Source organism: Astyanax mexicanus, chromosome 1 (genome assembly GCF_023375975.1).
Source record: "Astyanax mexicanus isolate ESR-SI-001 chromosome 1, AstMex3_surface, whole genome shotgun sequence".
NCBI classification, from domain to species: domain Eukaryota; kingdom Metazoa; phylum Chordata; class Actinopteri; order Characiformes; family Acestrorhamphidae; genus Astyanax; species Astyanax mexicanus.
Genome location: NC_064408.1, coordinates 37,318,368 through 37,390,456, shown reverse-complemented (window position 1 = coordinate 37,390,456; position 72,089 = coordinate 37,318,368). Strand labels below are relative to the sequence as shown.

The following is a 72,089-nucleotide window of genomic DNA, read 5'->3' as shown; positions in this document are numbered from 1 at the left end:
ATTCTTATACACCACCAATTAGCAGTGGAGCTGTGAGGCTAATCTAGCTAAAATGTAATGGAAGCGTATAACTCATCAATTAGCACTGAAGCTGTGAGGCTACAGTAGCTAAGATGTAATGAAAGCTCATATCCCAACAATTAGCACTGGAGCTATCTGGCTAATATAACTAAAATGTGATGGAATCTTATACTCCATCAATTAGCACTGGTGCTATCTGGCAAATATAGCTAAAAGGTAATGCAATCTTCTACTCCAACAATTAGCACTGCAGCTGTGAGGCTAATGTAGCTAAAATGTAATGGAATCTGATACACCAACAATTAGCATTAGAGTTATTAGGCTAATGTAGCTAAAATGTATGTAATGGAATTTTATACACCAACAATTAGCAATGGAGCTACAAGGCTTATATTTCCTTCGGGATGAATAAAGTATCTATCTATCTATCTATCTATCTATCTATCTATCTATCTATCTATCTATCTATCTATCTATCTATCTATCTATCTATCTATCTATCTATCTATCTATCTATCTATCTATCTATCTATCTATCTATCTATCTATCTATCTATCTATCTATCTATCTTGTAAAGTACCAGAAGCTAATAACTCATTAATTCCATCAGCAGTTATGAATCTTACATATGAAGGTAGTAACCAAAGCTTATACCTCAACAGTTAGCACTGGACCTACAAACACTAACCTCAAAATAATTAAAAATTAGCGTTTGATTTTTCATCTTCTCGTTTGTATCTCTCATTCCACCTTAAATTGTCTGACTTTTTTAATACATAACCATTGCACAATTTAGTTCTTAAGGTGGAATAGAACATAAAATTAAATAATTTATAAGAAACTACTGTAATAAACTCAGTGGAGATTTTTTTTTTTATCTATGATAGACTTGCTTATTTGTTTTATTGTTTTTTTTTTTACCACTATATGAAAGTTATTTAGAACATGCTACAAAATGCAAAGCAGAATTAAATACTATAGCAGCAGCTTGAGGCCTGAATTGTGTCCAGGACTGTCCTTATGTCTCATGATTGCTGTGCATAAAATATACATGGAGTAGAAAACATGCCAAACAACATACTAACATGACAGACATCTGGCTTACATGGTTTCATAGAGTGCCTACATAGGGACTTCATAAATCATGCATAAGCACATTTATAGAACACCTTTTGAAAATGTTTTGATATTGTATGTTATTATATGATGTTATAAAAAAAACTAAGTTGTTTAAAGCCTGAAACATATGCTGTTCAAGAGATGTATAGTAGATATATTGAGAACTACAATAAACTATGATCAGAAGATCGCTGTTTCGAATCCTGTTCATGTACCTTGCCATCGGCTCTGAGGGAGCACAATTAGCCTTGCTTTCTCTGGGTGGATAGATGGTGCTCTCTTTTCCCACATCACTCCAAAGGGTGATATTAATCAGCACAAAGCATCTGTGAGCTGATGTATCAGAACCAAGTCGCTGTGCTTTTCCTCCGAGTGCACTGTGATGCTATATCAGTAATGCTGCATAAGTGGCAGTTCAAAAAGAGGCGGTGGCTGACTTGATATGTATCAGAGGAGGCATGTGCTAGTCTTCACCCTCCTGGTGTTGGGGCAACACTAGTAAAATGGGGAGTCATAATGAGTGTGTTGGGTAATCGACTGTGTAAATTGTGGAGAAAAATGGGAAAAAATAGAAATAAAAAAAAGTGTGGAGGTTAAAGTACACTTTAACTTCCACTCAAGTCATTTTTTTGATAGAGCACTTTTATTCAAGTCTGGGTCTTTAGTACTTTATACATGTCTGACAATGACCCACCCATGAATACATCACAACGGTCAGGATGGAGGCTGGTCCAAAATGCCCATGGTGTTGTTCTTTAAGAAAAAAATACAAACACAAATACACAAAAAATACAAAATACACTCAACACAAAGAAGAAACCCCAGGGCGCAATGTGTAGTCATAGACTGCATAGGGAACAGTTAAGAGGAGTTTAGTTTATACTATATAAACTATTTCCACTAATATTTATAACTATTGAGTGAAAGGTATGGAGAAACCAACAACTTGTTCTCTTATATTATATTATATTATATTATATTATATTATATTATATTATATTATATTATATTATGTATAGGTATTTTTGTAGTTCGAGAAACATTCATGATTAAAGTAACACTGTCCAAGTAAATCCACGATTAAAATAGCATTGCTCAAATAATTTCATGATTAAAATAGCACTGCTTAAGTAAATTTCTGATTAAAATAGCACTGCTGATGAAAATTGAATGTGCTTTGTTGGTTGTTCTGCTATACTATTACAATTTTAAGTGTTCAATACATTTTTTAAATATTAGTTTTGTAATACATATAGTATATTTTTTTTCAGTGGTGAAAAACTCAGTGCTCAGTTTGGTAAAAGTATATTTTTATTCTGTATTTTTTTATTGCATCTCTGATGTGAAGAGATTATTTGAAATTAAAACTGCACAACTCCAACAACACTTCACTCACTCCTTTAACCATAACACCAACTCCAACACCACTTCACTCCTTTAACCTCTACACCAACTCCAACACCACTTCACTCACTCCTTTAACCACAACACCAACTCCAACACCACTTCACTCCTTTAACCACAACACCAACTCCAACACCACTTCACTCACTCCTTTAACCACAACACCAACTCCAACACCACTTCACTCACTCCTTTAACCACAACACCAACTCCAACACCACTTCACTCACTCCTTTAACCACAACACCAACTCCAACACCACTTCACTCACTCCTTTAACCACAACACCAACTCCAACACCACTTCACTCACTCCTTTAACCACAACACCAACTCCAACACCACTTCACTCACTCCTTTAACCACAACACCAACTCCAACACCACTTCACTCACTCCTTTAACCACAACACCAACTCCAACACCACTTCACTCACTCCTTTAACCATAACATCAACTCCAACACAACTTTAACCACAATACCAAACCCAACACCACTTCACACCTTTAACCACAACACCCAACCCATCACAACCACAGCACCATTTACAGTAAAGTGGTGTTCTGGAGGAATTCTGGATCATTCTGGATCATTCCTCTTCACTAAACTGTTTCAGTTCAGAAATATTCTTGGGATATCTGGTGTGAATCGCTCTCTTGAGGTCATGAGGCGACAGCATCATTGTCCTGTTGCATCATTCACTCTTTGTTGAGCTTCAGTTGGCGGACAGATGGTTTTAAGTTTTCCTGCAAAATGTCTTGGTTAACTTGGGAATTTGTTTTTTTTGTTGATTTGAGTTTAAGGGGACTGTGTTTGTCTATTGTTTGACTTAGATGAAGATCAGAACACATTTAATGATCAATTTATACAGAAATCTAAGTAATCCCAAAGGGTTCACATACTTTTTCTTGCAACTTGCATCTTGTAACTCCAACACCAAACTCAGCACTTCTCTATAACCTCAACACCAGCTCCCTTTTTATCCTCAACACCAGATTTTCCTTTAACTCTCAATACCAAACCCAACACCAACTTAGCCTATACACCAAACCCAACACTAGCTTAACCTATACACCAAACCCAACACTAGCTTAACCTATACACCAAACCCAACACCATCTTAGCTTATACACCAAACCCAACACCAGTTACTGCTATAACTCTGTACACCAAACCAAACACCAGCTTAGCTTATACACCAAACCCAACACCAGTTACTGCTATAACTCTGTACACCAAACTCAACACCAGCTTAGCTTATACATCAAACTCAACACCAGCTTAGCCTATACATCAAACTCAACACCAGCTTAGCCTATACACCAAACTCAACACCATCTTAGCTTATACATCAAACTCAACACCATCTTAGCTTATATATCAAACCCAACACCAGTTACTGCTATAACTCTGTACACCAAACCCAACACCAGCTTAGCCTATACACCAAACTCAACACCATCTTAGCTTATACACCAAACCCAGCACCAGTTTCTGCTATAACTCTTTACACCAAACCAGCCCAACACCAGAGCCGTTTAGAACTTCAGCATTTACCTCAAACCAGAGCCTATAACTTTTGTTAAGAACAGGGAACTTTTTTGGTTCTGGATCCGGGATCCAGCACAGTTGGGTAATTCCCCTTCTCGAGCATGCCTGATTTAACTGCTCTGTTAATTACCACGTGCAGTAGGTGTGTTTGTGCGGGAAATCACCGAACTCTGCTGAATTCCGGTTCTGCGGGATCACAGGATCAGAGCAGACGACCCCTGCTTTAAAGACTTGTGCAGAAAGGGTCCAAACCACTCCACCTCCCTACCAAACACCAGTTCCACCAGCAGGAAGCACACCCTACGCTTCACTGCTAATGTTAGCGCTTAACCAAAACACACTCAGTAAAGAGCTCGGAGCTGGAGCTTTCATGGAAAACAGACCTGCAGAAACACACAAACAAACGCGTGCAGGACCAGCGGCCAGCTGAGGGTCTCCTCCGTCTTTCCCTTTATTCAGAGTAATGCTTCTCAGATGTGCTGTGAAATCAGGAAGACAGAAACCGCAGAAGTCAGATTGTTGTCGGGTTTGTTTAGCTTTGTTTAGGGTTGTTTTAGAAGAACATGCAGTTCCTGCCTGTGGTGAAGGTTTTACTGTAGGTGTTATGAAGGCTGGTACAGACAGAATAATCTTGAGTGCTTGAGAGAGACACAGAGTTTCTGCAAATATTCAGCGCTGTCATGCTTTCAAACGTCTACATCTCTATACTGTTACTTTAAGAAGAACAAACCCTCCAGAAAATGGAACAAAATTTAAAATAATTAGTTTATAATAACATTAACATGCAGAATAAAGTTTTAATAACATTAATCTTCAAATCCTTCAAATTTAGTAACACCCTTTATTCTCTGAATCAATATGATACCAGCAATTTAAACCTCCAAAAATTATTATGATTAAATAATAAGTTGCATAGTTCATTCACCAGTTAGCAGTTCTGGCATTATTATTATAATGTTATATTAGTATTATATAATTATTATAGTGCTGTGTTGTTAAAACAAGTTAAGGCCTAAAGTAAAGTAACATTTAGAGAAAGATACAACTGAATGTCATAGTCACCTCAACATTATTACCACACAAATGTGTGTAAAATATTGACATTTCTTATGTTTTACGCATATAAAACAGCCTTAATTAAACAGACACTGAAATTGAAACATTTTATTTTTAAAGTTTTGTCTTCACAAAACTAATGTAAACCATTTTTTCAAAGACTTTAAAATTGAAATGGGTCAAATTGGCCCCAATGGTAAGAGAAGGGTTAATATCAAGAATGAAATTCTAATAACATTAATTCCCTATTTTGGTAAGCTGTAGGTGAGCCATCAACCACGAAGCACCCAGCTTGATTTAGGGCATGTTAGTGTGTTTTTGCTTTTGTGTACGATAGGAAAAGTACACCTTGTGCTGCTCGAGATGCGAAAAAACATGCACTAATTCTCTTTAATTAATCACAGGTGTGTTTTGGGCATAACATGCAATAAACCAGTCAGCATTTTAATTGACATTCTCTTTAAGAGCCAGGTGTGCTCGGACTTTGGTGCATTGCTATTTCAGGAGTGCAGCTACCTGGGCGTGTTCAATGATTGTCAGCAGAGGAATTGGTTATTAATAATAATATAGTAAAATGTTTAATTAATTAAGGTCGTATCACTCATCAGTAGGTTTTTACATGTTGACATATTCTAGAGAGGGCTATATAGAGGCTCAGTGTATTTCTGGTCTGAATAACCTATAAACATGCCTTTTCCCGTATACAGGCTACAGGCGTAGGTGATACAAAACCCTTATTCCCTGCAGTAAAATAACTTATTTACATTCTGAAAATTTGAGGGCATTGAAATCTCCTACAGGACACTTGGAGAAGCTGTGATTTTATTCATTATATTTATTTGTTATATTTGATTCATAATATTTTCACAGTTGCAGATTTACTTGACTATTTTTCTATACTTACTATTACAATTACAACTATGATTTTCAGAAATGTTCATGTTATTAAACATGAAAGCTTGAATGTAATGCTTGAATAAAATTCCTCAAGATCAAGTGGTGCAATGTCAGGCAGAAAATAGTTGACAAAAATCCCGATCTGTTAAGGGGTTTGATATGATATGATATGATATGATTCTGTGTGTATTAATAAAGTTGCAGGGACAAAATTCCACAGGAAACATGTACACATATAGGCACAAGTAGCTGTTGGATACCCATAAGAACTGCATCTTTTATGATAAATGGAAATTAAAAAAAAAGTTAAAGTAAAATCAAAATTAATAATATTTATTTATTTATTAATTTTTTTTAATGTTAATACTATTTATTTTTCAATAATATCTGTTTTTTGCTTGCTAACATTTTGAGCGCACACACCCCAATACACACCAGTTCACACACAGTATGTGAGTGTACACTTGCTTTATTCACCTGAGACTGCAGCAGAATTACAATGATTACATAACAGAGCCAGGAAAGTGAGTGTGAGTAAGTGTGTGTGTGTCTGAGTGTGTGTATTTCTGAGATTAGAGGGAAATTACTAGGAAAATCACTCTTTCACTCACTCTGTTATTTTACTGTCATGCCATTTTCCCATCTGAATTTGTTTCTGTCAATTTTCTCCCCTCTGTCTCTTGCTGTCTTCTCTCTGCTTTCTGAGAACGATTGACAGCTCCAGTGTCCCACCTCTAATTCCCTGTCCTCATTGTGCTGTACAGCTGTGCTTTGTAGGTGTACAGTAGCTGATCTGCAGCAGCTCATCTCTTACTGCAGTTTATCAGCCCTCCTCTACTTGTGAACCAACCGTTCACAAGTAGAGAGATTTTATGGTCAGTATATAATCTGATTAATATATTTTAATGCTAGGCATTGTAGTATAAACAAAATAATTGAATATAACTATATATAATAATTTAATATATGTTATTTTTGCACACTTCCTTTTACAGCTTTTAGTTCTTTTTAGTTATGTATACACAACTTTAATTAACAGCTGTTAATTAATGTTTACTGCTAATTGGAGCTGTAGATTATTTTAATCTGACTGATAAACTGAAGAGCATTAACTGAAAAATTTTACTGCAATTATCTTTAAGGCTTCATCCACTTTGCACAATGTACCAGTTCCAATACACTAAACCACTAAACACGATGCTACCAACAGCATGCTTCACAGTTGGCGCAGTGATCGATTAAAAAAAAGATCACAATTCTCATGGCAAAACACAGAGAGAACCAAAGTTCATCTTTACAAGTTTTAGTTTTATTTGTCACCACGGCTATTAGACAAATTATATTTTTATATTGTTTATATTTATATTGTTATTGTGATATGAGTACTCATGATAAACGCATTGAAAGAGCTGCAATACTATCTTGGGTAGTAGTATTACTACTACCCAAGAAACATGAATGCAGACAAGCCAATTTCCAGAAGGAGTTTAATCTGAGGAGTTAAGGAGTTTCAACAAAAGTAAGATCTTAATTTACCACATTTCTCATCAATATCCAAATATCTAACAGCTTTATCACACTTCGCATTTTCTGTCCATTTTATGCAAACCTATTTTGGACTGATATATTTTCTACCGGGTCTTTTATAGACCATTGTGTAAGCAAATAAACATATTTTCTTTTATAAACTGTAGTCCCTTCCACACAAGCATGTAGGAGGCACAGCAATGACTCAAAAAGAGTGCTTTATAACTTGCTGTGCTTTGTTTACAGAACAACAGAGATGGCAGACAACGCTACTGATTCATCAGTAATGTTCACCGTTTTCACTACAGTATTACTGTAACATTTTCCTCAATAATAGTGATAGCGTGGAAAGGACTTTACAGGCAAGCAGAAACAAACAGTAGAAAACAGAAAGCTGCAGCATTTTTGGATCTGGAAAAAGCAGGAGAAGTGTGACCATGCAATAACCTCAAAGCTCAAAACAAATAAAACTAAAGACATTTCTTTAAAACATAAGTTAAAACATCTGATAAAACCAAAATATAAATTTCTTTTTTAGGAAAAAGTTTCGACACCCTATGATCTTAATAGCTAGTGTTGGTACTTTTTCAAAACAACAAAATAACCTCATGTAGACATTTCCTATAACATGTACATCTATGACATTGACTGAAAGAAAGTTTTTTCCTAGTCCTCCAAGCAGAATTCTTTCATTAGTGTGATGTTCAAAGGGGGTTGTAACACCTCAATAGGACTACAATCTGGGCTTTGACTTGGCCATTCCACAACTCTCCATTTCATAATTTGGTAGATTAACTGGAATTGTTTAGATTGTTGTCATGTTGCATGGTCCACCTCTGCTTTAGCTTCACTTGTTGGACAGATGGTCCGATATTTTCCTCAAGCAAAAGTAACAACTTCATAATTAAAACAGCTCCAAACAATGTCAACATTTCCACCACCATGCTTCACAGTAGGCATGGGTTCTTGTGCTCAAATGCTGTGTTTAGTGTTCTCCAAACATGTCATCTGTTACTGTGCCCAAATAATTAAGCTTTGGACTCATCTGTCCAAATTACAGTTTCAGTAGGCATAGTATTTGTCTAGGTGTTGTCTGGCAAACTCTAGTCTTGTACATATTCCATGAAATTCAATCTGGTTTGGTCCCTTTCTGATAGAAGATGCTGCACCACAAAAAAACTAAATATTTGCAAGTGAAATTATTTGATCGTCTTACTACGACTGTGTTTTAGGGCCTCTCTTAGAAAACAGTTGACTTCGAGAATAAAGTTGTTATATTATAAGAATAAAGTCATAATATTGCAAGAATAGAGTTGTAATATTACAAGATTGCACATATAATGCTTCACGGTATATTTGATCTTGATATGGTTTATATAACACACACATGAAAGATTTCCTTTATTCATGACTGGAATTGATTGTATTTACATTCCTTTGGTCACAATAATATCCTACACAAAGCAGCGCCCCCTCTCCCCACACAGGGGAGGCATCTTGTTGCAGGGGTGCTGAAGGCTTGGCTACTGGTAGCAATGCCTTCATGCCAAAATCTGGACCCTGTATTATCTACTTGTATCAATGGAGCATCAATAAGCAGCAGGTTAGAAATGTAAATAACTGATGGTAATCACAGCAGCCCTGTAACAGATCATGAGTGGAAAATCCTCCTTTCCCTTCAAGCTTCTTAAACTACAGCCCAAGTTAAAAAAAAAAAATAAATTAAGATTTTATTTTTGTAATATTACATCTTTATTCTTATAATATTGTGACTTTAATCTTGTAATATTACAATTTAATTTTGTCCTTAATCAAAGTCAGCTTTTTATTTTTTTTACCAGTGGCCCTAAAACGCCTTTGTAGTCATACCAAGCAAGTAAGATTATTTTGCTGATTTTAGGAACGACAACCTAAATGTTCACCTTTTTTATGTAATCTGAACTCAAAATAAGCACACAAAAAAAAAAATCAATAGTCAAGTTATTCTGATTATTGTGTCCAAATGTAATATATAAAATCAGGGACTTTACATGATTCAAGACTATACTTCAAACATTTTGAGATTGCTTATTTTGTGGAATATTTGCTTCCTCTATTAATAGATTGTTTTGCTTAATATAAGCATTTATGTCTTAATTTTTATATACAGCTCTGGAAAAAATGAGACCACTTAAAAGAAACAAGTTCCCTTGATTTTAACAAATTAAAATCCTCTGGAATATAATCAAGAGGAAGATGGATGATCAAACCACCTCTAACCAAACCACATCAAACCAAGCTGAAATGCTTGTTTTGAATGTTTGCACCAGGAGTGGCACAAAGTTATCCAAAAGCAGTGTGTAAGACTGGTGGAGGAGAACATACCAAGATGCATAAAAACTGTGATTAAACCAGGGTTATTCCACCAAATATTGATTTCTGAACTCTTAAAACTTCATGAAAATGAGCTTGTTTTCTTTGCATTATTTGAGGTCTGAAAGCTCTGCATCTTTTTTGTTATTTCAGAAATTTCTCATTTTCTGCAAATAAATGCTCTAAATGACAAAATTTTTATTTGGAATTTGGGAGAGATGTTGTCTGTAGTTTATAGAATAAAACAACAATGTTCATTTTATTCAAACATATACCTATAAATAGCAAAAATCAGAGACTTTGATTCAGAAACTGAAGTGGTCTCTTAATATTTTCCAGAGCTATATATGTTTTTTTTCTAGTATTTGCCAAATGATATTTTTTTCAGTGTGTACCTTGACTTCAACTGTGGTATGAGCTGCTCATGTTGGTCCTGGTTCTTTGGTTCTTTTTGAAGGCCTCTAAGAGTTCTTTGGATCTGGTCATGGAGCTCACTCACTAAAACAATCAAGATCAAACCAAACTAATGTCTGAAGTTTAAATAAGACAGGCTCCTCCAGAAACCTCTCTAACGAGGGTCTAATCATCTGCAGCTGATGTGCTGCACCTGAATCCAATTTTAGACATTTTATATGGTCATGCATGCGGGGTGTCTTAACTTTATCCTCACAAGAAAATAAAAATTTTGGTTCATTACAGTTTATGACATATGTCATTCATTTAGTTTATTTGTTTAGTTAAATAACTGTTAATGCTGTTCAAATAAAGCTAAAATATCCAGGTTTTCAGAGGGTGTTTTAATTGGTTCACACGACTGTACATGTGAACTAATGATCTAAGAATAAGTAGTTTAGAAACAAACATAAGATACATTCCTTTTTCTGATCTGCAATGAGCTTCTTGACTTTGCTTTTGTACTGTGTGTCGGTCAATCCAAAGATGGCTATAAAAAACAAATCCTTTTTATGAGGCTTTGGCAGATTGTCAATACCACTGAATTATGTACATGTCTATCTACATTTTTAATCTTGTACATAGAATTTTAATAACTGTGTTGATCTTGTTAAAACCCTAAAACTGAAATGTTTGCACCAAAATGTTTTTTTTTCTATAACAGATGTATGTTTAACTCTTACTGCCTCAGGAAAAACAAACAAACAAACAAAAAAAAAAAACAGAAAAAGAGACTGTATGCGTGTGTGTGTGTGTGTGTGTGTGTGTGTGTGTGTGTGTGTCTGTGTGTGTTAGTTGGCTGGATGTGCGTGAGTGAGCAGCTGCAGTGTTTTGAGTGCTTCATTAGCATTGTATGAAAAATTTAGCTCATTTTTGAAATGATAATTTCTCTCTCTGTTGGGTAAGGATTAAATAGCTGCAGCATTTAGCTGTAGGCTAACGCTCTGCGCTCTGGGCCAGCGGTTTAGGAAAGTTAACACATTTATGCATCTGTGTGTGTGTGTGTGTGTGTGTGTGTGGGTTTAAGAAAACAGTCTGTTTCAGTATCAGGCTTTCTTTATGAGTTAAAATATTGTAAGACTGATGTTTTTTGACTTTATCCCGCATTGCTGCTCACTGGCATCTGAAACACAAACAAGAGGAAAACATGAATATTTAAATTTACCAAACAACTCAATTATGCATCCCAATTAGGAACATCAAATACATTAAAATCTTGTTAAGCTGTGTACACATTACTCAGTAATAAGTGATGCTATGAAGTACCTAAGCTGATCTCCAGCACACACACAGACACAGACACACACACACATATATGCACACACCAATATTTTTCAACATTCTTTTTATGTTTTTTTTTTTTCATATCAAAATCAAAGTAATGGTTTAAGCCAAAAGAGAGTTAATTACGATTCAAGTTAATTAACAAAAGCCATATCAGCTACAGATTTTGTCTGTTTTCTAAGAGTTCTATTTACTTTTCATAAGATCTAAATAGCTACTTAATTGTATAATGAATTGCTTCATTACATAATGAATTATATTTGCAAATTATAAACTTTTTTGCTTTTTTTATTCTGTTTGTTTTGCTGTCAGACCAAATAAACAAATAAACAAATAAACAGCACTCCTCCTGTTTCAGTCCAATAACAAGTCAGAAAGACAAGTCAGAAAGTGAGATGCTGTAATAGAGCTGGGCGATATGGGAAAAAATCTTATCACGATATAGTTTTCCATATCAGTCGATATCGATATGTATCACGATATAAATCAAATCACTTTGTGTCACACTTAAAGGTTTGTTTTTATTAGTGAGAGAATAAGGGAGTGATGGAAGTTTTATCACAATATTTTTTCTGTATCTCCATAATTATTAGGGCTGGCCCGAAAAGCATTTTTTGAGCTCCGGATATTTGGCAGTAATTGGTAGCGAATATTCCAATATTATTTAAAAAAAAAAAACAAATTAATCATGAACGCGAGCCAGAACCCGAGCTTGAACGTCAGCCTGACTCAGGCGCTGCATGAACTCGGGCTTTTTTCCAATTTTTTCCAATTTTCCATGACTGAAAAAAAAACTTGGGCTATAAGCTCAATATTAAATATTTCGTTTGTTTAGAAATTATTTTATATTCTTAAACCATGTTAAATTATATTAGATTAGTAGGGCTGGCCCGAATAGCGTTTTTTGAGCTCAGAATATTGGGCACTGATTGGCAGCCAATATTGGAATATTTGTTTTTAAAAAGACGGATTAAAAACTGATTAAAGTAAAACAAAAATTGCAACTCGGCCCCTTTAATTCACCACAAAGTTTTCCAAGACCCAGCCGGAAAAAAAAAAGATTTCCCACCTTTTCCTCAGCTGGGTCGGGCTCAAAAAATGATTTGTGATAGGCTGTTTTTTGGTTTGTTTGTTTAAGCACTTAGGCTTTTGTACTGCTGCAGTGCAATATTTAGATTTTATATTCTGAAATTCGTTAGGTTTTATTTCTTTTAGCATTTTGAACTTTTTTTCCAATTTCAAATTTATTTTTTTCTGTTCGTTATGTTCTATCGGTCCTTGCGTTTTTTGTAGTTGAAGTTGAATTTAATATTGAAGTTCAATATTTCTAATTTATATTTTGAAATTCGTTAGATTATATTTATTATTGTATTTTGAGCTCACTTTAGTTGGTTATTTTCCAAATTCATATCTATTTTTCTGTTATTATTAAATGTTATTAGCTTATTAGCTTAGCTTGTCATTTAGCATACAGAACTTCTCACGGATTTTTAATGAATGTTGATTTATTAATTTAAAAGCTGTACCTTATTAAAAGTATTTTAAGCCAGACAGACACTGTGTGATTTTTTAATGAGTTTATCTGCACTTTTAAATGGTTTGTCCTGTAGGAAACGCACACGATTTGTATGCTGACACTGTTGTCTGACTGAGGAGCTGCTTTCCGTCAAATGCAGCCTGTAGGCAGGAAAAAATCCAGCCAGAACCGACCATATCATGAGCCAGTTTTAAAGCCAGTAATTTAGTAGAGCATTAAACTACAAATCTGAGATGTACCTGCTGTACTTCTTAATCTCTGCCCCCAAAACGGTCCATTAACTTGCTTGACAGACGCGTCAAATCCCCCGCGAGCACGCGCGGCGCACAGCGCACCGATTAATTCATGCGTTGAGCTTTAAACGCGCAGCTGAGCTGTAATTGGGGAAATATCACAAAAATCACAGTGTGATTTGTTACATTAAAAAAAAGACCATTTTCTTCCGCCTAATCTGAGAGGAAAGCGGTGTTCTCGACCGGCCCGAGTTCATGCAGCGCCTGAGTCAGGCTGGCGTTCAAGCTCGGGTTCGGGCTCGCGTTCAGGCAGATAATCTAAATGATAAATGATTTTGTGTTTTTGCACTTGGGCCATAAGCTCAATATTAAAAAGTTCGTTTGTTTAGAAATTATTTTATATCCTTAAACCATGTTAAATTATATTAGATTAGAGGAAAGTCATTTAGACATCATTCTTAAGGTGTTTTTGTCCTGTTACCGCTCCGCAAAAAAACCTCTTCCTTTAATCCGCGCCCCACATACACATTTTTGCAGCACCTGCCCCGAGGTCCTAATATAAATTGAATTAATTACATTTAGTGCTTAAAATTTACTTAAAATTTATTTAAAACGTGCTGAACAGTGCGGCCGTTTATTCCCAAAGTACAAACACTATGGTTGTTTGCGTGTGTCGGGCCATACTCCACTATTCTTTAGGGTTTTTTGTTGCATGCATGAGAATAACTATTACAATTTTCTTAACTATTTATTAATTTGCTCCAGCGTCTTCTGGATTGATTACACGTTGTGTTTTCGTTGTTTGCCGCGCCACTTAGACGGAAATGGAAATGAATGTTTATCGAATTCTATTGCACAGGCTTATCATCGTCATCGAGGGAAAAATTATCGCGAAACAAATCGATATCGTTATATCGCCCAGCACTATGCTGTAAGCTGTGTGTATCGCCAAATAAGGGTGGATTACAGAGTACCAGTCAAAGGTTTGGGCACACCTTCTCATTCAATGTTTTTAATTCTTCATTTATTTAATGTATTTTCTACATTTCAACAGATTGATATTAAATACATCAAAACGATTAAAATACACATATGGATTTTCAGAGTAAACCAAAAAGTGTTTGTCCTTCACAATCCCCTTGTCACAGTTTAGGCCGTGTCTGTCTTCTGTTTCTCCCTCATTTGGTCTCTTGTGCTCCTGCCCCTCTGTTTTCCTGTCATGTGTTTCCCAGCCATGTGTTTCTGTTGTGTTTTGGTCCTGTCTCCGCCCTAGCCCCACCCTGTCATTAGTTATTTGTAACCCCGCCCCCTCTTGATTAATCCTCAGGTGTTTCCAGTTTCCTGTTCCCTCCTCGTGTATATAAGCCCCTTTGTTTCAAGCCTTCTTTGTCTAGTCTTTTGTTGGTTTGTTTGCTGTCTGTGTTCAGGTTTGTTTCATGCTGTTTCTTAGATTCCTGTTTTCAAGTTTAGTGTTTTGTAGTTTTGTATTCAGTGTAACTTTGGTTTATTTTGTTTGTTTGTTTGTTTGTTAATTTGTTTTAGTTTGTTAATTTAATAAATATAATTAATCTGCACTTACGTCCATCCCCTCACTTCTGTAACACCCCTGACCTAATCCCAATTGAGATGGGTAAATTTAGGATGAGCTGGAGCTTCACAGTGTGAAGGAAAAGCAGTAACTATTGTTTGGCACTTCCAGAAACTCGTTCAAGACACTGAGAAAACTATTCCAGGTGACTCTTCCTCATGAAGACACACAAAGAGTGTGCAGATCTGTCCTCAAAGCTTAGTAGAATCTAAAGAATAAATTATATTCTGGTTTGTTTAACAGTATTCTTTACAAAACAATTACTGCATGTTTTCCTGTATAGCTTTTTTTACAATTTAAAAACTCATAAAAAGAAAAGAAAACATTGAATGGGTAAGGTGTGTCCAAACTTTTGACTGATAACGTATTTCAAAATTACGACATGTCTGAAAACTTTTGTGCTGTGTCTCTCTAGTATATGACCACGACAGTTCATGTACATTATTCCTATGTGCACGTAGATAGCTACAGGATGGGGGCGCTGTGGGAGCTCACTGAATGGGGATATCATGCTATAGGCTACTAGTAAGTCAAGTCAAGTGACACGCTGATTGGTTTATTTAACGTTACACCCAGAACACACCCATGATTAATTAAGATCTCTTTTGCGTTTTTTGGATCGATGTTTACTTAGTCTGTGACCCTGTAAGCAAACTGAAATGTTTTTTTAAGTAAAATAGAAAAACCCAACTCTAAACTAACGTAAAATTCCATCAAAGAATAGTGGTTTATGATGTTCATACAAACATCCCATACTTTTAGACCACTAGGTTTAAAAATGCTTGATTTTTTCAATGAAACCTAGCCATTCTTTACTTTTTTATACAATAAGAAACTGGTAAAAATATTTTTAAAGATTGGATTGGCCTTATGGAATATGAACAAGCCATATTCTTAACAAGTTATTTAAGTTCTGAGACTTTGGTGAAAGCTATCTTAGAGTTAAAATTGCAAATATCCCCAAACAATTTAACCGCATAACATTAACAGATGAGAAGTCTGGCTGATGTGATCTGAATTAAGACCATGCTCACTTTAATAAGTCTCTGTATCTCTGAACTGATTGGAGATAGAGATCTAAACTATTACATTCTGTTCACTGAACACATTAACATCATTTCCTTTACAGATTACAGAAATCTTTGAGTCAGGGGACTTTTAACTCAACTTCAGCTGAAACATGAAGTGAATTAAACATATAAACAAATAAAAACAAAAGAAAACATGTTCTCTGCCCAGACACACACACACACACACACACACACACGCATACACACACACATTCAACAGCTCTGCAGCCAAACCCATAGTTCTGTGTGAAAGTGTGTGCTCTGTGTGTGTGTGTGTGTGTGTGTGCGTGTGTGTGCGCACACCCCAGCAGCTTCAGGGGAAGCCGTGATCTTTGTTGGCTCACGACACACATCTATTAGATCAAAAACAGTGCAGTGAGAGAGAATGTGTGTGTGTGTGTGTGTGTGTGTGTGCGTGTGTGTGTGTAAGTAAGTGTGTGTGTGTGTACTGGCCCTGAGGTGTCCAGTGTATGCCCAAGAAAAAAGCAGGGCCAGATTTCATGGGCTATCGAGAGGATTTAGACTGTTTGCGTTGTCGTGGACTTATTACTAACACATGTGCAACACACACACACACACTCACACACACAAAGCAGACATTTTTCCAAGATGCCAAAGGGTTTTTTTTTCCTTAAAGTCCACGGTGGGTCAGCGATTCGATCCGCTCTGTCTGGTTACCAGGAGGACAGCAGTGCAGGGTTTTAACATCACCACTGATCACTGGAACGCTCTGCATTTTGTCTTAATTATCCATCAAAGCGATACTTTGGCCAAAAACCTGATTCCCCCAGCTCCCCCACCTCACCCCAACTGTACTCCATCAGCCAAGTCATGTTTGGAGCTTCAGCAGCTTTATACCGAAGCTATGAGGCTAATGTAGCTAGCAAGTAGGGGAATTTTATATCTCACCAATTAGCTCTGAAGCTACAAAGCTAATGTCGCTAACAATTATTGGCACATTATACCCCACCAATTAGCACTGAAGCTATGACGCTCATGTAGATAACATATCATAGACACATATATTCCCACTATACATATGAAATAAAGCTACAAACTAATAAAGCTAAGAAATGATGGAATTTATATTCAATATATAACCAATTAGCGCTGGAGCTATGAGGCTAATGTAGCTAACATGTAATGTAAGATCTAATTAGAATTTTCCAGTCCACAGTAAATGTTATATAACAAGTTACTTTATTAATGAAGAATTAGAAAATTCAAGTCAGAAGCTTTCAGAAATACTGAAACACTTCATTGAGAGAAGTTATCATCTATGCTTGCAGATAGAATTATTTACATTTTTACTGTATACAAATTTGTTAGCTACATTAGCCTTATATCTCCAGCGCTAATTGGTAGGGCATACATGTTTGTTTCTCTCTAGCTACATTAGCCAGATTGCTCCAGTGGTAATTGGTGGGGTGTAAGTGTTTGCTACTGTCTAGCAACATTACCCAGATAGCTACATTGCTAATTGTTGGGGTATAAGATTATATAATTTGCTAGCAACAGAAGCTTTAGCTTCATAACTGCAGTGCTAATTGGTGGAATATGAGCTTTTATTACTTGTAAGCTACATTAGCCTCATAGCTTCAGTGCTAATTGAGGGGATATGAGCTCCTACTACGTCTTATGTACATTAGCCTCATAAATACAGTGTTAAATGTAGGGATATAAGCTTCTATTATTCTTTAGCTACATTAGCCTCATATTTCCAGTGCTAACTGATGGGATATGAGCATCTCTTACATTTTATGTACATTATCCTCAGTGTTAATTGGTGAGATAAAGGCTTTTATTATTAGTTAGCTACATTAGCCTCATAGCTCCAGTGCTAATTGGTGAGATATGAGCTTGTATTACTTGTTGGCTACAAAGCTACATTAGCCTCATAGCCTCAGTGCTAATTGGTGAGATATAAGCTTATATTACTTGTTAGCTGCATTAGCCTCATATTTACAGTGCTAATTGGTGGAATGTGAGCTTCAACTACTTTTTAGGCACATTAACCTCATAGCTCCAGTGTTAATTGGTGGGATATAAGCTTCAATGACTCTTTAGCCACATTAGCCTCGGAGCTACATTGCTAAGCTTACAGAATCACAGCATGTTTTGGCTGATTTGGTATTTCTGGCTTGACATTGAGTACAGTTGATTATTCACTGAACTAGAGTTTTACTTACAGTGTGGACTTCTGATGCAGGGGATCAGTTGTGGATTCAGAACAAACTGAATCTCTCTCTCTCTCTCTCTCTCTCTCTCTCTCTCTCTCTCTCTCTCTCTCTCTGTGTTACTGTGACCAGCTTCAGCCTGCAGCTTTCACAGCTTCAACACTTAAATTTAACAACCTCTGCTCCACTACTCCCTCTAACACAACCACAGAGAACAGCACAGCCACAGATAACACACAGAGGGAGAGAGAGAGAGAGAAAGAGAGAGAGAGAGAGAGAGAGAGAGAGAGAGAGAGAGAGAGAGAAAGGAGGGAGAGTTAGGAAAAGAAAGAAAGGAGAAAGAGATATGCAAGGAAGTTAATGATTGAAAAGAGAACAAATGAAAAAATAAAAAGAAAGTGCAGAGAGCATGAGAAAGAGAGATAGAGAGAAGGAGGCAGGACAGAGGGTGTGTGTGTTTGTGTGTGTGTGTGTGTGTGTCATGCTGAGTATTGGCTTTGACTAGTGTTTGAGGACTGAAGACTCTCACAGTCTGATCAGCACTGTAGCCAAATACAACACACCCTGTGTGTGTGTGTGTGTGTGTGTGTGTGTGTGTGTGTGTGTGTGTATTAAAATTAAGACATGAGGGATTATTAAAGATGTAGCAGCAGTGTGATTAGATCAAGGGCACACACACACACTTTAGACTGCATTAGTCAGCCTATTAGAACGTCTAGACTGGAGATCAATCAGCTGCTCAATGGATCAACACCAATTAACCTCCACTCTCTCTCTTTCTCTCTCTCTCTCTCTCTCACACACGCACACACTTTTCTTTTATCTATTTTCTGTGCTTTTTAACATTTTCTGCACAGAAAATTTGCCAGTGTTTAATCATCAGTGCCAGTCTTAAATCCACTGTCTAGTGTCAACCTTTAACAATAAACATCAAAACCTCAAAAATCACTAGAAAATTCTAATGAACTCAAAATCGTTTAATTAATATTAAAAAGCATTATCATTACATGAATGAAAAAGAGCAATGAATGTCAGCATCATATCATAGCCCGCACCAGCATCTCAAATTCAGCGCTCAGTATTAAAATAAAATTAAAAATGAAAGAAATCTTGGAATTAATGTGACAATTCATCAAAAATATCAACATAAAATAGCTCAAAATTAGCCAAAAACATATAAAATATTAAAATCAGAACTCAAATGATTGAAATGGGCATACAGCAGGACCGACACATTATCTCTGTGTGTATTTGCATTTGTATTTGTGTGTTTGTGAGAAACAAGAGAAAGAGAGAGAAAGAGAGAGAGAGAGAGAGAGAGAGAAAGAGAAAGAGAGAGAAAGATTCTTTTAGTTATTGCTGAATTCCAGTACTGGCACTATGACCAAAATAGCTAAACATTTGGACAGAGCAGAGATGCCTTTTCCTTACACACACACACACACCCACTTACACACAAACAGACATATTTAAACACTTAATGAAGGGGGTTCCTGTTTAAATGCTTGTTTAGAATGCCCTTTTTTGTGTGTGTGTGTGTGTGTGTGTGTGTGTGTGCGTGTGTGTTGTGATGGCTTGCAGAAAGAACTCAGTAATCCACTTAAACTTGTATCAGATCATCCTGTTATTTCATTTAGCCATTCCTTCCTGTGTGTGTGTGTGTGTGTGTGTGTGTGCATGTGCGTGTGCATGAGAGGTGGACAGAGTGTATTTTTGTACTGTTTCCATCTGTGTGTCTGTGTAAGAGTGAAGGTGTCTGTTGTTGAATTACTCAGTGTGTGTGTGCGAGTGTGTGTGTGTGTAATTAGCTCAGTGATGATGCCTACAGCGATCTGCTGTGCCATCTTTACAAAGGTTACAGCAAACAAGAACAGACTGTGTGTGTGAGCTTGCTTAGATTAATCTATCTGACCTTTAACCCTGACATTAAAAGATCAGCAATCTGAGCTAATACACACACAGGGGCACACTTTCTCTCTCTACACACACAAACACACAACAGGCTCCATATTGTTTGGGAGACAAGTTTTCCCTGAAGGTGATTTTTTTTAAATAGCATTAATCAAAGCCTTGTACACAGCTTTACTTCATTAGATATTTAAAAAATAATAATAATCTATGCCTTCGTGTATGTGGATGCATGGTCTTAGTTCATGTATGACTAACAGAGTATTTACATTATTAACCTTTTATTCACATCTTGGATATTCCACCATCTACATAATATATTTCGAAAGATTCAGAAAAATCTGGATGCTGGTAATCTTTGGGCCCTCGGACGGCACTGCTTTAAAAACGACGCAATCCTGTAATGGAAATCACTGGAAGTCACTGGAATTGCAGGAAGACCCTTAGTCGTCTTCTGTAAAGCCATGCTGTTGTGATGGATGCAGTAGGTGGTTTAGCATTATCCTGCTGAAATATAGTTCAAACTCAAAAAGCAAAAGGGCAGGAGTGATTTTTTTTATATGATTACAGAAATACTGTGAGTATAGATCAGTTTGTATGAAAATACAAATATTTTGGTAACATGATTTGCTTAATAAAGCCTTAATTAGACATTTGTAAATTATTTATTCACTACTTATTAGACTATTATTCTGTGTAAGTGTTATTGGTGCTTAATTAGGGGTCTGTTATGTGGAAATGACTATTAATAATGGCTGTATTCATTCTTATAGTGCACAATAAACAGTTATGTTAGCACCCTGTTAAGAAGATTAGATTATTAAGAATGAACTATTAGCTAATTCTACATGTTATTAGTGTATACTTGGCAGCAGTTTGATTTTTGTGAGTTTGGCAAGGTTATGGATGTGCCGGAGTTTATTGAGTTAATAAGGGCTTATTAAGTCACTAATAGAACAAGAAGTGCACCATATTCTAAAGTGAGGTTCTGTTCATCACTAATTGGAGACTAAACAGAACTAAATATATATTTAATCAATCACAGACCCCTAATTAAGTACCAATAACACTTACACAGAATAAAGCCTAATAAGTAGTGAATAATCATTTACAAATGTCTAATCAAGGCTTTATTAAGCAAATAGAAAGACATTAATAAGCACCTAATTTGTGTTCCTTAAAATTAAGTGCTATCCATATTTTTAACATTTTTCTCTATCTGGGCAGCAGGTAGTATTGCACTGGATGGATGGATTGAGGTAGCTAACACTGAGCAGTACAGTGTAGTTCAGCACAGTTTGGTCAGAGGAGGTTGGGTTTTGTTCTTACTGTAGAGATTCTCACTGAAGAGCATTATTATATATCACATTTATGCATTTATCAGTGACAGTTCTAGGTTATATTGGGCAGACCCCCTTCTTTAGATTCCTCAAAATCTGCAGTTTGTACATTTTATGCCAGTTGACAAAGTCTTTCACCAGCCTGCTCTATTTGTCCTCCTGTCCTCTTTTGATACACCCCACAGGGACCGATGGCGTCGGAACATTTATGCAGATGGCATGATTCAGTGTACCTGAAGTAAGAGGGGCACTGGCTGGACAGAAATTAAGCTAATGCTGTCCCTTGGGGGGCACCAGTGCTACATGTACAGGAGCCATGTCTGAGAAACAGCCCTGCAGGCACACAAACTGGAGTTGACCCGTCAAATGAGATCCATGAGTTGATGGATTCAGCCATCGGCATCATCTGTAGACTCATCCCTGTAAGTGCTGCACATTGTCAGTTTTCTTAAAGGGAGGTCTATTCCATCAGCCACCATCTTTGTGCAGCTGTCTCCAGTCAAGCAAGAACAATCTCACATCTCAAAAGCTTATTTTAAATCCCTGATAGAATAAAATGTAATTTTATGTTTATGTTATGGCTTCTGCACTTGTGCAGATCTCCACATCAGGGGGGGCTTTCCCTTTTAGCATAATGACCCTCCAATCACAGTGTAAACAACAAGCTGACAGGCTCTTTTGTTAAAGAGCATTTTTTTTGGATTTGGATAATCTGTTATTTTTGGAGATTATTCTCTAAGGTAGACATTTATAATTCACATATGAATTCATGGGTACGTTTTGGTTGTGTTAATGAACATGATTGGTGTTCATTCACCTTTGTTGCAATTTAGCGCAACAATTTGCACTCACTTTGTTTAGGTTTGAGGTTAAATTCTCTGCCTGAGCCCGACCTGATGCCCAAGATTTCCCACCACTTTCCTTGGAACGTGTCAGTTCGGGCTCAAGAAATTGGTCTGAGATCTAGACGTCTGTTTTTTTAAAGCTATTTTTATGTCATGATAATCTTATTGCTCTAGAAAAGTTCCAAAAATTCACACTGTCCTTTTTTCCATTAAATATCTACCCATTCCATTCAATCTCAGATATATGGAGAGCATTATGTCTCCTTATGTTGTGTTGGATCCTCTGACTGCACTGCAGCGTCTCATGTCATTTTTGTGTCTTAAACAAGGTTTTTTTTGTGTGTGTGTTTTCACCCTGGATTTTTTACTGCACAAGCTGGCCCAGTGAATTGCAGTTTTTTCGCACCTAGAATATATCTTATGTAAAAAAAAAAAATTATAATCTTAAACATTGTTAATTATATTAAAGTAGACATAGTAGTCATTGTAACTTTTTTTATTGCTGTTGGCATATTTCAGTTTAATAATAGTTTTTTGTGTCTTTGCACTTAGTCTATAAGCTCAATATAAAAAAAATAGTTAGTTTAGAAAGCATTTTTCTATTTTTAAACCATGTTAAATTATATGAGATTAGAGGAAAGTCATTCAGACATTATTGTTGTAGCCTAATTTACTGATTTTTCTCAAATAAAAAAAAGCTCTATGCTTCTTCAGTGTTGCAATGTTAATTAACATCATTCTGAACAGTTTTTGCTCATTCAAACAAAAATGTTTTTAAAAAGCTAAGTTTTTAACACTTAATGTCAGGTTTAAATTGGGCTTGGGCTCACAGTGAAAGTTTATTTGGCGGATTGGGCTTGGGGTGAACGTGCACGGGCTTGGGCCAGGTCGGACTGATTTTTTCTGACCTGATCTAACCTCTAGTTTGGGTAGGGTTTACCCCATATTCTCAATAAATATTGTGTACATTCAAAATTCAACAATTTGCATGTCCTTCAACCTTCAATCACCATCAGTGTGTAGTTTTGCCCATCTGGGCAACTTTCCTTTAGATATATAAATGATTGAATATCTGGCCATAGTGTTGTAGGTCATAAGAGCAAGTTACCTTTTGCTTTACTGCAAAGTGTGACATTGTTTGTGATAAAATTAAGAAAATATTCAAGTTTTTTCCAAGAATTTACTCTAAATGCTGTACTATTTAACCACTGAAAAAGTTTTAAGATTAACTTACAGAATAACATTCCTTTAACCCTGCCCTCGAGTTTATTGGATGGTCACACACTGATGCACTTAAAATGAGTTGATTTGAAGTAACAGGGAGTCAAATTTATTGTGGTTAAGTTGAAACATGATGAACATGATCCTCTCAGTGCTACCTGTAGTGTACAGGTGGGTGTAGCATTGTCTAGCAGGTAGATGATCACATCATCTACTCCAACACCATCTTAATATGCTAATTTTAGATATGCTAACCTAAGAGCTGGTCTAACCAGTAGTCTCAGGTCAGCCAGTGTTTTCATCATTAGGTTGGATGTCAGAGCAACAAGTCAGCAGTTATTTGAGGCCGTATGCTGCCCTTTTTTGGGGACAGGAACTGTGTAAAATCTTTTCCTCCCGACTGGGACTCTTTCCAGACTGCAGCTCAGGTCAAAGATGCACTGAAGGATTCTGCACAGCTGCTCAGCACACAGTTTAGGTGCTTTAAACCCAACACCATCTGGTCCTGTGGCTTTATCCTTTTGAAGAGTTTCCTCACTTGCCTTTTCTCTTCTGATCAGGCCATTGAATGTCGATGTAGTGTTGCTGTAGTGCTCAGGGGGGCTGCGGGAGGTCAGTGGTGTGAATATTTGAGAGGTCTCTGTTGTGTTTTGTTGTAAAAGAGGTGCCATTATCAAACCATAAAAATAACTGTTTGAACTTTTTCACCATTTAGGGTTGCCCTCCACTGATCTGGATCTGCACTTCTTACCTCAGGTGCTCAGGAGCTTTTTCTCCAGTTTGATCTCCAACTTAACTCCCTTAAAAGGCTGAATTATCCTTTTGTGTCTAATCAGTGCAGATTCTACGGTCTAGCTTGTATTCATACTTGTGCTAGGTTTGCCACCCATGCCGTAAAATACGGAATAATTTTTTATTTGGCAACTTAATCTTGCATCCCGTATTGGTTTAATATGTTCCATATTTTGTTTGTTGCGTATGTCCAATCCACATTGGTCTGTCACACAAAGATCAACACTAAATCCCTATTCCCTCCTCTTCCTAGATATGTATTAAAAAATAAACATTTTCTCTTAACAACTGTATTTATACGTATAAAAAAACAAATCTAAGAATTTTTTTTTTAGATTTAAAACTTGTGTACTCAATTCTGTGTATTTTGTGTCAAAATATGTATACTTTTGAGGAATACAGTGTCCAGTGATCATTACATAAAATAAGTGGGAAAAACATCAGCAGCACAAAATAAAACATACCACCGTTGTCAGGCCTGTGGTGGACATGACCCAGAGGAGTCGTGGTGGGCGTCCCTTATTTTAAATTCTGAAAGATGGCAACCCTAGCTTGTGCGTATGTGTATCTGTATCACTCTGCAAATCTCAGCTACTCCATGTAATGCAGACGGTCTGTTCCAGCCAAGGCTATTAATCACTTCATTACTATGTGTAGCTCTGTGTAACATTTTAAAAACAATTAAAAATGTGCTAAAAATAGGAAACTGTCATGGTCAGAACAGAATAGCAGACCAGCGCAGATACTGATAAAAACAAAGTATGTTTATTATAACAATAAACAGATGTAATCAGGGTCGATACAGAAATAAGGGTGGTCACCAGTAGACAGAGCAATGAAGACAAAACCATACCATAAACGAGAGACAGTCCAGAGTTCATACACAAGCAATCCAGTATCAGAGATAATCCAAGAGGCGGTGGTGAAAGTACAGTCCAGGTCATACACAAACAATCCAATATCAAAGGCAGAGGCAAGAATCGGCGTCGAGAAACAAAAAGCAAGGTCATACACAAAGTAAACTGAGACAAGAGATAAGTAACGCTTTGTACGAGGATAACCTACAATACGCGGCGATGAAGTCTGTTTGGCTTGCACCTTTATAGTGCCAGTAATTAGTATTCGGGGCTTCCTGGTGGAAGCAGGTGAGGTGTCACGTGATCAGGTGAGTGCGTGATATCAGCGGGTGGTGCATTCTGGGTAGTGTAGTTGTTAACCTGAGAACCTCCGTTAGAGCTGGGTGTGGAAGGGACAGAGGAGCTAACAGCACCAGACGTGACAGTACCTCCCCCCAAGGGAGTCGGAACGGAGCCGGAATGGGGACGACCACGACGACGTCCACCCGACGGGCAGGGAGTACCGGCGGGAGGACCAGGCGTAGCCTCAGAGGTGACGGGCAGGCGGGGGTTGCGAGACTGGGAACCCCTACGCACCGGAGCCGAAGAAGAGAGTGAGCGCTTGGGACGCCCACGGGGTCTAGGAGCAGGCTTACTAGGGTGACGGGCATGAAATTCGGCCAGTAGAGCAGGATCCAGCACGTCACCGGCGGCAACCCAGCAACGCTCCTCAGGGCCGTAACCCTCCCAGTCTATGAGGTACTGGAGCACACCGCCACGCCTGCGTGAATCCAACACCTCTCGTACCGCATAGGTAGACGAATCCTCCCCCTCCACTGCCGCGGGCGGCACGTCATCTGGAACACCCTCAGCAAGCGGACCTGGGACAAGAGGCTTGAGCAGAGAAACATGGAATGAGTTATGCACCCTGTACTGAGCAGGCAACTCAATCTTATAAGTCACCTCGTTAACCTGAGACAACACCTTAAATGGGCCAATATACTTAGGCAGCAGTTTCCTACAGGCCCCCTCAAACCTCAAGTCCCGGGTCGACAACCACACCCTGTCTCCGGGTTGGTATTGGGGGGTGGTACCACGGTGTCTGTCGGACTGCTCCTTATATTTCCGTAAAACCTCCGAGATTTGCTGATGCGTCTCCTCCCACACCTGCTCACTCCGCTTCATCCAGTCGTCGACAGCGGGGATCTCAGTGGACGACGCTGTCCACGGAGCTAACGGAGGCTGGTAACCCAGAATGCACTGGAAGGGAGTGAGACCAGACGTGGAGTTAGTTAAGGAGTTTTGGGCTATTTCAGCCCAAATCAAATATTGTGACCATTCAGAAGCATGTTTGAAACAGTATAGTCTTAAAAATTTTCCCAACTCCTGGTTAACTCTCTCACATTGACCATTACTAGTAGGGTGAAACCCAGAAGTGAGACTCACGTGTACACCTAAATGTTCAAAGAATGATTTCCATACCCGGGAAGTAAATTGAGGACCTCTATCTGACAAAATGTCCTCCGGGACCCCATAATGTCTGAAAATGTGTGTGTATATAGCTTGGGCGGTCTGAAGAGCAGTAGGAAGAGCAGGAAAAGGGATAAACTTAACTCCCCTAGAAAATCTGTCTACAACCGTAAGGATAGTAGTGTAGCCCTCAGATTCAGGTAAATCTGTAACAAAGTCTACAGCAATATGTGACCATGGTCGTTCAGGAACAGGCAGAGGACATAGCTTACCGGCTGGAAGGGTTTTGGGTGTTTTGCATTGTGCGCAGATAGAACATGAAATGACGAAAGTTTGAACGTCAGCTCGCATGGTTTCCCACCAATACCGAGCTGAGATTAGTTGTAGCGTGCGTGTAACACCTGGATGGCCGGAAGTAAGGGCAGCATGTGCCCAGCTAATGAGTTGATCGCGAAACTGCTCAGGTACATAAATCTTGTGAGGAGGGCAACCCTCCGGAGGTCGTGTGTTTACTTGACTCTGCTGAATGAGGTCATCAAGTTCCCATCTAATGGCTGCTATTTTAACAGTGGGTGGTAGAATGTGTTCGGGTTCGGAAGCGTGGCATGTGTCGTCGGGGGAACTAAAAACACGGGATAAGGCATCAGCCTTAGTATTACGGTTGCCTGGACGAAACGAAATAGAAAAATTGAATCGGGAGAAAAATAATGACCAACGAGCTTGACGGGGGTTTAGGCGTTTAGCTGTACGGAGATACTCTAGGTTCTTGTGATCTGTAAGAACGGTGAATGGATGTGCAGCACCTTCCAGCCAATGACGCCACTCCTCTAGAGCTAGTTTAACAGCCAGCAGTTCTCTATCCCCTATCCCATAATTACGCTCCGCTGGTGACATTTTCTTTGAGAAGAAAGCTACGGGATGTAATTTGGGCGGTGAACCGCTGCGTTGGGAGAGTACTGCTCCAATGCCAGTATTGGAAGCATCGACTTCCACAACAAAGGGTAGGTCAGGATTAGGATGTTTGAGGATGGGGGCAGAAACAAAGGCGGCTTTTAAGTCTTGGAAAGCTTTGTCAGCTTCAGGGGACCACTTCAGAATTTTGGTAGCATTCTTAGTCAACGCTGTAAGGGGGGCAGCTATGGTGCTGAAATCGCGTATGAAGCGCCTGTAAAAATTTGCGAATCCTAAAAAACGTTGGAGGTCTTTGATAGATTGGGGAACAGGCCAACTAGTAACGGCGTCTACCTTCGAGTCATCCATAAGAACTCCCTGGGAGCTGATGACATAGCCGAGAAATGCGACTCTCTGAAGGTGGAACTCGCATTTCTCGGCTTTAGCATACAGGTTGTTCTCCAACAGCTTTTGGAGAACTGAACGAACGTGCTTAACGTGTGATTCAAGATCGGGGGAATAGATCAAAATGTCATCTATAAAAAGTGTTACGTATTTCCCAATCATGTCCCTGAATACGTCATTCATAAATGACTGAAAAACGGCGGGGGCGTTAGCGAGACCATAGCTCATAACCTGATACTCGTAGTGGCCATTAGTAGTGGTAAACGCTGTTTTCCACTCGTCCCCCTCCCTAATGCGGATCAGATTATATGCACTGCGGAGATCGAGTTTGGTGAAGTAAGAGGCCGTGCGTAGTTGCTCGAGAGCACTAGGGATGAGAGGCAATGGGTAGGCAAATTTCTTTGTAATAGCATTTAAACCTCTATAATCTATACAGGGTCTCAGTCCCCCGTCCTTTTTCTTCACAAAAAAGAACCCAGAACCGACAGGGGACTTCGACGGCCGAATGAAACCTTGCGCCAACGCTTCGGTAACGTAATCATTCATAGCTTTCTCCTCATCTAAAGTAAGGGGGTAGACTCTAGCTTTGGGTAGGGTGGCACCCTCCACTAGGTCGATGGCACAATCATAAGAACGATGCGGAGGTAACTTAGTAGCATTCTCCTTGCTAAACACCTCTAAAAAATCAGAATATTCAGCGGGTATTTCAATGGGATCAGAAACCTCAGGACTTTCAACAGAAGTAGACTGAATAACTAAACTATCCAGAGCTAAACAGTGTTCATGACAGTGAGCAGACCAAACCGTGATATCCCCATCGCGCCAGGAGACAGTGGGATCGTGAGTCTTCAGCCATGGCATCCCCAGGATAACTGGATGCTCCGTGCAGGGAAGCACGAAAAGTGGTAGTTCCTCGAAATGAAGAGCGCAGGCTTGTAGAGTGATGGGCAGAGTCTGCAGGGTAACCGGCTTGGAGCGGACAGTCTTTCCATCAACAGCATGGATGGCTAATGGACGTAGAAGTTCTCTGGTGGGCACTCCATGCTCCTTAACTAGGTCCTGGCTGATGAAGTTCCCCTCCGACCCGGAATCTACAAGCGCTGGGACAGAGAGCATACCAGTAGGTAACATAATATTTACAGGCAAAGAAAAACATTTAGAGCGAAGGATTGTGTTGTGCTTACGTACCACGTTAGCGCGTGGAGAGCACTCCACGCGCTGTCCCAGGGCTGGAGCTTTCACAGGTCGGGTCAGGAGACCACACTCAGCCTTGAAATGCCCGGCCTCTCCACAATAAAGGCATAGGCGAAGCCGGATTCGACGCTGCCGCTCCTCTGGAGTTAGCCGGGTTTTCTGGATATCCATGGGCTCTGGGGCAGGCAGCGCAGCTTTCTCTGGAGTGGGAGCGCGGGGCAGAGACACAGGAGTGTGTTGAGTGCGAGGACTGGTCTTGGGTCGGCGCGAGAGAAGTTGATCCAACCGGATCGACAGTGAGATGAGCTGATCCAGGGTCAGTGAATCATCTCTGCAGGCTAATTCCCTCTGTACATCTGGGTTAAGTCCGCATCTAAACACGTTGATTAAAGCAGCGTTATTCCACCCACTACCCGCTGCGAGAGTGCGAAACTCCAAAGCGTAGGAAGCCACCGGCTTCTGACCTTGCTTGAGAGCCAGCAAAAGTTCTCCATTAGACTGTCCATAACGCGAATGATCAAAAACTGAGCGGAAAGTAGCCAAAAAGTCAGTGTAACTAGCCCCAGAAAGGTCTTCCCAAATAGCTGTAGCCCACTCGAGTGCCTTACCAGAAAGCCGTGAGATAATAAAACCGATCTTAGCTTCATCGGTTGTAGGCGGTGAATTACTGAAAAACACAGAGCATTGTAAAAGAAAACCGCTGCATTTTTCCGGATCCCCATCAAACAACTCCGGTTTAGAGACAGAAAATCCAGGCACAGAAGAGTTAGCGTTAGGCATACTGGGGGCAGCTAACGGGCTAGGGCTAGGCTCAGTTACGCCTCTGAGGTGAGCTAGCAGCTCAGCTAGTTGTTGCTGCTGCGTGGTTTGCTGGCGGGCTAGCTCAAAAACAGCTTGGGTCACACCAGCGAGCGTTTGCTGGTGCTGACCGAGTAGCCTCCCCTGGTTGGCTAAACCAGATCTAATAGCCTCAGTATCTGCTATCTGATTTAGTTCGGCCGCGTATTCTGTCATGGTCAGAACAGAATAGCAGACAAGCGCAGATACTGATAAAAACAAAGTATGTTTATTATAACAATAAACAGATGTAATCAGGGTCGATACAGAAATAAGGGTGGTCACCAGTAGACAGAGCAATGAAGACAAAACCATACCATAAACGAGAGACAGTCCAGAGTTCATACACAAGCAATCCAGTATCAGAGATAATCCAAGAGGCGGTGGTGAAAGTACAGTCCAGGTCATACACAAACAATCCAATATCAAAGGCAGAGGCAAGAATCGGCGTCGAGAAACAAAAAGCAAGGTCATACACAAAGTAAACTGAGACAAGAGATAAGTAACGCTTTGTACGAGGATAACCTACAATACGCGGCGATGAAGTCTGTTTGGCTTGCACCTTTATAGTGCCAGTAATTAGTATTCGGGGCTTCCTGGTGGAAGCAGGTGAGGTGTCACGTGATCAGGTGAGTGCGTGATGTCAGCGGGTGGTGCATTCTGGGTAGTGTAGTTGTTAACCTGAGAACCTCCGTTAGAGCTGGGTGTGGAAGGGACAGAGGAGCTAACAGCACCAGACGTGACAGAAACAGGGAAACTAACCGTTAGAATTAAATACTGGAGGTAAAAGACAAAAAATAAACAAAAAGAATTGATTGTTTTGTTATTGAAACATATGATGCTGTACACTGGATAAGTTGAATTTACTTACAAAATTTGAGGAAACCGGCTGCCTTAAAAAAAGTTAAGTAATGGGTAATAAAACTTAAGTTAGCATAACTTAGAACATCAAGTTATTAGAACTAAAGTGGAAGTTGATTTACTTTTTTAAGACAGGATAAGTTGAGTTTACTTAACTTTTTAAGGCAGCCGATTTGCTCAATTTTTTTAAGTAATGGGGAAAGAAAACTTAAATTAAAACATCAAATTATTACAACTAAAGGGAAAGTTAATTTATTTGCAAGGTAGCCCAGGGGGAATCACTATACACTGATGGTGAGTGTTAGTCAGAAAATGTTGGACACACCCAGCATGCAAATAGATTGTGACAGAAGCCAATGGAAAAGAAGCTGTTTATGGCAACAGACTAAACTCAGATATTATTATAAGTTGATTCAACTCAAAGATCTCAGTTTGAATAGTAGAGTATATGTGCCCACAAATGTTCAACTAACTCAAAATAGTTGAGTATTGTTTAGAAATATCCAATTTTCTGTAAAACACACTTAAATCATTTGAGTTCAAACAACGTCTGTGGTTTACAGTGTATGGTTGCATGGTTGGGCGGATCATTACTAGGACCTGCCAGCAGAGGCGCTAAACCTGCTGTGGATTCACATTTAGGAGATGCTGCACTGTCCGTGCTTTTCTACAGTCACTGGTTCCTGTTCTTTATGTACATTTATTCCTGCATTTTAAATCATTCCCTATGATCTTTCAACATTTATATCATCAGTGATACAATATTAGCACACATCTGAGACTCATAATCATTCGCCTGCACACATGAGAGCATGCAATACACACACACACACACAGAACTTCAGAAGAAAGGTTGGTAATAAAAGTGTGTTTTTCTTTAACACGGCCAATCGATTTTACTGCACCCAATAGGGTGCTACCAAAATACGAAGACTCATCACACACACCCTATACAGCCACACACACTCACACACACACACACACACACACACACACACACACACACAAGCATAGTTCACTTATACAGACGTGCAAACATGGAAGACGGAGGTAATACTTTACTGAGGCCCAAATGCACCACTTAAAATTAAACACACACACACACACACACACACACACACACACACACACACACACATGCGTAGGAAGTCTTCCATAAGCCACACATTCCACACCGAAATGAAGCTAACAGTGGGATACATTTCCACAGAGAACAATTTCCTGACACACACACACGCACACACACACGCACACACACACACACACACACACACGCAGACACTCCCTGCTGCCAATCCAATAGAGAAGTTGTCTTACACACACACACACACATAACGAACCAAAAAATCTCGGAAAGGAAAATTCAGCTTTTCATATCTGCCAGCTTTATGGCTGTTTGGCTTGTGCTGAGTGTGTGTTTGTGTATGTGTGTGTGTGTGTGTTAGTGTGTGTGTGTGTGTGTGTGTGCAGATGAAAAACAAAATTAAACTGCGTCTCTCTCTGATGTCAGAGGTCTTCATATACCGGTGAGCTCAAAAACATAAATCTTCTGAATATTAGTGTTGCTCTTTCTCTCTCTCTCTCTCTCTCTCTCTCTCTCTCTCTCTCTCTCTCTCTCTCTCACACATACACACACACACTTTTGGAGGGATCTCACTCTCATTTCATTCTTTCACTGTTTTCCTGCAAATCCACAAATCCACAGCTCACGACATCACTGTTTTATAATACTGTGAAGACAGATGATTCATTAAGGCCATATTTCAGCATTTCATCAACATCCTTAATACCTCCTGCTGTAAATGTCCAGTGCTGTGCAGTAATTTTAGACACCTTTAATTTAAATAATTTAAACCCATTTATTTTAGCAGTGAGAGAGTTTTCGCTTGTAAACCTCCAGCTTGTTACCGACTGCAGTAGATGCAATTAAATATAAGTAAACTGAACAGTATTCTTAATATCTCAATTTAAAGAAAGCAGCTGTGATGTATTGTGAACTAGCTTAAAGAAAAACAAAGCTTCAGTTCCAGATTTCTCCAGGATGCCTCCAGACAGGAAAAGGATTTGCTTACAGAGCTCAGACATTCGTTTTGACTCTTACCATTGCTGACCGGTGAAGTCTTGTGTCTGTCATCTGCCTCTCATCTGTTATTGGTGGATTCCATGTGTTGGTTTCCGCTCTGACCAATGGACACAGAGGAAATAACTAAGGATACACCCATCTCATCATAAACCTGTCAATCTTCATTAGAAAGAGAGACATGTGTCAATATTTAAAAGATGCTGGATTTTCTGGAGTGCTTTTGAAAAAGAGCAGTAGAACCTGAGGAGCTTTGATTTGTATGATGAAGAAAAAAAACGATACCCCTCTCAAGAGGGCATCTTTCAGTCCATACAGTTAGTAGCTATTGGCACAGCAACACAGCAGAGCTAATGTGACAGGCAGAGCTGTTACTGGGCTCTGGGTTAACCATTTTGGGCTTGGATGGCCACCGTAGTGGAGGAGCAGCGGCTCCCCCTCCCCTCTGTGTTGTGCTAGAAATGCTAGTTAGCTCAGTATAAAAGCATGGATAGCATGCTGCTGTGTTGAGCTCGTGGTTTCCTTTGTTGCTGGGTCGTGTTACTGCAGGACTTGCTGCTGGGTGGTTTCCTAAGGTACATGTCTTTTGTGCAGTGGGGTTTTTGTTGATTTTGATCCACTCTAAAATAACACAAACGCCTTGATATACAGGGGTGGTCTGCCGGAAAACGGGTGTGAATGCGGTTAGCGGTTAGCCGTTAGCATCAGCCGGCTCTGAGCATCGTCGCATAAAACTGCAGCTTGGTGTGGATTCGGAGCTGTATTGGATGTAAGGTAGGCATTTGGGGTGCAGCAACGCTTATCTAGGTGGGGTTTTAACCATATTATGGCTGATATTTATGGTAAATGCCTCTTTAGGTGTATGCTCTGGCGTGCCGGAAAACGGGTGTGAACGCGGTTAGCGGTTAGCCGTTAGCATCAGCTAACTCTGGGCATCGTCGCATAAAACTGCAGCTTGGTGTGGATGTGGAGCTGTATTGGATGCAAGGTAGGCATTTGGGGTGCAGCAACGCTTATCTAGGTGGGGTTTTAACCATATGGCTGATATTTATGGTAAATGCCTCTTATTTAGGTGTATGCTCTGGCGTGCCGGAAAACAGGTGTGTTTTGACCGTAACAACGTAAGGTAGGAGTTTTTTTTAGTATTTTCCGGTTGGAGGGAATTTTAGGCTTTGTTTAAATATATTTGGGATTTCATTTGTAGATTGGAGCAGGAACCCTGGGTGTATTCTAGCCCAAGCAAGTGATAATTCAAGCCTACAGGTATTGTTTGCTTGATAGTTATAGAGCTAACTCTCCCAAGCTATCTGTCTAGTGCAATTATTTTAATTAATGTGTTTTTATCAGGTGTTCAGCTGAAGTGTCGCCATCGGAGAAGGCTGAGGTGGCACCAAGCCGAGCAGTCCCTAGTCTTCTGCTGTTTTGCCTATGCTGTTTTGTTGGGGTTGAATTAATTTAAGATTTATTCATTTATTTTGTTCTTTTTGTTTCTGGGTGTTTATTATTTGTATTAAAAAGATTGTTTTGTTTTCTTTTCTTTTTTTCCTTTTTTTTTTGTTTCTGTTGGAAATTGATTTTGTTATTTGTATTTTTGTTAACTTGACCCCACCTTGTGTCAATGGTGGCAGACCTCTTTGGGCCCTCCTATAGGAAGCTGGCTGTTTATTATTTGTTAGTGATACTGGCCGTAAACTAAATGGAAAATTAATAAGTATAACATTTATTGTTACTAATCTGTTTCTCTTTCTTGTAGAACAACTTGGTGCACGTGGTGTCCCCCTTGGGCCGACTGGTCACCTCCTCCTTGGGAAATCTTTCCTTTTGCACTTGGTTTGCTGTGTTGGACTCACCCTTGGTTTGAGGTGTTGCGACGTGTGTGGGTGTGTGTGAGTACTCTGTGTGTGCTTGCAGAGGTTGTATTTCTCCTTGGGAGGGAGGGCCCGGGCACAAGAATTGTCCAGCACCAGTTAGCTACAGAAAGATGATAATGCTATGTTAAGACTATAAACAGCCAGTATCTCTAATATCCTTTTTTTTTAAGCGCATTTTGTCCCAAGGCTCAGTGTATACTTTTAAAGTTGTTTTTTTTTAAAAAAAAACTTTAATTGCTTAATAAAGTGTTCTTATGTATTTCATGTATCTACTATTTCAAACTTGAATAAGTAAAGATTTTATGCTGAACCTCATCTCACGTCTCCTGAGTATCTCTGAATGCACCTGTGTGCTTTGGGTATTATTTATATTTATTTCCTGGGGTGAAACTCCTCAGGTGGCGTAGTCTACCTTCATTGAATCATAAGGGTCACATTTGTGGCGTAGTCGGCAGGATCGTGAGAATTTGAGACGTGTTTTGAGGTTCAGATTTTGGTAATAGTGATATAATTGTGTGTTTTAGTATTAAAGGCAAAACAGCAGTTGGCGTGTTGGTCCCCAAATTTTAGTTGGGTGCTCACAGGGAACAGTTTAATTTACCCCTTTTGTTTTCTCTTTTTCTTATTTCCCTTTTATCATGGCCAACGAGCTCCAGGAAATGAGAGACCTGGTGAGACAGCTCCAGGCAGATAATGAGCGTCTTTTACAAGAGCGTGTATCTCAGCCCCAACCAGGCCCTAGTGGTATTGATGGACATCCAGAGGCTGTGAGTTATCGGGCCCCAGTGGACAGGCTCTTGTACATCCCCCGTGAGCGTAAATGCCCAGTGTTCAGAGGTAGGTCTGGGATAAGTATAGAGGAGTGGAGAGAAGAAGTAGAAGCTAGCATCCGGGCACGCCACTTGGCACCCCTTGACCAGGCTTATTTTATGATGGATCATTTGGATGGGGAAGCTAAGGACGAAATACGGTATAGACCTAGAATGCAAAGGGAGGATCCACAGAAAATTTTGTCTATTCTTCAAGAGTTATATGGTTGTTCGAAGTCATATGTTGCTTTGCAGGAGAACTTTTTTTGTCGTAAACAACTTGAAGGAGAGTCATTACAGGAGTACTCACATGCTCTGTTAGCACTTATGGATAAAATAAAGCAGTGTGCCTCACATGTAGTGCCTAATGCTGATGTCTTGGTTCGTGATCAATTTGTAGAGAATGTTCAAGATTCTGCTCTCCGCAGGGAACTGAAGCAGTTGATCCGCCAGACACCGGAGTTGTCCATGTTACAGGTGCGTGCAGCAGCGATTCAATGGGAGCGTGAGAGTAGGCCAGATGATCCCGGTCGAGGTAGGAGTTATTCTGTCCCCTCTGTGTGTGCTATGCACATGTCTAGGGAGCCATATGCAGCTCAATCTTCTGTGGGTAATTCTACATCTCTAGAGATGACAGAACTCAGGGCGATGTTACTTAAACAACAAGAGCAGATAAATCAGCTAACACAGAGCATTGCTAAATTTCATGCTTCACCTCAGACTTTTGGTCCAAGTCGGTCTAACATAATTTGTAGACGGTGCCAAAAACCCGGACACTATGCGAGGGATTGTGAAAATGAAAGGGTCCCTGTACGTCCAGTAGCAGCTGCCCCTCATAGTCGAATGGGTGCTAACACTCAGCCGTCGGAAAACTAGCTCCCACCATTGTGCAGAGCCACGCATTGGACGGGGACAGTATTGGCTCTACCCATAAGAGTTTTGTGAATCCGTCAACTGTTTCATTGTTAGTTGGCCAGTGCCCAAAGGTAGCTATTCGGTTGGGGGGAGTGGTGGTTAATTGCCTGCTTGATACTGGGTCTATGGTTTCGACTATAGCGGAAAGTTTCTTCCGTCAACACATTCAGGGTGACTTGCAATCTTGCCGGTGGCTGCAGCTCCGTGCTGCTAATGGGTTGGCTATACCTTATGTGGGCTATGTTGAACTAACGGTAGAGCTACTTGGCAAGTCGATTCCGAATCGTGGCTGGTTGGTAGTTAAGGACCTTCCGGGGCAAAGTACCTCCACTGTAGTTCCAGGCGTGCTGGGGATGAATGTAATTAGAGAGTGTTATCGGGAGCTGTTTGGCCAACATGGCCCTGCGTTGTTTGATCTTCCTCCAGTGGTACATGCGTCACCACCCTGGCAGCAAGCCCTGCAGTACTGTCACCAGGGTTTAGACGAGCCTTCTAGCTTAACAGGGGTTGCTAAAGTTAGGGGTGGGAGACCTATTCGGATACCTGCTGGTACATTTAAAATGATTGCGGCTACGTGTTCTAGCCAGCTCAGTGAGCATGCTAATGGGGTGCTAATTGAACCTTCTGACACAGTGGGTGTTTTGCCTGACGGACTGTTGGTTGCTGTTTCGCTAGTCAAGGTGGTTCGAGGGACTGTATATGTGCCATTGGTAAATGTGGGTTGTGTTAGTGTTGCTTTACCTCCACATTGTCCCTTAGGAGTATTGACCAGTGTGCAGGTTGTGAGTCTGCCTGATGGAGTTACAGAAGAGGTGAGTCAGCCTTCGGTGTATGCCCGGGTTCAGACCCAGGTAGCCCAGCCCAGTTCAGTTTTGGAGCAGATTGGGGCATTAGATCTGTCTGTTCTGTCCCAAGTAGACCAAGAGAAGGTTCGGTCCCTGCTTTATAAACATTCTGCTGTATTCTCATCATTTGAGGGAGATATTGGGTGTACAAACTTAATTTCTCATGACATCCCTTTGTTAGATGATGTACCGGTAAGACAGAGGTACAGGCGTATTCCCCCCTCAGACTATGATGCGGTTAAAGCTCATATTCACCAACTCCTGGAGAACCAGGTAATTCAGGAAAGCTGTAGCCCATATGCCTCACCCATTGTTCTGGTGAAAAAGAAAGATGGCACCCTTCGTATGTGCGTCGATTACCGTCAGCTTAATGCCAAGACTAGAAAGGATGCATTCCCACTCCCTAGGATAGAGGAGACCTTGGATGCACTGTCAGGGGCCCAGTGGTTTTCAACAATGGACCTGGCTAGCGGGTACAATCAGATTCCAGTTACAGAGAGTGACCGCCCAAAGACTGCTTTTTGTACTCCCTTCGGTCTATTCCATTTTACTCGTATGCCTTTTGGGTTATGTAACGCCCCTAGTACCTTTCAAAGGCTCATGGAGAGGATGTTTGGGGATCAAAATTGCCAATCATTATTGTTGTACCTTGATGACATCATTGTGTTTTCTTCTGACTTAGATCAGCACTTGAGCCGCTTGGAGTTGGTGCTGAATCGACTAGGACAAGCTGGGCTAAAGGCTAAGTTGGAGAAGTGCTGTTTCTTTCGTCGCCAGGTTCGTTATTTGGGTCATCTTGTATCTGACAAGGGGGTATCCACAGACCCAGAGAAGGTATCTGCTGTCTCTAATTGGCCTCGTCCAACCATAGTTTCTGAGCTACGGTCATTCCTTGGCTTTGCTAGTTACTATCGTCGTTTTATCGAAGGGTTTGCAAAGTTGGCTGCTCCGTTGCATCAGCTGGTAGCTGAGGCAGGTGGGACAAAGGCTCGCAAAGGCCGTGGGCCCCCATTATTAGAATTATGGTCAGAACAGTGTGAAACCAGTTTTCAGGCACTTAAGCATAGGCTTGTGGATGCACCTACACTTGCTTTTGCTAACTTTGCTCTCCCATTTATTTTAGAGGTTGATGCTAGTCACCAAGGCTTGGGAGCTGTACTTTCCCAGGAGCAGGATGGTCGGGTGCGTCCTGTTGCTTACGCAAGCCGTAGTCTCAACCCTAATGAGAAGTTGTATAGCTCCATGAAGCTGGAGTTTCTGGGTTTGAAGTGGGCTATGACAGAAAAATTCCGGGAGTATCTGTGGGGCCAGGAGTGTATTGTCTGGACAGACAACAACCCCTTGAGCCATTTAAGTACCGCTAAATTGGGTGCTACTGAGCAGCGCTGGGTTTCCCAGTTGTCGGCATTCCATTACACCGTCCGCTATCGGTCGGGCCGCACAAATAAAAATGCTGATTCCCTATCACGACAGAGAATGTGCGTTCCCGAAGATTTGCACAATTCTGCTATGGGGGGTGTGACTTTGCCTCTTATTTTGCAGCAGCAAGCCAGGGAAGGCGCCCCTGTACCACCGGTAGCTCAGTGTTCCATCTCTGCTTTTCCTTCCCATAATCATGACGAATTGAGGGCTCTACAGGAAGCTGACCCAGGCATTCAAGGTTTTATTTCTTTCTGGCAGGCAGGCAGACTCCCGGGGCGAAGTGTGAGGGTAGACCTACCCATTCGGACCCAAGGGTTCTTGCGCCAATGGGATAGAATTGTGGTGCATAAGGGGCTACTATACCGTAGAATTCTGAAGCCAGATGGGGGGGAGGAAGTATTGCAGTTATTGCTTCCAGAGTGTTTGCAGGAGGAAGTTTTGCGGCAACTGCATGACCATCACGGCCATCAGGGTATAGAGCGTACCATAGCATTGATAAGGGAACGGTGTTATTGGCCTGGGATGACTAATGATATTGAGCAGTGGTGTCAGCAATGTGTGAGGTGTACCCTGGCTAAACCCCCTCAGCCACGCTTGCGTGCCCCTATGGGGCATCTTTTGGCCTCAAGACCTAATGAGGTAGTGGCTATAGACTTTTCTTTTCTAGAGCCTACTAGAGATGGCACGGAACAAGTTCTGGTAATAACTGACGTGTTCTCTAAATTCACTCAGGTAATCCCTACTCGAGATCAAAGGGCTTCTACAGTGGCCAAGGCACTAGTTCAGCATTGGTTTTATCGATATGGTGTCCCGGCACGGTTACATTCAGACTGTGGTGCAAGCTTCGAGAGTTCCCTGGTTCGCCAGCTTTGTGACTTGTATGGCATCCAGAAAACACGGACCACCCCATACCACCCTCAAGGTAACGGCCAGTGCGAGAGATTTAATCGAACCATGCATAACCTGCTGCGTACATTGTCTCAGGAACAGAAGAACCATTGGCCAGACTACCTGCCCCAGTTGGTCTTTAATTATAATTCTTCCATCCATCAGTCGACAGGGGAATCGCCACACTTTCTGCTGTTTGGGCAGGAACCTCAACTCCCAGTAGATTTTTTGTTGGGTAGGGTTCAGGAGACTGAGGGCAGAACCGTTTGTGACTGGGTCCAGGAACATCAGCGGCGTCTCCAGGTTGCTTTTAAAGGGGCAAGGGAGAGGTTACAGGTGGCAGCACAACGGCGAAAGGAGCGGCATGATCAGGGTTCTTTAGCTGATCCGTTGCAGATAGGCCAGCTGGTTTACCTTCGTGATCATTCAGTGCGTGGACGCAAGAAAATCCAGGATGCCTGGAGCGCTGTTGTCCACAAGGTGTTAAAGGTACCTGAACCGGGGGGTGTAGTGTACTCTGTGGCTCCAGTGCGAGATTTAGAGCAAGTTCGGCAGGTACACAGGGTAATGATGAAGCTAGTCCCACAAAAGTTGTCAGTAGCGACCCCTCCAGCAGAATGTCCAAGTTTAGAACAGGGGGTAGAACAGAGGGAGGACGAGTTGGGGCGATGGTTGGTCTTGGGGGTTCCTGAAGCCCCACCTCAGGGGTCCTTACCTGTGGCTGCTCCGGAGGTGATCAGTCCTGAGGACACTCATGCCCCCATAAGCACTGAACCAAGTTCTGTTCCGGATGTTGATACTGGGGATAGGGATTTAGTTAGTCTTCGGCGTACCACTAGAGTGACTGCAGGCCGGCATAGAAACCCTCATCGTCTGCCAACACCCATGGTGAGAGTAGCTGATGACCCTGCACCATTGGTATCCGGTTCAAGCAGTATGGCTATAGCGTATTTTAGACCTTGGGACTAGTAAACAGTATTCTGTCGACGGGACGCCGACACAAAATGTGGTGGTATATGTGACAGGCAGAGCTGTTACTGGGCTCTGGGTTAACCATTTTGGGCTTGGATGGCCACCGTAGTGGAGGAGCAGCGGCTCCCCCTCCCCTCTGTGTTGTGCTAGAAATGCTAGTTAGCTCAGTATAAAAGCATGGATAGCATGCTGCTGTGTTGAGCTCGTGGTTTCCTTTGTTGCTGGGTCGTGTTACTGCAGGACTTGCTGCTGGGTGGTTTCCTAAGGTACATGTCTTTTGTGCAGTGGGGTTTTTGTTGATTTTGATCCACTCTAAAATAACACAAACGCCTTGATATACAGGGGTGGTCTGCCGGAAAACGGGTGTGAATGCGGTTAGCGGTTAGCCGTTAGCATCAGCCGGCTCTGAGCATCGTCGCATAAAACTGCAGCTTGGTGTGGATTCGGAGCTGTATTGGATGTAAGGTAGGCATTTGGGGTGCAGCAACGCTTATCTAGGTGGGGTTTTAACCATATTATGGCTGATATTTATGGTAAATGCCTCTTTAGGTGTATGCTCTGGCGTGCCGGAAAACGGGTGTGAACGCGGTTAGCGGTTAGCCGTTAGCATCAGCTAACTCTGGGCATCGTCGCATAAAACTGCAGCTTGGTGTGGATGTGGAGCTGTATTGGATGCAAGGTAGGCATTTGGGGTGCAGCAACGCTTATCTAGGTGGGGTTTTAACCATATGGCTGATATTTATGGTAAATGCCTCTTATTTAGGTGTATGCTCTGGCGTGCCGGAAAACAGGTGTGTTTTGACCGTAACAACGTAAGGTAGGAGTTTTTTTTAGTATTTTCCGGTTGGAGGGAATTTTAGGCTTTGTTTAAATATATTTGGGATTTCATTTGTAGATTGGAGCAGGAACCCTGGGTGTATTCTAGCCCAAGCAAGTGATAATTCAAGCCTACAGGTATTGTTTGCTTGATAGTTATAGAGCTAACTCTCCCAAGCTATCTGTCTAGTGCAATTATTTTAATTAATGTGTTTTTATCAGGTGTTCAGCTGAAGTGTCGCCATCGGAGAAGGCTGAGGTGGCACCAAGCCGAGCAGTCCCTAGTCTTCTGCTGTTTTGCCTATGCTGTTTTGTTGGGGTTGAATTAATTTAAGATTTATTCATTTATTTTGTTCTTTTTGTTTCTGGGTGTTTATTATTTGTATTAAAAAGATTGTTTTGTTTTCTTTTCTTTTTTTCCTTTTTTTTTTGTTTCTGTTGGAAATTGATTTTGTTATTTGTATTTTTGTTAACTTGACCCCACCTTGTGTCAATGGTGGCAGACCTCTTTGGGCCCTCCTATAGGAAGCTGGCTGTTTATTATTTGTTAGTGATACTGGCCGTAAACTAAATGGAAAATTAATAAGTATAACATTTATTGTTACTAATCTGTTTCTCTTTCTTGTAGAACAACTTGGTGCACGTGGTGTCCCCCTTGGGCCGACTGGTCACCTCCTCCTTGGGAAATCTTTCCTTTTGCACTTGGTTTGCTGTGTTGGACTCACCCTTGGTTTGAGGTGTTGCGACGTGTGTGGGTGTGTGTGAGTACTCTGTGTGTGCTTGCAGAGGTTGTATTTCTCCTTGGGAGGGAGGGCCCGGGCACAAGAATTGTCCAGCACCAGTTAGCTACAGAAAGATGATAATGCTATGTTAAGACTATAAACAGCCAGTATCTCTAATATCCTTTTTTTTTAAGCGCATTTTGTCCCAAGGCTCAGTGTATACTTTTAAAGTTGTTTTTTTTAAAAAAAAAACTTTAATTGCTTAATAAAGTGTTCTTATGTATTTCATGTATCTACTATTTCAAACTTGAATAAGTAAAGATTTTATGCTGAACCTCATCTCACGTCTCCTGAGTATCTCTGAATGCACCTGTGTGCTTTGGGTATTATTTATATTTATTTCCTGGGGTGAAACTCCTCAGGTGGCGTAGTCTACCTTCATTGAATCATAAGGGTCACACTAACAAATGCCAATATTTGCACAAAAGTGCAAATATGCAGTGCAAATTTAACCACAACCAAAACTAGTTCAGAAGTTTCGGGTTTTACCGTACAACAATATGGTTTTAGCATGGGAGAGAGGTGTATAACCGGCATTAATTTTGTTTATATTTTCCTTCATCATATTATGATGCATATTTGCACAAATATATGGAAAAATCTAAGAGAAATTAAGCATGATAGAAAGTAATGGATATTTTAATCAGTAGCTTGCTACATTAGCCAGCATGCTAACTGGGCACGATGATACAAACACAGCCACAAGAGACACACTTGGGGCAAAAGCACCATCTCATGCTTACAAAAATGTGATTACACACTTTTTGTGGGTAAATTTTTGCTTGTCAAATGCTGTGACATATGACATAAAAATATAGGTAACACTTTATAATAAGGGTACAAGTCATGACATTAATTAAGGGATTCATTAAGGATGAACTCATCAGTAAGTAAGGATGAATTAAGCAGGAACAAACACATTAATAACTGCAAGGTTAAATTCCTCACCATTAACTAATGTGTGTATGAATGAATGAATATGAGGGTAATGAAGGCTTTGTACACTATATGAATATACCAGTAATTAATATGTTAATTAAGCATGTGGTTTCCATTTGACATCCCACATTCCCTTCCTCATATAATTCTGTAAAACATCTGCCTTCTTAATGCACATGCTTTGCTTTTTAGTTCCATCCTTTCATATTTTATAGAATGATAACATTTAAAATCATACATACAAAAATACACTTATATTTTTGAGTATACAACACAGACACCTGCATGTCCATCCTGTCATCTTTTCCAGAATGCTGGCACTTCTATTACTACTGTACATATATACCTGTAGATGACTTACTGCTTATTCCAAGAAGATTAGTTGGCAGGAGAGTTTAATACTCTTTATTGTTTTATTGTTATGTCATGTTTATTTGTAAAAGCAACAAGACATCTGAGGCTGTTACATTGGTAAAAGGTAAAATAGCTTATCCATTAACTTGTTTTTATATGAGAGTGTATAATGTTATTTTTCCCCAGTGTATATGTAATAATTAATAAGTTATATAAACATGACTGAAAGTGATTGTACATGTATTATATGGTATGCATTTGTTACTGATACTTCATGAGTAATATATCATGTTTGTGGACCCTAAAGTAAAGTCATGAACAATTCCCTCTTTATTACTGATAAAATACTGCCAAATATATCTATGAGTTTCTGTAGCATTCCCATTAGAATAACGGCGTGAGTCTTTACTGATGATTCAGTGACAATTTATTGCTGACAATCTTGTAGATAAATTTAAGAAACAACAACAACAACAAAGGTAAAACCTGAGTAAGAGCTTGTGCCTCAACGAACAAAAATAAAAAATAAACTAACAAAAAACAACATAAGAGCTCCTGCCTCAACAAACGGGCACTGTTGTTCTGCTTCCTGTTCCCACTTTACCCAGTAACTTCGTGGGCCTTCAAAATAAAAGTCCCGTTTCACAAACTAAGGAACATGCCTTTTGGTTGTTAGAAAATGCAATGCAACTCAGAAACAATACATTTTAATGAGAACAAACCTATTTATTAACTCAATTAATGGTATTAATACACCTTTAGGGTTATTCACAGTTTATCAGCACAGAGCTTAAAAAACTCAGTTATTTATAATTTAATTTCTCCCCAATTTAGAAGGCTATGCAATTACCCAACCGACTCAGAAGAACTCATCCATTACGAGTTTTTAGAGCTCAGTACTAATTTGTATAAAATGTGTACATACTGAATTTGAGTTAGCTATGGGACATTTCATAAAAAAAATCTATAATAATTATAAGATAACGTTTTTTTTTTCATTCACCATATATCAAGTACTTCAGTATGTTGGTAAAAATACACTGTGAATAACCCTAAAGGTTAACCCTAATCTATTGAATTTAAAAATAAGGATATCCTCATCAAAATATATTGTTTCTGCTTTACTATGTAACTGTAAATTGTGTAATAAACTGTACATATAAATTATAAGGTAATGTTTTGTTTCTTTGCCCTTTTTCTTTTTTTTTTTTCTTTTTTTACTATCATTCACCATAAGTTAAGCACTTCAGTATGCTGGGAAAAAAACTGTTAATAACAATAAAGGTGTATTAAAAACATATACTAAATTTATAAATAGGTTTATTCTTGTTAGGATGTGTTGTTTCTGAGTTCCAATTTTCTAAGAATTTTCTAAGAACCTAAAGGCATGACTTTTATGTTGAACAAGCTCTTACTCAGGTTTTACCTTTGTTGTTGTTGTTGTTTCTTAAATTTATCTACAAGATTGTCAGCAATAAATTGTCACTGAATCATCAGTAAAGACTCACGCCGTTATTCTAATGGGAATGCTACAGAAACTCATAGATATATTTGGCAGTATTTTATCAGTAATAAAGAGGGAATTGTCCATGACTTTACTTTAGGGTCCACAAACATGATATATTACTCTTGAAGTATCAGTAACAAATGCATACCATATAATACATGTACAATAACTTTCAGTCATGTTTATATAACTTATTAATTATTACATATACACTGGGGAAAAATAACATTATACACTCTCATATAAAAACAAGTTAATGGATAAGCTATTTTACCTTTTACCAATGTAACAGGATGTCTTGTTGCTTTTACAAATAAACATGACATAACAATAAAACAATAAAGAGTATTAAACTCTCCTGCCAACTAATCTTCTTGGAATAAGCAGTAAGTCATCTACAGGTATATATGTACAGTAGTAATAGAAGTGCCAGCATTCTGGAAAAGATGACAGGATGGACATGCAGGTGTCTGTATTGTATACTCAAAAATATAAGTGTATTTTGTATGTATGATTTTAAATGTTATCATTCTATAAAATATGAAAGGATGGAACTAAATAAACAAAGCATGTGCATTAAGAAGGCAGATGTTTTACAGAATTATATGAGGAAGGGAATGTGGGATGTCAAATGGAAACCACATGCTTAATTAACATATTAATTACTGGTATATTCATATAGTGTACAAAGCCTTCATTACCCTCATATTCATTCATTCATACACACATTAGTTAATGGTGAGGAATTTAACCTTGCAGTTATTAATGTGTTTGTTCCTGCTTAATTCATCCTTACTTACTGATGAGTTCATCCTTAATGAATCCCTTAATTAATGTCATGACTTCTACCCTTATTATAAAGTGTTACCAAAATATATTATCACATATAAATAATTTTCACAGTTCTAGCTATGGAGACAGTCTGAAGCGCTGTTTTTCTAGGTCTTTTATGACATGCTAATCCAAGTCATCAGTGTTCATGCCATAGCCCACATCTTTTTTACTTACCAATCATCACAGGTGTTTTTATTTAGCGTCTTAATTTATCCGCCATGCTTGTGACACAGCAAGCAAATCCTCCATGAGACGCCCGTTAGTTTTCACCGCAGTTCCATCACATTGTTTGCTGAAGACATGCAAACATCATCTCTGCATGAAGTCTGCTGAAGCCTTTACAGGTAAATATTGTGTCTGTATTCACTACGCAACATTCCAAATAAACCAGGTTAATAAAACAGCTATTGTTTTAAAATTCCACCCTGAAACACACACTCACACACGCAGTCTCGATCTGATTGTTCCATTATAGGCAGTGTTTATGAATGGGTGTGTGTATGTGTGTGAGTGTGTTATTGTTAGATAGGACAGATTTAGGGAGTCAGCCTGGTGGGGACTTTCCAAACGTTCTGAGAGAAAAATCTGGAATCAAAGTCCTTCTGTTTGCTGTTTTAAACTTTATTCCTGCCTCGCACAGAGGCCTTACTGTCATTTACACACTAAACGACCATGCACAAGTGTATGTGTGTGTGTGTGTGTGTGTGTGTGTGTGCTTATCTTCTGTATTTTGGGGAATACTTTCCACTGTGAAAATATTTAAACACCACAGTTCTCATAACTGTGAGCTCAGTCTGGACCACACTGTAACCTTTACAGCCTGTACTGCTGCTGTTCCACATTACTCAATTAATTTTATTTATTCATTATTACATAATGCATTTACTTACATTTAATTACAATTTAAATGCACGTATAATTTATTTCAATTCATAGTATGAATCGATCAATTCATAGTGGAGATCTATCTATCCTGACAGGATGTCTGTCCATAGTTTGTGTAAGCTTGATTCTTATTATCTATCCATCCAACCAGATACCCCTCTCAAGAGGGCCATATAGTGAGTAGCTATTAGCACAGCAACACAGCAGGGCTAACAAATGCCACTATTTGCACAAAAGAGCAAATGTGCAGAGCACATTTAACCACAACCAAGCGAGATTTGAAGTTTTGGGTTCTACTTCATTCATGCCTATCCCCAACAATGTAGTTTAAACATGGGTTAATTGGGTTAATTTTAGCTTGTCATGACTCTCCACAACTGCTGGTGGTGCTGTGACATTTTACAGCGTACGTAAAGTTCCATGACAACTAAAACAAATATCACAGTTCAAGCTATGTTGACAATATATCAATCTAACTGTCTGTATATAAATAGTGTGTGTAAGCTTGTCTGATTCAGTTTATCTATCCTTCCGTTCATCCATTCATCTATTTATCTATCAATCCATCCCAACAGGATGTCTGTTCATCTATTCATCCATCTCTCTGTCAATCTACCTATGTCTGTCTGCATATATAATGTGTGTAAGCTTGTCTGATTCTGATTATCTATCCTTCTGTTCTTCCATCCATAATAAAGAAAATAACCGGATACCCCTCTCAAAAGGGCATCTTTCAGTCTATACAATGAGCATCTATCTATCTGTCTATCTATCTATCTATCTATCTATCTATCTATCTATCTATCTATCTATCTATCTATCTATCTACACAGTATGTCTCTATGTATATATATATTTGTCTACTCATATATATTTATATACAAGGAGTGTGTTCAGATTGTATGAGCATGTGTGAGTGAACGCTCATGTTTGTATAAGAATGTAAACGTATATACAGTCAAGCATCTCTGGGTGTTTACATTTGTGTGTGTGTGTGTGTGTGTGTGTGTGTGTGTGTGTGTGTGTGTGTGTGCGTGCGTGTGTGTGTGTGCGCACATTTGTATGTTCTCATTAGGTCTTTTAAGAAAGCGCAGCTGTCCGTGATACGCTTCACTACAACACAGCTGTGCTAGTGAGGGAGAGAGGGAGAGAGAGAGAGAGAGAGAGAGAGAGAGAGAAAGAGAGAGGGAGAGAGAGAGAAAAAGAGGAGGGAGGAAGAGGCAAACCGACTGCTCCACACCCGCACACCAGACAGGAAGAGGAGGCAGTCAGTACCCACTGTGAGGAAGTTCCCCCACCACCACAAAAAGGACCACAGAGCCACACAGGAGCGGTAGCTCAGCCTCCTCCACCTCCAGCTACAGCCTCTTTAACAGCTTCTCCATCCTCAGCACAGCTGAGACACACACACACAAGATGCTCAGCAACCTGTACAGAAGATCACTTACAGAATCAGATCAGATATATAATATGCACTATAATAATCAATAATATATCCTCAGCTCTGTCTTACTGGACAGGTCGATTTAGAGTTATGATATTTTAATGCACTCATTCCACCTCACTTACTGGAACATGGGACTCTAAACCTTATTTCTGAGTGAAAAGTAGAAATGCAGAAACATTCTGTAACGACATGCCCACTAACTGACCCTAAAAAATAAAACTGCTACAAAGAGTCCTATACTTTTGGTTTTAGGAAGAAGCAGTGGACGTGAATAGATTTTAATTAGAAAAAAAAAAAAAAAAACGTCTAGATTAAACATTTAAAGGTTCTTCAAACAGCAGTGCTGCTGGAGTTTTAAACACCTCAGTGTCACTGCTGGGCTGAAAACAGCCCACCAACCATAAATATCCTGTGAGCAGAGTCCTGCGACCACTAATGAAAGATATCGTGAACGATATTATACCCTGAAATATCGTGCCGTATCACCCACCCCTAATCATCACATAAGGGTACTACTTTTTTTACTGTTTTTAGCAAAAGAAAAAAATCACACTGTTCTCATTTCCCATTATAGATCTACTAGAGACTACAGAGATTATATCTGTCCAGTATAATTTATTTTACTTTAGTTCTGGATATATATGGAGATATTTGGAGTGCATTATTAGTATCCTGACATTCTGGATTATTGACTTCTGTTACAAATCTGATAAAATTATTGTATTTTTTGAATATCTAAGTTAGGGGTGTGTCATATCATATCGTATGCAATAAAAAAATTGATTTTTTTTTATTTTGTTGCAGTGGTGTATTCTTGATTTTTTTTGTTGTATTCAGTGTTTTGTCATATCGCCAAGAGTATTGTTATCGTGAAAAAAAACATGAAATATTGTCATATTATTTTAGGGCCATATCGCCCACCCCTAATTAATGTACATTTTTTACTTAGTGTGAAAAGCCTATCTAAATTAATCTAAAATAGAAATGTTCTGACTTACAAAAATAATTAATAATCCAATTACAATACGAGTTTAAAGTTATTAATTTGGAAATATAAGGTTTTCTTTAAAAAGCAAAAAATTCACTGTGTAGATTGTAGCTGCACAAATGCAGCAGCTGAATAGCTGAGTTCATCCTAATTTCAGACAAGCTCATCCCTATAAATACAAATATGTCAATAAAATATGAATATAGCACACTGTTATGACAGATTACTAAGTTAGAGATGCTTCCAGTCAGTCATACAATTTTTAAAGAAAATTTAAAAGATTATATTTATACATAAGTGGTCGTTTTTCACCTGATGATGACTGTAACTCTGTACTGAAGTATGATTTCTTCTATTAAACATGCAGCGGCTGAGAATTAGACTAAACAGAAAAAAACGCTTGAGCCGTTTGTTGTCTTACTGGAGCATTTAAAAGCACAGACTCGTCTCCGGGCACTGCAGGAATCTGTCTCTCTGTAAATATTTATGGGTGGGTGATAGTGGACAACTCAGCGGCTATTTCCTCACACGCTGTTTAAAACTGTATAGCATAAACAGGATGCACTCTGTGTGCATGTGCGAGAGAGAGCGAGAGCGTCCCCTCACTGGCCACTTTATTAGAAACACCAATTTGCCCTTCCATTTGCTGGACACTTTATTAGAAACATCTACCACCTTGTGCCTCCACTCACTACTGGCCACTTTATTAGAAACACCTACCCCCTTGTGCCTCCACTCACTGCTGGCCACTTTATTAGAAATACCTAAACTTTGCCCTTTCATTTGCTGGCCACTTTATTAGAAACACCTACGACCTTGTGCTTCCTCTCACTCTCTCTGGCCACTTTATTAGAAACACCTACCACCTTGTGCCTCCTCTCACTCTCTGGCCACTTTATTAGAAACACCTACCACCTTGTGCCTCCACTCACTGCTGGCCACTTTATTAGAAACACCTACCACCTTGTGCCTCCACTCACTTCTGGCCACTTTATTAGAAACACCTACCACCTTGTGCCTCCTCTCACTCTCTGGCCACTTTATTAGAAACACCTACCACCTTGTGCCTCCACTCACTGCTGGCCACTTTATTAGAAACACCTACCACCTTGTGCCTCCACTCACTTCTGGCCACTTTATTAGAAACACCTACCACCTTGTGCCTCCTCTCACTCTCTGGCCACTTTATTAGAAACACCTACCACCTTGTGTCTCCACTCACTGCTGGCCACTTTATTAGAAAAACGCCAACACAAGGACATAAGTACAGGGAAACCTGCTTATTTACTGTTTCCAAAATCAATAATATGTAAAAAAAGTTTATTCTGCTAGGATTTCTACTGGCATTGCTGAGAGAATTTGATTTCACTCAGTGACAAGAGCTTTCATGAGGTCTGGATTTTGAATGATTTCCATCCCACCTCACCTGCAGCTCCTTACAAAGTATTAAATAGGGTCCCACTGCTATACAGCTCAATTCATTTATTCCCCTTTTAATTTACACCCATTATATATACACCTATATACAGCTCTGGAAAAAAATAAGAGAGCACTTACAAAAGATGCGTTCTTTTAATTTTACCAAATTGAAAACCTCTGGATTATAATCAAGAGGAAGATGGATGATCACAAGCCATCAAACCAAGCTGAACTGCTTGAATTTGTCCAAAAGCAGTGTGTAAGACTGGTGGAGGAGAACATGCCAAGATGCATAAAAACTGTGATTAAAAACCAGGGTTATTCCACCAAATATTGATTTCTGAACTCTCTGATCTTTATAATTATTAACTTGTTTTCTCTGCATTACACGCTCTGCATATTTTTTGTTATTTTAGCCATTTCTCATTATTTCTCATTTAAACAAATAAAAACGCATAAATGCAGATCATCCTAAATCAGCACCTGATCACGCCAACAACATCTTATAATCTACAGGATAGACTTTGCCACCTGAGCACAGATATAACACACACACACACACACACACACACACACACATGCACAAAGGTTTATAAAAGTTACAAAACCTTTGGATTATTACTGTATGATTACTATTGTTCTTTTTACTAGGTTACTTTGTTATTACTTTCCTGGGTGTCTCTGTGTGTTTGTGTGTATATGTGTGTGTGTGTGTTATATCTGTGCTCAGGTGTGAAGAAGTCTGAATATGATGAATTGATACAGTTGTGAGTTCCTTTGTTTGAAAGAAATGAAATATTCTGTCTGAAAAAAATGCACCCTTTTGATAAATCGGCCGCTCGATCATTAATCAGCCAGCAGCTGGATTCCACATCCGCTCCAGGAGAGAAGAAAATAAAATAAAATAACAGAAGATTTATAGTTTTTCATTATACTTACATTTACTCCATACATCACACAGCTAACAGAATGACTGTGAAAAATCTGGAGCATATTTTAAAATAATGTTTACCAAACGCCTTTAGTCTGTACTGCCTTATTACACACGGAGAGAGAGAGAAAAAAAGAAAGAGAGAGTGAGAAGGAGAGAAAAAGAGAGAGATGAAGAAAGAGAGAAAGGCAAAGTGAAAGAGAATGGGAGGTATTCATGAAAAATTGATGAGATTCTTCTTTTAAGTGATTTTTTAAGTACCTCTGTGTGTGACCCCTACGCATATTAAAGCGATAGTCTGGTGAAATATCTAATTCCCTCAGTTTCCTACTCTCACCCCAAATGTACTGGATCACCCATGACATGCCTGGTGCTTCATTGTTTTACACTAGACTTTGAGGATGATGTAGCTGGAATGGAACAGAGATAACAGCGATTAGCATGGTGATAACTCCATGCCTGAGGGCATTTTTGCATTAGCTCTATTAGGTCCAGATAAAACGGACTCTGGTTTGTTTGTACCCCTAGTGCAGTTAGTAATCGCACAAAGTCTGGAGCGGTTCACTTGTGCTGAGAACGTGATCTGGTTTAGATTAGACCCAGCTATCAAATATACTCCTTTTATTTGAGATATACTGCTGATAATGCACAGTTAATCTGATATATTAGCCAGATAACGCTAATTACCACAGCTATATACAAACGCTGTCTCTGCTTCATGCTGTTTACACGCCTGGTCTGTGCTGCATTCACTGTTTGCAGTTTACTACATGTACATCTGCAATGCACTATTAACTATTGAAAACACTGTGTTTAAAAGCACAGCGGCAAATTTGTAGCATTCTGTATTAAAGCGGCTTCCCACTACACAGATTTAAGCGTATTTCTTGCACCAGACAGCCTCAGCCAATCAGAGGAGACAATGTGCCTGTGTGGTTTATTGGTGCGCATTTTGGTGGGTTTAGGTTTGTGCCTGTGTGAAAACAAACCAAACACAGGGAGAAAACGCTCCATTTAAACAAACTCATCAACTGATCCAGACCAGAGAAACCAACTACAGGTGTGAAAATGCCCTTAATCATCACACGCTATCCGAAAGTGGTTTAGTAATCTATAATAGACTTACTGACATAGTTTCTGTATAAAAGATTTTGATAAACATGGGCTAAAGCGAGAAGCAGAACAATCACCTGCAACTTACAAGGAAGTTGATTTGTGTACACAGTAAAATCCACAGTGTTAAAATCACAGTGTAAACATGTTTTAACTCTCTGGGAGTTTTTTTAACAACCCTCAGTGATAAACAATTTATTGATTGTGGAGCGTTATTCACCCCCTTTTGGTCAGAGGCGTGCAGACATAGACATCAGGTGTTATTATTATTAAGATTTTCTGAGGCCGGTTTGAAATGATCTTTTGAAAACCTGAGCGATTAAAAACAAGTGAAAACAGAATGCCCTGAAATCAGCTCCCACACACCCGACCTCTCTCTTCCTCTGTCACGTGACCCTGCGCGGTCGCGCGCAAGGCACACTAGATGCGCTGCAGCAGCAGTTCAGTTAACGAGTCTTCAGCACAGCACGCACGGCAACAGATAGGCTTCTTCTCCCCCGTGTCCCACCAGCCAGGTAACATACACATCAAGTAAAATCCTACTGTTTGCCCTCTAAGCCCAACGTGAAATCATTTTGTTGTGCAGTAAAATGTCTCATACAGCACCAAATTACTAAGCATCTTTAGCCGACTGGTCACCAGATCCTTCATTCCGAGAGCCATCAGACTCTTTAACTCCTCCCAGTTTAACTCAGTCACACCACATGGACTTTATTACTCCACCACTTAATTATTTACATTAACACTTCCCCAACCTCACTTACGTTTAAGTACACTTTACTCATGATTGGGTATTCACATATTCACAATCTCCTTTTAGAACTATATTTGTTACAGTTGCATATTTATATTATATTTCTATGTCACATCAGCCACTTTCATAATCAATGTCATTGCACACTGCACTTTGCTCTGTTAATTATTTAATGAACATCAGCAACAACTGCACTGCTCTGTTTACAGATATGTATCTTACCTTGTATAGTACGTTTTTGTATAGCCTTATATATATATATATATATCTATCTATCTATCTATCTATCTATCTAGATAAACTAGCCGCTCTAGCCCAAATCAATGATAGATAACGTTTTTTTAATAATGAAGTGTTCCACGTGCGCTAAAAAGTGCCCTTTTCCCCCCCTGAGCACTTGCCCCCCAAAATGTCTGTGCACGCCACTGCTCTTGGTGTTGGGTTGGATGGTGGATAAAAAGAGTTTCCACCCAAGAGTTATTGTGTTATGGGAGAACCCCTGTTTTTTGCAATTTATGATGGTCTCTGTTGTTCTAAATAAAGCTTAGATTAGATTAAAAAAGTAATTTATTCTGTGGTATAGCTATAACATTTTATAATGTTTTATAGATATTCTGGTATATAGTTCTGGTTGAAGTTTAGAAAATACACAAAAACAAAAATTGAGAGTTGGTTGTGCTAGCACTAATGAGAGTAACATAGTATATGACTCTATAGTGAGTGGGATCATATGTTTTCTAGAACAGTGTTAAATTCAACTCTTAAAGAATTGCTGTGTTCAGGAAGTGTATGGATTGCTCTATAATGACCTATAATGCTCATATAATGCACATAGTAATTTTTGACAGACTGTAATACACTACAGAAGGTGTAGGGGGAGCTCTATAATGCTAAATAAAGCTGTAGCTGTAGGGGTTAGGCACTGGAAATGGAAAGACAGCCAGCAGAGGTGCTAATAAATCTGTGGTGGATACACATTGGAGAGATAATGCACTGTCCATTCTTACTGGTTTATTGATTCATATGATTTACTCACTCTGACTGGAAATGCAGGGGCAGGTAATGATCATATCATTAGTCGCAGGCGAATATCAAGGCCAGACGTGTGTATGTGTGTGTAAGTGTGCTGGTATGTATAATAGGTGTCTCTCTTCATGGGAAAAAACCCCAGTAATTATTATTCTCAGTGTGGGTCCTGATGGTCATCCCCTATGACCCCTCCAGAAAGAAGGACGTGTGGTAAAGTCAGGAGCAAATTAACCCCGAGAGAGAGCGTTCTGGAAGGAATGAGCAAATGAGTAAACGAGTCTCAGACCTTTGTGTGTCTGAGGGCCGGTGAGTAAGAGGCCCCCGGAGCCGGAGGGAAACACATTTTCAGCGTTTCTCGCGCAGACGGACACGCTTCTTTTGGCTTTACTGGCCGCCCCAAACCCGCCCTAAATCCGCTCCATCTCGACTCTTTCCTCGTGAAAAACGAACCTCGTTTGATGTCATGGATTGAGCGTTCCAGATGCCACGGATCAAAGGTCACGCGATACTTACAGCACTCGCTTATAAATTCCACAATATCCACTTAGAATTTACAGTAAGACTCAAGACACGCCCACTCTTACAGGGCTTATTCTCCACCGATCTTCACACTGTTCCCCATTTCTGTGCCACGTATTATACAAATATATACGATCACATAATACAAGATATTATAAAATAAAACTTATTTACTTCAGTTCAAGTCCTTGAAAGAATGTTTAATTGTAGTACTATTTTGTATAACAGTAAAGCTCCTTTTGTACAGGATTCATTATACAGTGGCTTGCAAAGATATTGATGCATATTTTAAGTGACAAACCAACACAAAGTAGCACATAAAAGTGAACGAAAATGATACACTGAAACCCCTAAATAAAATCAAGTGCAATCAACTGCCTTCAGAAGTCATATAATTAAGCTGTGTATAATTTAGTCTCAGTAGAAATACAAACACCTGTTCTATGAAGGCCTCAGTCCATCCACCCAAACTGACAGATCAAGCAAGGAGAGCACTTGTCAAGGAAGCAGCCAAGAGGCCCATGGTCACTCTGGAGGAGCTGCAGAAATCTGTGCACTCCACAAATCAGGCCTTTATGGAAAGTGGCAACTGGTGCAAGAAAAAAAACATTGTTGCCGTTTTCAGATTACCACAATCTGTCAGGTTGACCCAGACAGGGAGACTAGGAGACGGACACAAGTGCAGGTAAGGGGAAATTTAATAAATAGAATAAATTATATATAACAAAAAAATAACTAGACACGAAATAAACCGAAACAAACAAGAGAAAATAACAATATAAACAAACAGGGAGGCTAATGAACAAATAACTAAACAGAGCTAAGAACATAAACAAGGAATAAACAAGAAACTAGAATCTAACAAGGATAACTGAAAAGTAAACAAAACTAAACAGGGCAGGGATATATATATATATATATATATATATATATATATATATATATATATATATATATATACAAGGAAAACAACAAGGGGCTAAAGCAGGGAACTAGGGAGCGAGGAAATAAACAAGAAACAAATGAGAAGATAAACACTGAACTAGGAGAGGCAAGGAACTAGAGCTAGAGATACAAGAAAACGCTGGGAGACAAAACAACATGGGAAGGTGCAAAGACCGACAAAGACAAAGTGGCACAGGGGATCTGTTATATGAACAGGAAACACACTAGAAATGGAAACACCTGGGGAAGGGGCGGAGCTACAAATGAGACACGTGGTGGAAAACTACTGAGACAGGAGACACAGAGGAGCACAGGTTACATGGGGAAAACACACAGAGACATGAGACAAGGCCAGGACGTGACACAATCCATATAGGGGACAGAGCAAACATGTGGAAGAAGGTGCTGTGGTCAGATGAGACCAAGTTGAACTTTTTGGCCACGTTGAAAAACGCTTATTTCTTCAGCAGGGACAGGGAAGCTGGTCACAGTTGATGGGAAGATGGGAAGGAGATTCACCTTCCAGCAAGACAATGGAGGACCCTAAACATGCAGCTTTTAACATTTTGAGAACCATGTATCATTTTGGTTCCATTTCACAACATATGTGTTATTAGCACATACTGTAGTAGCTTCCAGGTTTTAAACAAAAATTTAATTTTTGCCCTATTAAATAGGTCATGAGAGTGTTTATCATATCCAGTGCTGTGCAGTATTATTTATCTGTCTGTCTGTCTGCCTGTCTGTCATTAACTAGCCGCTCCAGAGGGAGCTTTCTTGTGTTTTTCTTAAAAATTGATGTGATTTGATTAGCCATTAATAGCTATTAATTAGGATTAGATATACAGTTTCTCTGAGCAAACCTGTTCAGACTGGACTTTGTATCTCTTTTCTTTTTGTAATGTTCACTACATCCCATTACTGGTTATGAAATGGTTCATGTGCTTGATTAGTATCTGTAACACCTGATTGGCTCAGTACATGCACAAATATAATATTTTGGATCAAAGAATAATTACGATGAACATTTAGCAAAGAAAAATAATGCTCTAATTATTTATTGAAAAACAAAATCCTCAAAACAGAAAATGTACAGGAAAGAGTTAAGTTTCTTTCAGGTAATTTTGAAGAAATTCTATTGGTCCTGTAAGGCTATTCCATGGGGTACCCTAATTGTCTTTGCACACCTCCGCTCCTCACCTCGGGCATTGTGTTGTTAATCAAATGAAATCATGAAGCCTGGCCAAAAGGGCAGTTGACACCTCTTGCTTGAAGATGGGGCCAAAGGGCAACTGACCATCTTGCTTGAGGATGTCTACTGAGCTGAAGAATCTTTTTAAATGCTGGATCTGAAATGTATCTTGTTAATATGAAATGTGAATGTCTTTGTGTTTGGTATCATTTTAATGGTCTCAGTGTGAGAAGTACAATGGTCTCAATGAAGAAATGTTAAAGATAACCTTAATAAAACATCTCTGAACTTTGGGAGAAATGTCTCCATTCTGGAGAGACACTCCCCTTCCTGCTCCTGATGGGTTTAGGATTGCCCCGTGATGATCAAAGGCCATGATGAACAAATGGTGGTGATAGTCGGTAAATAGTGCCAAATTCCAATCTCAATGTAAATTTGAGGTGTAATGTTCTGGTTGGATATTTAAGGAAAGCACAAAGACATACTCTCTGAGTTTGTCTGGTAGTATGAGACCTCCCATGCTCTGCATGTAACCATCACTTCAAATATACCATACAACATTGTATTTCAAATGTACTGTGCACTATTCTTAACTGTTATCTTTAGATCTGTCTTTAGATTACTTTAGGAATATTGTTACATTGTTACATATGTCAATTAAGGTCACAATAAACCACTAACTGTTAATCTGTAGCAATTACTTTGTTGAGTCTTTTTCCTAGTAAGCCTAGGAGCCAAAGAGGTCTGTAGTCTGAGATTCTTTAAGTTTCTAGACTTTCATAGTTATATAGTGAGTTTCACTGGGTGCTATACTAAGCTCTTAACCGCTGAGGGGAATATGAAGTTTGAGTGTTATGTCCTGTAACTATTAATTTAGATTAAGTTCTGGACCGCTGAACATCTCAACCTAGGTGCCGGGCTGTTTTCACATGTTATGTAGTTTTGTTGGCTATGCCACACACTAACCTCTGAGGGAAATAGATAAGAATGAGTGTTATGTTCTGTAACCGCTAGTGTAGACTAAGTTCTGGACCGCTGAACATCTCAACCCAGGCATCAGGCTGTTCTCACATGTTATGTAGTATTGGTGTCTAGATTTTATGCTCATATCTCCTATCACTGAACTATTTAACAAGACCTAGTTTTATTAGATAGACTCTAATCTTAGTAGATGTGCTACTATTAATAGTTAACAGTTAATCTTTACCTAGTTGATAATTATAAATGGAGTCAGATTAGTTTAAATTAGTGTCTCACCTAAGTCTCATCTAAAAGTACCGGTTAGACGGAATACGCATTAGGAGGACAAGGCATAGGCCTGTTGTCGCCTCCCTTACAAAGTGGTGACCCCGACGTGATATCACAAGAATTGCAAGGACTGCAAGTGATCAACGTTATTCCGGCACAACCCGCGATGAGGTTTGAACTGGTTCTTTTCTTCAAGCTGTTCTGGTGAGTACAACCTTTTTCTTTTCTCAGCTTCAGGGAGAGTTTAATTGCACCCCATATAGACACATACAGTAGAACGGATCGGTATATCCATTGGTAGATCGGAGACCGTAGAAATCCGATGGGGGGAAAACTTTCAGTCAAGAAACACTTAAGACAGGGATATGAGAGTGTAGATGAGGAATTAATGGAAACATGTGGCGATCAACTACACCAGACCCTAGTTCGTTTGCGCGACCATGGTGTAAATTTAAGGTTGGATAACAGCGAAATCCTTGACTGGTATTGCACAGAAGGCGTCAAACTAAAACATAAAAGTAAATTTCGTGATCTCCCTGCCGCAATTGTATGGTTGCTTAGACGCAATGATTTAAAAACAATAGCCGAAGGTGAGCGTGTTTTAAACAACATCCAAAGCTTAGAGACAATGCGCTCAACAGAAATCGAAAAGCTGAGGGCACAAATTGACGCATTTGATTATGAAAAACATAGCTGGGCAAGACAAAGTGAGGTAATGGAATCTGAAATCAAACAACTCAGACAAAAACTGAACTTAGACAAGCACTACACTTCCACACTGGAAGATTATTGCAACAATGCAGGCTTCCCCGTAGCAGCCATTAGAGAAGCTGCAGTTAGCTCAACTGGCATGAGTAGGACCACAGATGATAGTGAGGATGAGGATATTGCAGTTGTTACAAAGCTCTCTAAAACCTGTCAGATCTCTAACAACAAAATGTGTGAAGCAAGTCTGCGATATCCATTAGATGAAGAGGACGATGAAGATAGACCCCAATGCAATTCTCAATTGAGAAAGCGTAATAAAACTCACGTGTACCAAAGCCCAATTATCACCCATTCAAAAACAGGCACATCTAGAAATTCTACCGTTAAAGTGTCCGTTGTCAAAACTGTGAGGGATGCAAATAATGACGTTACCACCATCACTCGAGCCCTTTCGTGTGATGAATGTTCCAAACACAAAGAAGTAGTTGGCATGATGCCTCGTCGAGGCCCATTTCAGAGTTACTGGGACAGGATAATGCTACAGGCGTCCGTTTACAACCTAGAACCCCGCGACGTATGGCAAATAATCTTGCTCACCATTCCCCAAGAGCTACAACCAAAAATGTCACATGATCTTAGAACAGGAAACATTCTAATTCGTCTCCCAGGAGAAACTACCAGTGACATCTATAACAGAATAAAAGAAAACTTGCTTGAATTGCGAGGGCCAACAAAAGCCGAATGGCACAGAATTATTGACAACAAACAGACCAACATGGAAACATTTGAGACGTTTGCAGAGCGCATGTGGGTAACATTTAGAGAATATAGTGGAGTCCCTGAGTGTGACCGTGACCATGAAATTTTACTGCAGATGCTGCGAAGCAATGCTGGGCCACAAATTCAGAATGCATTAGCTCTAGGTGGAGACTCACCACACAACACATACAATGCACTGATTGAATGGGCCACAAAAATAGAACAAAGATCAAAAGTTTACAAAACACAACCCATAGCTGCAGCCCATTGGAAAGCTGAAGGGAATAGTGATGCTGTCGTGTGTAGCTACTGTAAGAGACATGGGCATGACAGAAAACACTGTTTTAAACTGCGCGATGAAACTCAGCCAATCAGTCAATCGGGAATATCTAAGTTTAGGGGAGCATTTTGCCCAAACTCAAAATACTGTCCAAAGTCAAGCAAGGCAAAAAACGCAAGGAGGGACAGTCCTTACACAGAGGTGCAGGACAGTCCTTACAAAGAGGTGCTAACTGCTATAGATCGGATGGGTAAACCATAGGGGTGCGTGGCCTCCATTGAAGCTGGGAGTGTCAGTCCTAGTGACAATCGCGTTAAGATAAAATCTAATCTTGGAGGCCGATTAGTGAACATTTTGATTGATACCGGTGCAGTTTGCTCCTGCACAAACATACCACTTCCATTAACTAATGAAACCATCCAAATCAAAGGGATAGGCAAGGAGCTAATGACAGCCACCCGTACAAAACCAACTCGACTCGACTTAGGCTCAATAGTGTTGACTGAACAATTTTGGTATTTACCAGAAAACAGGGAGGGCACAGTGTTGGGCATGGACATAATGCAAAAGCATGGCTTTATTATTCATTGCTTGGAAAAAGAGATTGAGATTTGCACAGATAAGACTTCAAAGAACAAGTCCTGTGCTAGCATTATGTCCATTTCCACAACTGACCCAGTGCAACAGCTGATCCAAAAACAAAGTGACACAAGGGCCAATCATGAGCATGATTGTGACCTAACTGACTTTGAGGTCAGCATTGAAGGAAATTCACCTCCCCCACAGAAACAGTACAAAATCAAACCAGAAGCAGAAGCTTCTGAACACGGCACTGTCAAAGAGCTAGAAACTAGGAGTATAGTCAGAAAATGCGGCCCAGTCACAAATTCACCACGTTTACCAGTGCCAAAAGGGCTATCTCAAGCAACGCCAAATGTAGCCAACCCAGCCACAATTTTAATTCAATTACCTGATGCCTTGTCTTCAGGTTTGGATATCAAAAATGGTTTCTTGTCCCTTTACCCAAAAGACCAAGGGAAACTTGCGTTTCCCATAAACCAAACTCAATTTACATGGCAAAGAAAGTGTCAAGAACAACACATTAGTCCAGAAGCATTCCACAAGGATGCTTCAGAAATTCTCAGTCCGTGTGATAGCACAGAAGAGGTAACTAGCTATGTAGGTGAAATCCTACCTGAGACAAAAGGTCCGTTGTATGACCATTTAAACCTTGTGGATAATGTCATTCAGACTTGGGGAGCTGTGAGTTTTCAACTAAATGAGGAGAAAGCACAGATTGGACAAAATGAGGCTCAATACTTAGGAGACACGTTACCCCAAAACCACTGTGCACTGACAGAGGATAGACACAAATGCATTGCTAAACTGCCAAGACCAGACACACTTAACTCGCTCCAAAAGGTGTTAGGAACTGCTAATTTTCTTCGCGAGTTCATCTCAAATTTTTCAGGTGTCGTAACACCTTTATATGCATTGTCAAAAGGCAAATTGAAACCCTCTGAAGTCCAAGACTGGACTATTGAACATGAAAATGCCTTCACTGAACTACAAGAGCCTTTATGTGTTGTGCCAGCTTTAGGCCTGCCCAGTCCATCCAAAACATTCCACATTCAAATTGACACACACAAGAATACCCATGGCAGTGTATTAGCTCAAGAACATGGGGGAAAGCTTAGACCAGTAGTGTACTACAGTCAAAGAAAGTCTGTGATAGAAACTGAATTTGATCTATGCACACAGCAAGTCCTGGCAGTTCATTGGATGTTGACCACAACAGAGCCTGTTGTTGGTTTCCAGTCTGTTGCAGTGCACAGGGTGCATATGCCAGTTCAAATGTTGCTACAAAGAAAAATCAAAGGGGTTTCAGCACAGAAGCTTGTGCAGTGGCTTACTGACATTAACATTTGTGACATTACAACAGTTAATGACAGAATCTTACCACACCAGCCAAAAGAAGTACACGGCCAGCCCCATTTTTGTGAACCAAAGTCAGAGACTGAAAGTTCTGTGCTTGGCAATGTGCCAGGCCAAACCAGACTGTACATTGATCTCAAATCTCTCTGTTGTCTTTGTTGTATGTACCCAGGTTTTCACACTGCCGTTCCATGGATCCAGATGCCAGGAGAGTGTCCGGACCAGAAAACAGTTACCTGGGCCGGCGAGCCTTTCTCAATTGTAATGTCAAGTGTGGGAGATGGGTATGGAAATATTACAAGGAGCCATCCACACCTCACATCACACTTCCAATAATGCAGTCAGTGATATGGCTCCCCGGAGTAGCTCCGGAACCAATTTGTAACAACAGAAATTGTTATAGAGAGGGATCCACCCATCTCCCCACTCAGAATATAACCACCAAATTTCCAAAATCTTACAACATGTCCAAAAAACACACCACATTCCAAAATTGGCATTTTGAATTTGGTGTATCAGTTTGCATAATGGACTGGATCCTAAAAAGTCTTACTACACAGGATCTAGAAATAGCCACATATAGATGCACACATACAATCTCACACATATAGTGTACACAGACATGCTCTTTAATCCTTACTTCTTTCACAGAAGACCAACCCAGCCAAGAAATCCGGAACCTTCGTCTGCAAAAGAACCCTAAGCATGTCCTAAATAATTAGATTGAAACTTTGGACCTACACAGGCGGTTTATATATATGAAGGATATTAATTATGCTGAATTGTTATCCTCTTTTACAATGTATATTAGCACTAAGTGCACTGTTTGTATTGGATTCTTTGTAAACTTTCTCATTTATCCACCCAGAACAGATTTTTTGAAATTCCACTACAATTAACTCCATAGAGGTTGTGGTGAAGAATCAAGTAATAAAATGGGACCACATTGTGGGGCATATGACTTTAGAAAACACTGAGACCTTGTTCACTTCTTGCATTTGCTGTCATGAGACTACTAGTTACATTCTTTGTACTTGTAACATTCTTAAAACTTTTTCACAGAACAACTCAAGGCTGATCAGCATCCAATCTCTGCATGGAAATGAACTTTTTCACCTACAGTGGTCTGACCTGTCAGGCAAATCACAGCTTCTGCCTAGAGATCACTTGGATGTTTCTCCCTGGTGGAACGACACCTTTTATGAGGAAAACACTTGTGCCCTGACAGAAACAATGGACTTAGTTGAACAGACCATTCTAAATGTGGATTATCACATCACCCAAGCATAGGTACAGACGAACCTGGCCAAGAAGACTGCTGAGATCCTGCCCAGTTCATCTACACACTCGGCTCAGTACACTTACACTGGGTGGGATTGGGTGTTCAGAGGATGTGTATTTGCAAGTATGGTCACATTCACTGTCACCCTGATCCAGTGTTGCTATGTCCGATGTGCTCTTCGTTCACTCTGCAAAGCCACACACTTCGTGCCCAGCCCCTGCAGCTGTCAACTTCACAAAGACTGCAGGAGTAGACCTGGGATGGGGTATGGACTGAATTGGAATTGACCCCCGTGATCTTTGATTGGCTCTCAGGGGCCAAAAGGGGGGAATCTGTAAGGCTATTCCATGGGGTACCCTAATTGTCTTTGCACACCTCCGCTCCTCACCTCGGGCATTGTGTTGTTAATCAAATGAAATCATGAAGCCTGGCCAAAAGGGCAGTTGACACCTCTTGCTTGAAGATGGGGCCAAAGGGCAACTGACCATCTTGCTTGAGGATGTCTACTGAGCTGAAGAATCTTTTTAAATGCTGGATCTGAAATGTATCTTGTTAATATGAAATGTGAATGTCTTTGTGTTTGGTATCATTTTAATGGTCTCAGTGTGAGAAGTACAATGGTCTCAATGAAGAAATGTTAAAGATAACCTTAATAAAACATCTCTGAACTTTGGGAGAAATGTCTCCATTCTGGAGAGACACTCCCCTTCCTGCTCCTGATGGGTTTAGGATTGCCCCGTGATGATCAAAGGCCATGATGAACAAATGGTGGTGATAGTCGGTAAATAGTGCCAAATTCCAATCTCAATGTAAATTTGAGGTGTAATGTTCTGGTTGGATATTTAAGGAAAGCACAAAGACATACTCTCTGAGTTTGTCTGGTAGTATGAGACCTCCCATGCTCTGCATGTAACCATCACTTCAAATATACCATACAACATTGTATTTCAAATGTACTGTGCACTATTCTTAACTGTTATCTTTAGATCTGTCTTTAGATTACTTTAGGAATATTGTTACATTGTTACATATGTCAATTAAGGTCACAATAAACCACTAACTGTTAATCTGTAGCAATTACTTTGTTGAGTCTTTTTCCTAGTAAGCCTAGGAGCCAAAGAGGTCTGTAGTCTGAGATTCTTTAAGTTTCTAGACTTTCATAGTTATATAGTGAGTTTCACTGGGTGCTATACTAAGCTCTTAACCGCTGAGGGGAATATGAAGTTTGAGTGTTATGTCCTGTAACTATTAATTTAGATTAAGTTCTGGACCGCTGAACATCTCAACCTAGGTGCCGGGCTGTTTTCACATGTTATGTAGTTTTGTTGGCTATGCCACACACTAACCTCTGAGGGAAATAGATAAGAATGAGTGTTATGTTCTGTAACCGCTAGTGTAGACTAAGTTCTGGACCGCTGAACATCTCAACCCAGGCATCAGGCTGTTCTCACATGTTATGTAGTATTGGTGTCTAGATTTTATGCTCATATCTCCTATCACTGATGGGGTACCCTAATTGTCTTTGCACACCTCCGCTCCTCACCTCGGGCATTGTGTTGTTAATCAAATGAAATCATGAAGCCTGGCCAAAAGGGCAGTTGACACCTCTTGCTTGAAGATGGGGCCAAAGGGCAACTGACCATCTTGCTTGAGGATGTCTACTGAGCTGAAGAATCTTTTTAAATGCTGGATCTGAAATGTATCTTGTTAATATGAAATGTGAATGTCTTTGTGTTTGGTATCATTTTAATGGTCTCAGTGTGAGAAGTACAATGGTCTCAATGAAGAAATGTTAAAGATAACCTTAATAAAACATCTCTGAACTTTGGGAGAAATGTCTCCATTCTGGAGAGACACTCCCCTTCCTGCTCCTGATGGGTTTAGGATTGCCCCGTGATGATCAAAGGCCATGATGAACAAATGGTGGTGATAGTCGGTAAATAGTGCCAAATTCCAATCTCAATGTAAATTTGAGGTGTAATGTTCTGGTTGGATATTTAAGGAAAGCACAAAGACATACTCTCTGAGTTTGTCTGGTAGTATGAGACCTCCCATGCTCTGCATGTAACCATCACTTCAAATATACCATACAACATTGTATTTCAAATGTACTGTGCACTATTCTTAACTGTTATCTTTAGATCTGTCTTTAGATTACTTTAGGAATATTGTTACATTGTTACATATGTCAATTAAGGTCACAATAAACCACTAACTGTTAATCTGTAGCAATTACTTTGTTGAGTCTTTTTCCTAGTAAGCCTAGGAGCCAAAGAGGTCTGTAGTCTGAGATTCTTTAAGTTTCTAGACTTTCATAGTTATATAGTGAGTTTCACTGGGTGCTATACTAAGCTCTTAACCGCTGAGGGGAATATGAAGTTTGAGTGTTATGTCCTGTAACTATTAATTTAGATTAAGTTCTGGACCGCTGAACATCTCAACCTAGGTGCCGGGCTGTTTTCACATGTTATGTAGTTTTGTTGGCTATGCCACACACTAACCTCTGAGGGAAATAGATAAGAATGAGTGTTATGTTCTGTAACCGCTAGTGTAGACTAAGTTCTGGACCGCTGAACATCTCAACCCAGGCATCAGGCTGTTCTCACATGTTATGTAGTATTGGTGTCTAGATTTTATGCTCATATCTCCTATCACTGAACTATTTAACAAGACCTAGTTTTATTAGATAGACTCTAATCTTAGTAGATGTGCTACTATTAATAGTTAACAGTTAATCTTTACCTAGTTGATAATTATAAATGGAGTCAGATTAGTTTAAATTAGTGTCTCACCTAAGTCTCATCTAAAAGTACCGGTTAGACGGAATACGCATTAGGAGGACAAGGCATAGGCCTGTTGTCGCCTCCCTTACAGTCCATACACAGAAATTTTAACAACCTGTAAGGGACAGTTGTTTTTTTGTTGTTTTTTTTAAATAGTGATGTAATCTAAAAATGGAGATACTTGTTTTTCATTGGACAGTGAAAAAATATTTGTTTTATATTATGTTGAAAATGTTTAAAGTGCAAATACAAGCACATAATTTTACTTATTTGACTGAAAATGAAACAGTAATTATAAAGGGGAATAGATAACTCTAGAGTATCTGTCTTGATCATTATATTTTACTTTATAATTTTCATTGAGCTGAATTGAATGTGACCTACTTTGCCTATATTTTATTGTTATTTTAATTGAATTGAATGTTTTTATCATGTCTGCTTCTGTAATGATCATTTCCTCTGGGCTTATTAAAATAGTTTCGCTGTTATTCATTCACCCACCTGCGAGACCGCCAGCATGCCTGTCCACCGTCCAAAACAAATAAAACACATAATGCAAAGAGAAAAGAAGTAGAAAGAGGAAAAGAAATAGAAATATGGCTTGAAAGTAAAAAACACAAATAGAATGAAAGAAAGAAAGAAGAAAAGAAGAAAAGAAATAAGTAGATAGAAAAGAAATGATATAGGAATATAAGGAATGTAAAAGTAAGAAAGAAAGAACAGAAGAACAAAAATAAAGATTGGAAAATAAAGAATAAGACAATAGGTAGAGAATAATAGAAAACAAATAGAAAAGAAAGAGAAAGGGGAAAGTCAGTGTTGATGAGACTCAGCCATTGTAGGCTGATTCAGATCTGGGTTGAGATGTAATAAACTCAGAGGAGCGTGCAGCCTTTAAAATGCCAGTGTACAACACACACACACACACGCACACACACTCTCTCTCTCTTTCTCTCTCTGTCACTTTATAAAAGACTTTACACACAGGCTCATGCGTCTAGCAGATGCCGGAGTTTTTCCACTTGCCAGCGAAAGCGTCTTCATCTACACAAAGCAGAACTTCATCTTCACTTCATGTTATATTTATTCCTCCACATCTCCACACAAGAACACCCAGAATACCCTGCAACACAGCACACTGTCTGATAGCATGAGCTGCTGCTGCTGGAGCGCACACTTCAAACACACACACACACACACACACATCAACATTTATCTGCTTTATCACAACAGAAAGTCCCAAACTTTCTCCATCAGTGAAAGTAGACTGAACAGCTTTAATCTGATAACAGTCTGCTGTCTGATTCATCTTTTACTCAGATATAGCTCCACACAAACATCCCTAATAATTATAAACACAAACCTCATACAGCACTAAATATAACTGCTTTATTATATACAGTATGTCTAACTCATTTCATCTTATTGGGACAGAAACATTCAGAGAAAAGTTCTAAAAGTCTAAAAAAATGTCTCTAAAGGCATGAAGAAAAACCAAGACTCAGAAATTAAATTCATTAAAATTCAAATAGAACTAAATATGTCTTTAGAAGAACCACTGGTAAGAACTGAGACTCAAACAATCCACAAAACCTTCATAAAAGCATAAAGAAAAAACAATAAGAAGATCTAAAAAAGAACCAAGACAAAAATCCAAGACTTAAAAAGAGACTCTCAGTAAGAGCACAAAGAAAAAAAAAACACTACATTCACAGAGAACCAATGTTTACAAAGAGTTTGTAAGACCTTTAAAAGATAACCTTAATATTTGCCAGAGAAATAACTCCTGAGAGCGAACAAAAATTTAATGAAAATGTCTCTAAAAGCATGAGAAACTGTTCCGAAAATCTAAGACTCAAAAACAGGACCTCCTTTAGATTATATGGAAAAAACACTGAGAGTAGCCAATATTCAAAAATAACAATGACTTAAAAAGATACAAGACTTAAAAAGAGAATCTACTTAAATGAAACTTAAAAGTAGCAGCTCCCTAAAAGCATAGAGAAGAATGATTGAGATGAACCAAGACTCAAAAAGAAAAGCTCTCTGAGAGCATATAAAAAATATATATGAGAAGGATCTTAAATGCAGTATATCCTTAGGAGCATGAGTAAACACTACAGAGAGGAGCCAAGATTCAATATCACAATATCCATGAAAGGGAACACTACTGAGAGGAAGCTACACTCAAAAGCAGAATCAACATAAAAGCCTGATGGAACACTACAGAGAAAACCCAAGACTTAAAATCTGAATCTTCTTAACTGCATTAGAAAGAAACTCTAAAAGGAACCAAGACTCAAAGGAAGAAACTCATCCAAGAGCATGAGGAAAATCTCCCTAAAAGTATTAATAACCAAAACGGAGAGGAACAAGGAAACACATTAGGAAACAGAGATGAACCAAGACTTACAATGAGATTCTCCTTAAGAGCATGAGGGAGCACTACAGAGAGGAACCAAGACTCAATAGCAGAATATCCATAAGAGGGAAAAATACTGAGAGGAAGCTACACTCAAAAGCAGAATCTCTATAAAAGCCTGACAGAACACTATTGAGAGAACCAGAGACTTAAAAGCTTAAGTGCATAAGCAAGAACCTCTAAGAGAAACCAAGACTTAAAAGGAGAAATTCCCCAAGAGCATGAGGAAAACCTCCCTTAAATCAACAAGAAGAACACTGAAGGGGACTAGGGAACCAATAAGGGAACAGTACAGAGAGCAACCAAGACTCAAAAGGAGATTCTCCTTAAGAGCATGAGGGAACAGTACAGAAAGGAACCAAGACTCAATAGAAGAATATCCATAAAAGCATGAGGAAACACTCAGAAAAAGCAAAACTCAAAAGCAGAATCTCCATAAAAGCATGAGGAAACACTACTGAAAGAACCCGAGACTTAAAAGCTAAATCTCTTCAAGTGCATAAGAAAGAAACTCTGAGAGACACCAAGACTCAAAGGGAGAAAGCCACCAAGAGCATGAGAAAAACCTCTCTAAAAGCATGAGGAAGAAACACTGAGAGGAACAAGGAAACCCATTAGGATACAGAGATGAACCAGTACTTAAAAGGAGTTTCTCCTTAAGAGCATGAGGGAACAGTACAGAAAGGAACCAAGACTCAATAGCAGAATATCCATAAGAGCATGAGGAAACAGTACAGAAAGGAACCAAGACTCAATAGCAGAATATCCATAAGAGCATGAGGAAACACTCAGAAAAAGCAAAACTCAAAAGCCTTATCTCTATAAAAGCATGAGAGAACACTTCTAAGAGAACCCGAGACTTAAAAGCTGAATCTTCTAAAGTGCATAAGAGAGAACCTCAGAGAATCCAAGACTCAAAGGGAGAAAGTCACCAAGAACATGAGGAAAACCTCTCTAAAAGCATGAGGAAGAAACACTAAGAGAAATAAGAAGACTCATTAGGAAACAGAGATAAACCAAGACTCAAAAGGAGTTTCTCCTTAAGAGCATGAGGAAACAGTACAGAGAGGAACCAAGACTCAATAGCAGAATATCCATAAGAGCATGAGGAAACACTCAGAAAAAGCAAAACTCAAAAGCCTTATCTCTATAAAAGCATGAGGAAACACTTCTAAGAGAACCCGAGACTTAGAAGCTGAACCAAGACTCAAAGGGAGAAAGTCACCAAGAGCACAAGGAAAACCTCTCTAAAAGCATGAGGAAGAAACACTGAGATGAAACGAAGGAACCGAAGAGGGAACACTACAGAGAGGAATCAAGACTCAAACAGAGATTCTCCCTAAGAGCATGAGGGAACAGTAGTGAGGGGAACCAAGACTCAAAAGAAAAGAACCTCTGATAGCGCTTTTCCACCAAAAGAACTCTAGTTCTTGAGCCAGTTCTGTTGGGGCTTATAAGAACTGTGGTGCTTTTCAGCAAACCAGCTTGTGTTTCCACCAGTTTGAGTGGAACCGTCAAAGCATCATATCATACGTCATCAACAGAGGGTGACCAAAAGTGGTTACGGTTCGCACAGAAGAACCCAGTCTAAAAGAATGAGAATCTCTTAAGTCCAGACCAAAACTCAAAGAACCTCTCTGAGAACATGTGAAGAACTGCAGAAGAAATGGGGAGAAGAAGAAGGAGGAGAAGAAGAAGCGTGAGGAAACACTGAGAGCAACTAAAGCTCAAAGATTATTTCACTTATACAGTTCCAAACAGACACTGGACAGTTTTAATCCAGGTGTTTGTTTGCTAGGATTGAGTGTGTTTGTTTAGTAAAGCAGGGCCTGAGTTTGAAGATGGTGCAGCTCCAGCAGTTCTGGATCAGGGATTTAAGGTGGAAAGGGTTAAAGAGGTGCTGGTCATCTTGGTCTGAGGCAGGCCGGCTGTTTTAAGGCCGGGGCTGTCAGATCGGTGTCAGCATCAGCCGTGCTCTTCAACAATAACTGTTTTCATTCTCTAGCTAAAACATTGCCATTGTGTAAATACACCATTCCCAAAATTGGCTCGTTTACAGTGACTGTGTGCGTGTGTGTGTGTGTGTGTGTGTGTGTGTGTGTATGAGCCGGCTGTCTCTGTTAGTATTAAAGCTAATAAATGTTTTGACGGTTTTGTCAGAGCCTCTGCGGAGTTGCTTTTAGAGTGAGAGGAAATCTGCCAAATGGAGACTTCCTGTGTGAAAGCAGCTCGGGTTTGTTGAGCCGAAACACGGCTGCGTCCCAAACTGGTGTTTAAACATCCTCTTCTGTGAATATGGGAGCGCAGCACAGCAATGGGGAAATGGACTGTTGGAATGAGAACAAACATATACACATGCAGGCACACACACAGAGACACACACACACACACACACACACACACATTCATTCTCTCGGTGGACGGCCTGAGTGTGTGTGAGGTCTGCTGTTACAGCTGCTGTGAGAAAATAAGATATAAAACGTCCTTTATTTTAAACTGTTCAGGTCTGTCCTGAGGAGCCAAATCATCTACAGTTCCTGCTTAGGAAACTGGGTGTGTGAGTTTGTTTGTGCATGTGTGTGTGTTTGTGTGTGTGTGTGTGTGTGTGTGTGTGTGTGTGTGTGTGTGTGTGTGTGTGTGTGTGTGTGTGTGTGTGTGTGTGAGAGAGAGAGAGATAGAGAGAGCACATGCAGGGCTTCCGACGAACTGGGAGTGAGAGTAAGTGAAGCGGGACTCGTGAGTGGGTGAGGAAATTATGTGTGTATTTAAACCAAAACAGCTAAGCAGAGAAGTTCACAGGTCACTTTATGCTAATCAAAGTTGACTTCAATATTTCAATGATACATAAACTTATTCATAAAATATAAAAAAAGAGTTTAAAGAAACCCTCAGCCATACATGGCGTTACATAGAAAATGAATGCGGGTCATTTTTGAGACCCATGTTGTGCATTAGAGGGTTAGTGATACAAAAAGGGCTTTTATACTAAAAGTAGGACAATAAAACATAGAATAAGGATGTATGATGATCAAAAACAAGTTAATTTAGGAATACCTTAAATTCTGAATGACTTTAATTAACACTGTATTCTGCTTTATAAAGCATTGTCTACATATAAAATACAGCCTTTTAGGGTCTTATATGTAGGATCTTGATCCAAATTGTTTTTATTCTATTTGATCTTTAATGGATTTAAAAAATATATATTTCATAACAGACATTGTTGAAGGTGACTTCTACAGTGAATGAAGTTTCTAGCCACTACAAACTAGCTATGGATATCTTCAAAATAAACAAGAATCTATTTGTGTAAGTCAGTATTAAGGGTAGCTTATATTCGTCTCAAATGTAAATGTAATAAAGGTGCATAATACATAATACATAGTACATACACATAATGTAAAATAAGACTAATTTTTTACTAAAAATATACTAAAAATAAGACTAAAAATAAGGGTTTATAAATGGTTTACAATTAGTTTATTAATGGTTACTAATTCAAAATTACCCCCCCCCAGGGGTAAAAATAAAATAAGGATGATCAAAA

The 72,089-nt window shown here is 39.5% G+C and overlaps 1 protein-coding gene, 1 long non-coding RNA gene and 1 pseudogene across 6 annotated transcripts; all 3 read left to right on the top strand.

Annotated features, from left to right (window-relative positions):
• Positions 1-33,999: 33,999 nt before the first annotated feature.
• Positions 34,000-42,548, top strand: LOC125801057 (uncharacterized). The gene is made up of 2 exons (XR_007438543.1): positions 34,000-34,091; positions 41,506-42,548. It is a non-coding gene; the product is annotated as an uncharacterized LOC125801057 (long non-coding RNA).
• LOC125801026 (retrovirus-related Pol polyprotein from transposon opus) lies at positions 36,662-42,548 on the top strand. Of its 5 annotated transcripts, XM_049476504.1 has the most exons (4): positions 36,662-40,937; positions 41,014-41,136; positions 41,221-41,350; positions 41,435-42,548. In XM_049476504.1, exon 1 carries the CDS (start codon positions 36,670-36,672, stop codon positions 40,666-40,668), a length of 3,999 nt encoding a protein of 1,332 aa, XP_049332461.1. In that variant the 5' UTR covers positions 36,662-36,669; the 3' UTR covers positions 40,669-40,937; positions 41,014-41,136; positions 41,221-41,350; positions 41,435-42,548. The 5 variants fall into 5 exon arrangements, with proteins under 5 accessions (XP_049332461.1, XP_049332462.1, XP_049332479.1 ...); XM_049476505.1 differs by having other exon boundaries at positions 41,014-41,350; XM_049476522.1 differs by lacking the exons at positions 41,014-41,136; positions 41,221-41,350 and having other exon boundaries at positions 42,116-42,548.
• A 15,991-nt stretch (positions 42,549-58,539) lies between these two features.
• On the top strand, positions 58,540-63,624 carry LOC125782652 (uncharacterized; annotated as a pseudogene).
• Positions 63,625-72,089: the final 8,465 nt, after the last annotated feature.

Excerpts from the sequence above, each read along its gene's own strand:
- LOC125801026 (XM_049476522.1), top strand. The coding sequence starts at position 36,670 with ATGGTTTCGACTATAGCGGAAAGTTTCTTCCGTCAACACATTCAGGGT.